We start from the raw sequence: 72,089 nt of genomic DNA, 5'->3' as shown, positions 1-72,089 counted from the left end.
ACTGAGATCACAGAGCGGTGACCACTAACAGAGAAAGGATGCTGCATTAGAGCCAAAGTAGTGCATTTTTTCCAGTCAGACACAAGAAACACTGATACTATAATAGGAAAAATGCTGAATATTGGCCCTGATAATCAACCAGACAGATAATCCATCCAGCCCACAGGGAAAATGGTAATAAAAGAACAGAAAATAAGAATAAGTGAACTTCAGACCTGCTCTACTGAAGTACTTTAAACAGGCTGTAACATGTTAAATACTACAATTTCTTCAGTCGGTGTTCCTCTGTTAACAGAGAAAGGATAGAGGCAGAATTGACTGGCTCTTGGCTGGCTGCCCTTCCCATTGATCCACGTGCTGTGTGTGCATGTGCATGTGTGCGTGCATGTGTGTGTGTGTGTGTGTGTGAGACATTCTCTCAGATGTAATTGGCATCGAGAATATCCTTACAGCCCAGTGGTAGCATGTGTGTACGTATGCACACTATTTCCCGGTCTTTATTCACTGTAAGGGGAATGGGATGTGTGCAAATCAGTATTCATCACACACACGCAAACCTTAAGACACACGGATGTGCACAGAACTGCCATTACCACCAATCACAATTCCCTCTTGAATACCAACAGGCACAGTAAAGCATGTTACATGTGTGCACACACACACACACCCACAGAAGGGGGCTGTGAGAGAACAGGGCTGTCCATCCAGAGGTGCGGATCAAGCTGCCAGCTAATCTGCCTCTGCCAGCTGTAATCTGTAATCTTCTTAAAAACACTCGCAATCTGTCCACACCACTGGGATTAGCATCTGCAGACACAACAACAGCGTGTGCGTACATACACACACACACACTTTTCTCTGACCGTATGTTTGACGGCAAAAAGACTCCTGCGTGGGTTTGGCGCGCCCTGCTTTTGCTGCTCGACTTCTCCAGCTTTAGACTGTACTGTGGCTGTGAAATGGTATAAACAGATATATACAATGACGTGCTGTATATAGTTTAGATATTAGCAGGACTCCACAGTAACTTTTTTTTCAAATCGTCAAATGTGACTAAATGGTTGCAGTCCGGGCCCCTGTATTATGTATATAAGTTATATGATGTACTGTATATGCATCACTAAGGAGGAATTGTACATTTATGTGTTAACAATCACAAGCAAGCAGCAATTCTGAACATACAACAGGTGTTTTGGAGACCAAGATGGACCTTGAGAGCTCGTGATGGTCTTCGAAAACCTCATAACTATATTTCCACAGTTACAGAGTTAATGGATGTGTGCTGTTTGCCACATTTGTTCATTCACTTTCAGTCTGGAAGTGAAAATAATGATCCAGCCCTTTGCTTCTCTGTATCGCCGCTCCATATGTTTACCCTCAGTGTCCTTTCTGTGTCCTCAATCTCCATCTCTCCATCTCTGCTACGTTCCTTCTGCCTCTGCTCCTCTCAGCATCTCTATACCTCTCTCTCCCTCCATCTTTCTTTCTCTCACTTTCCTCTTCTCTCCTTCCATCTTTTTCTGCTTGTAGCTTTGCTTCGGGGATCCTCTTGTTTCAAATGAGATGTTGATTATGGAACTGAGACTCTTGAGTTCTTCCTTTTTTTCTTGCTCGCATTCACCATCACCATTAGTACTTCACATCATCATTATCACATTTTCATCCATTTTCTCTTACATCCTGCTGTACACATCTGGTCCTTCTGGTCTTTTCCCTCTCCAGTGAGCACCACTTTGGGGTGAAATCGCAAAGGTGTTCACTTTGGTAATGAGTTTTCACAGCAAACAAAAGCACTTTAGAGCAGACATTTGCAGGAGGTAAAGGCACACACTTGCACACACACACACACACACACACACACACACACACACACACACAAAGATGCATGCACCACACTGGAGTCACAGCACATTAACACTTCAATTAATTCAACGCCTTACATTCTCATTTCCCCAGAAGTCAAGATCCCTGACCACCCCCCTCCTCAAACGTCACACACACACACACACACACACACACCAGTGATGTACAGTGCCCCTGCAGTATTACATGCTTCTTGTGACATTTTAGGTGCTGGAGAGAAAAGCCTGCAAACAAAGCAATCATAAATTACATTTTAATTTGTGTTCCCGGCCTTTGATCCAGCTCTCTACAAAGGAATGGAGATGCCTGGTTTTGTCCCATATTCTTTATTCAATGCACACAATAGATAATGAATGCATGTAGGGAGAAAGGCAATGGGCTCTCAGTTTTGCTGGGGGGTTGTAAGCTACACTTCCCTGTGGAACGGCTCCACTGGCTTCCACACTCACTGTGAGACTGCAACAAAGTTAGACGAAGAAATAGACGGAGAAGGGAACGGAACGATGTTTTCCTCAGAGGATTTCCTCTTTATATTTCTCTCCCTCTCTCTTCTTTCTTCGTCTCTCAAGCTTTCTCTCCATCTGTGCTTTTCCGTCGCGGCTCACTAATGAATTTTTAACTGTCCCGTGATTCTCCCCCTTTGTCTCTCCCTTACCCTCTCTGTTTGTAAAGATTAGCTACAATTCAATATCCCTCATTAGCTTTTGTCTTCACTGCACCTAATCCACGGTGATGTCTCACAGTATGGTAACTTAGTGCATGGCAGGAGCTTTGCGGCAGTCTTCTCGGTCATGTGGAAGTGACATCGCCGGTCTGACCCTGTCTCGTTTTGACAGACAGCGTGCTAGTAACCTAATTCAGTCCTTCGCAGACAATGATAGGACTGCTCTGTGTGCCAAACATCTGTTAAAGCAGATGAAACAGGGAGGGAGAGGGGCTGAGTCTGGCATCTGTGTCCAGGACAGAAGAGCTGTCTCTGGGCCGGAACCACACCGTGAGCTGCCTCCCTGGAGCATCTGGTTCCTGGCTCGTACAGCGCTCGCTGGGCTCAGAGGAGCAGGTAGGCGCCCAGATTGCTGCTGCATTCAGCCTGCTGAGCTCACACTTTGAGCCGCACACCAACACACACACTCATCAACAAACTTGTGTGCTTGAGCTCATGGCGCTCAGCACTTAAGTGTTGCACCCAAGCACTTTTGTGATCACAGAGTGGAGTTTAATGTGGCTTCATGGGTCATGAAATCTGCTCATCTCATAAAGCAAGTTAAGTTTCAATTAAGGTAGAAACATAAAAATGATCAAAATGAGCTTCGTTATTTCATGCAGCATTAAAGCAAGTCGGAGCCTCGGTTGTAGTGTTTTTCTTTTTCAGTTTCTTGCTTACTGTGCTCTACCTGTGACTGATATTTTACAAAAATAGAGCACATTTTGTAACTGTGGCATTATAAATACTAATTCAACACTAAACTTATTAAATGATGCCATTTCTGTTTTCCCCTACAGACATGTAATAGAAAAATGTTTGTGTATGAGATGAAAATTAACTGAAGCATAGAAGATGAGCTCAGAGGAGGTTAAGGCTGAGGTGAGTTTTTATTGAAGCTTCTCAATGTCAGTAATGCTGCAGAGCTGCGAGTAGCCATGTCACTGCTCAGCCTCGGTCATTTATCCTCCGTGCTGAGTCGTCAAAGCTCTAGTGTATGATAGCACACACTTGTGCACATTTAGAGAGAAGTGAGGGAAGTAGATTGACTGCAGTCTGTCATCTTTCCAGTCAGTGTCTCTGTAGGCCAGTTTGTGGACCTGCTGTGCAAAGGTCAGTCTGCTACAGCCACCACTGAGAGAGAGCGAGAGCGAGAGAGAGAGTGGCTGCAGTGAGTCCAACAAAAGTATATTTTACCAGCAATGATGATCAGAATTGTCCAACTTTCACCAAATTTTATTTTGCATCCCATTGGGAATTACTGTATTTCACTTACTGAGATACATACATTGTTATGCCTGTACCAGGGTTACACATAAGCCCATTAGATTTTTGCCAAAAAAAAAAAAAAAAATCATTAAGGCTGCCTTCATACCATTGCTCCAGGTTTTGGAGGTTTGCAGTGGGAGAGCTCTTCAGCTCCAGTTTGTGGTTTTATTGGGTGAGCACCACCACCACACTGTGCTGCCAATCAATTAAACAGTTCTTCCCTGCCCTTGAACAACATTTGTTTAGTTTTCATGAAAGTAGAAAATATATGGAATGACTTACTAAAATAAGATAATCCCATGTAGCTCCATAGATGGAAAACCAGAATCCATAAGCATGATCTACTCATGGACTCATAGTCACATCTACAGTACTCTGGCCAGCTGTTGCTGTATGTTCTTAAGCATGTTCATAACTGGCTTGAAAAGATGACTTAATGTATGATTTGTATTACATTTTTCCAGTTCAGTTTCATGAATACATTTATATAAAATGTTGTTAATGCATTCTTACACACAATCAGCACCTCCCTAATGACCCAACATAAATCCCTACAGTACCAGTATTTTCATTTTTCTTCCCCTTTTCAATGCTGTTGACTGGCAGTTGTGTAAGAGGATTTGACCCGCAGACACATAAATACACATTAGGAATAAAGATAAAATAAATCAGTCCTCGCTTAACCGCTGGGAATTTTCAGCTCAAATCAGCCCAGAGCTAGTTAGTATGGCTTTGTGCTTCAGATTGAGCTGTACAAGTGGAGCTTTAGCGCTAGTGAGGATGTATTTATGAGACAAGCATTCATAGGAAATAAAGTACAGCTTCACCACTCATTTATGAAAGCCTAAAGTAGCTTAAAGCTGCATTAGGCAATTTTTGACTACCAGTGGATAGAAGACCCCAAACAAACCTCACAGTAAGGAGCTTTGATAATATATCAGCTTATCAAGTTCTCGTAGCTAAGCCTGTGGTTGTTAGCAAACAATTTCCAGTTGCCTCCAGCAGAAACAGAGCAGTATGAACATCCCATTAGAATCCGCCTTCTCTCCTCCTGTTCAAGTCCAATGTTTACTGGTGTTGTGTTGTTGGAGTGACCCACTAAGTATGAGAACAAGTGGGTGTCTTTGGCTTACTATTAATCTGTCTCTGGCCGTTTGTTTCCTTTGGCTCGCCAAGATTTCACTCCGGTCACATGGTGAAGAACTAGCTACTGTGCTGGAAGTGTTTTTATATGAACTGGCATAGTTTTGGTGTGTCCAACTGTCGAATCAAATCAGTGAGTTAATGGTGGCTGAGATTTGTTTGGAACGGCAGATTTGGGTGTTGACTCACAGTGGGACTGCTAGTACTATCAAACCTGTTATCTATAACCCTGATTCCAAAAAATTGGGATGCTGTGTAAAACACAAATAAACCAGATTATCATTTTCTAATCCTTCCTGATATATACTCAAATGAACAGTACAAAGACAATATATTTAAGGTTTTACCTCATCAACGACATTGATTTTTGTAAATATATGCTTGTTCTGACTTTAATGAAGCAACACGTTCAAACACGTTGGGACAAAAGATTTTACTACATGGGCTCGGGAACACTTTGTATAATCATTGTTGGTGCACAGTTTGTTTGCAAATGATTTGATTCTGGTCTGTTTATTTACAAAGTAAATAGCATCCCAACTTTTTAAAAAATCAGGGCTGTAACAGAGAGTCTTATTATTCATTGTCAACGTAAACAATGTTGCTGCTGCAAGTACCTTTAGCCTTTAAACCAGGCACTGGAAACATCAGAGGTATTGCCAATAAATGTGGATTGAAAGCACATTCAGCAGATTCAAGGATCCAGCAATCCTCTCTCTCGATCTCTCTGTTTTTGTGTGTGTGTGTGTGTGTGTGTGTGTGTGTGTGTGTGTGTGTGTGTGTGGGTGTGGGTGGTCAGCCTCTCAGTCAGGGGTCCTCTTTAAGGACGAATGGAGGATTCAATCACCTGCTCTTAGGTCATTTGTGCTCCTTGATCGAGTTCCACTGAGCATCTACTACACTGACACACTCTACTGGGCTGCTGGTCACACACACACACACACACACACACACACACACACACACACACACACACACACACACACACACACACACACACACATCCTCAAGCAATGAAGCGGACATATAACTGAAGGGTAAATTATTTTTTTTCATTATAAAAGTGCTTTTGATGGCCCCCTTACCCTTAGGCCATGACCTATAGCTCCCTCCCTCTCTCTCTCTCTCACACACACACACACACACACACACACACACACACACACACACACACACACGCTCACACACACTTGCATGCCGTGTCCCCCCCTTTCTATAGCTGAGCATTAAAACAGACAGCCTTCAATTAGCTGGATATGCGTTCAGATAACAAGTGCTCTCTATCCATAGCAGTCCCAGGGCTGATGAGTATGATAAGTAATCTTTGGGAACTAGGGTGTTAAAAGACCACCCATTCAACCATGGGGCCATGCTCACTGTGTTTGCGTGTGCATGTGCGCGCACATGAAGCTGGATTAATGGAATAGGCCAGATCTGAGAGCGGCAAGATTAAATGACTGTGAACTGATTTGATGGTTTCAATCACACACGCCCATAATAGCATGGCTGGAGCTGACAGAAATATTTGTCGAGGGCTTATTTTGAAGTTGATAATATGCTGTGGATGACTGGACTGCCATATTTGATGTGTGTATGATTTCAAATGGCGCACATGCTTTTTTTTCCTGGACTTTGCAGCTTCACACTGCCTCAGCCAGCTGTACTGTAAAGAAAATACTTCTATAGTGAGGAGAGACTGTTCTTCATTTATCTTCCCTTCCCATATTTTTCCATGTGACGTTATGAGTGTAAGTCGGCAGACCAGGCATGGAAGGACTGTTCTCTTCAGCAGGCAGTGTATCTATAAGAAGTATGTGCGTTAAGCAACTTTTTCACACCATAAAGCAGTGAAGTGCTACAGAAGCCATTAAGAGTAGCCTGCGTCCTTCAACAAAAAAAAGAGAAAAAAATGAAAGTGACATAAAAAGTTAGGTCAGAAAAAATAAGGTACTATTTGAGGTGTGTGTTTAAAAATGGAGCCACCCGGTAAGAGGAAGAAGTGTGGAAACATGTGGATGACATAGGGAGGAATAAAGAAGGAGCAGCAGGAAGTGAAAGACGGGGAGAAGTGAGGTGAGAAATGGTTGTGATTGCCTGGTGTGCCTCAGTGAGCTCTGCTGTTATTAGTCATACTACCTGCTGCTGTGATGCCCGGCCCTCGCCTGCTCCCTGCCACCTGGTGTGTGCATGTGCCCTCATGCGTTTGTGTGGATGTCTAATGGGTTTTAGAGCTGGGGATGAGTCCACTGTCTCACCTTTCCCACTCCCTCCCTCTCTCTGGAGACTCTCCGCTCGCCAGGAGAAAACAGACTCTTACCTTGGCCTTTGCTGTAAATTGCCCCTCAAATGAGTTCTTACTGTGATCCCCTCACGCTGCCTTGGACCAGAGCTCTCTTGAGAGAACAACTTAATGATCCCCAGTCTGATAAACGGAGGCCGGAGGAATGAATGGAAATGTTTGCTGAAGGGAATATTTGAGGCTCGTGTTGTCTATCAGGTGGCCTTCCCCGAGAGTGGACCTCTTCACCGGACTGGATTGACCTCCGCAATTTATTACCTACACCGCTGGCATCCATCACATCTCAGCCCTCAGGGACACGCACACACACACACGAAATAATAATATCACAGCAGGCCCTATGACTGCCTGCCTGCCTGCTGCTGTGGCTGCCTTTATGGTTTATTAAATGACTGACTGGGTGGAGCTTCGGCTTTCTATATGGTTTTCTCTACAACACGCTGCCTCCTGCTGTGATTCTAGGTGGTTGATTCAATATATGTTTGGGCAACTGGTGCTCTGGCTGGATGTTTGGATGTATGACTGGCAATATGATCCAGTGCCCCTCCCCAGTATCTCCATCTCCATCAGTGGCCCAGTGGAGTTCTCCCTCTTCCCTCTCATCTCTTTAAACCATTTCCTTCATATGCTATAGTGGCTCTGTAAGCTTCTTTCAGACGTCCTCTCATCATGTAAATGTAGTTTTAAATGTTGCTGTCACGTCTTACTCTTTAATCAGGGCTTAAAGAGACATTCCTTTATTTTTTAAACCTGGGCCCTGTATTTACATGTTAAGGTGTGTAAATGATTAAAACTTACCAAAACCTTTGGAATTGGTCCAGCAGATCGCCTCAGCTGGCAGTCGTGACACAGCTGCAATGGCTGCAGTGTAATCCTTTGGCTCCTTTGACTTGTAACCAAAAACAAGTTTCATTCAAGGAGAAGTCTCGCTTTGAATTCTCTTAAGATGAGTTCTTCTTCTCAGTTGTTGCCTCATCTTGACTGTCAAAATCAGTTAAATAGTCAGCCTGACATAACTTTCCTCTAGGTGAACTCTAAACTACTCTCTCCAACTCTTTGATTCGCGTTTTCACTGCTGTCGTCCTGCAACAATTCACCTCTCGCAAGAGTTCAGAGCGAGACTTCTCCTTGAATGAGACTGGTAAGAAAACTGATCTCATTATTTAGCAAAAAGCTCTGTCTCTGTAGGAGTCATCTCCCTGATGTTGTAAGAAATGCTAAAAATCCTGGAATTTCCCTTTAAGTCTGAATTGAATGCAGTCACATTAATGTAAAAGCTACAGCAGCACAAGGTTAATAGACCAAGAAATTCTGTGGATGTGCCACTTTTAAGTTCTGACGAGATTTTTCTCACAAAAGATCCCTGTGTAAAAATGTGTTGTTATTGATTATTTTCTCCTCTGCAATGCAGGGTGAAAGAGGGAAAAAAATCATATTTTGAATAGTGCAATAATCTTCAGACAATCTATATCCTTACATTTGCTGCCTACAGTATGAATAGCAAATCACTTCACACACAACATGTGAGACGATATGTGTTAAATCAGGGTCAAAACCTGTTGAGCGCTGTAGGAAATAGGCAGCATTCTGCATTCTGTGTAACAAATGATGGAAATGATGAGAAGATGTTTTTAAGGAAGGTATTGAGAACTGGGGTCAGACATCCCTAGTGCTCGCCATGGGTGTTAATTAAAGCTTTAACTGCAAAATATGTTTAAAATCCTTCCATGGTGCAGCCTGTAAGAGAACATGCATATGGATATGGAAGGTGCCACTGCTGTCTCTCACTTACCAGATACCAAATATTGTGCAAGTGCCTATCCAGCATGTTGATCCAAGTTCTTCACAATCTGCCCCTCATTCACACTCACACTGATACATAGATGGTGGCTACTACCATGAAAGGCAATGCTCTAACCACTTGGAGCATTTGGGTTTCAGTGTCTTGCTCAAGGACACTATGGTTGAACTGCCAACCCCTTCGATGTACCTGCTGAGCTGCAGCTGGCGCAGGTATATTTTAATAGAGTCCTTACAAAACATTTACATAATGGAGAGTTATGTTTGAAACCCAAAAGCCATTAGTTTAGTAGATGGATGGACCCAGAAATGTTACAGACTGTCTGGAAAAGGCTCTGGAGCGAGGTATGGCTGTAAGTGATGATGTGTGTGTCGCAAGGTGTGCGTGTCACCATCCTGTGGAGTGTGTTGCGACTTGGCCGGGGGAGTTCTCAGGGGTGTAGCTGTAAATTAAGACAACAGCAGAGAGGGGAGGGATGGAGGAGAGGAGGAACACTTCCAGGTGTTGCAGAGCGTTTAATCACTCACCTGTGAGACTAATGAGATGAGCCAGCGGACCACACACACACACACACACACACACACACCCATGCTTGCTGAAATTTACACGCACACTCACACAGACTGGTGGGACTAATTAACCAAACTCCACCACGGTGAACGTGCCACCACAGCACGGCTGGTACAAACGTATACAAACACATACAAATACATGACAGCTTGCTGCCTCCCCGACTCATTACAGCGCTCCTCTCCTCGTCCCGCCGCCATCTGAAGGAGACGCAGAGGGAAGAGGAGAAGAGACAGAGAGCAGAATGGGAGCGAGTAGGTCAGGAGATGTCTAGGCAGAGGCAGCTATTCTCTGTGCAGGCTGTGGCTGCAGGCAGCGCTACAGGTAACAAACACATCAGTCACATACACAGCACACCTGTTACTGTACAGATGGCAAGCCCTGGGAGAGAGGCAGGCAGAGCAATGAAGAAAGATGAGCAATCAGACCGAGAGAGAAACACAGAGGAGAGAAGACAAAGGGAAGGGAGGGATGATATTTTTCATGGGCAGGTTGTTAGAGGAGATGGAGGAAAAGGAAGATTGGGGGGGCGAGGTCAATCTTCAGGCTGTCAGGTCAGGCTGTACCTGTTTGTGTAACGCCATGGTAACAAGGGAGTAGAGCTGAGGCAAGAGAGGGAGGGATTTCCTCACCTGTGTCCTCTGCCTGCAGCAGATACAGTCCAGTGTAATCTAGTGCGCCTCTCTAGGTTCTCTGTATATCATTACACGCACGCACACACATCGTTTTTTATCTCTTTCTCTTTTTTATGTCTCTCTCTTTTTTTTGTTCAGCCTCACATAAGAAAAAAACCCTCTTCATTACCCGTATCCTCATCAAAGACACTATAACATTCTCCAAAGCGCTCTCTGCTCTTGAGATATACCATTATAATTTAGTCCTCTATAATCATAGAATAAAAGGTTTTAGTCTGTGTGTGTGCGTGTGTGTGTGTGTGCATGCGGTGGTGCCCCCAGCTACATATCTTAATCTCCCGTCTATTAGCATATTCAGAGTCCTCCTTTAGCTGGTGGAGGCATCTGATAGGCTAATTTCACAGCCCCGCTGGCCTTCATCTTGCTCCAGGAAGTGAAGAGGATGATGTGTCTTGGGAATAAGATGAGAAGAAAAAAAGAAGTGCCACAGCCATTTCTGTCTCGGTCGCTTTCTCTAACAGATGTGGCTGAATTCTGAATGAGCTGAAGGTAGTCTGGAATATACAGTTTTTGCATTAAAAGATGAATTTGGTCTGGGCTTTGGATTGTGCTGTTATGGGTTACATTTTAGTCTGCGGTCGGTTGACATTGATGAGAGATTCTCAATTAGAGAGCAGGTATAATCACAAACGACAGGGTGAAAAAAATGCACTTTATAGGCTGTAACACTAAGTTTTGGGGCCATAAAGAACCCTTTAAATGTTCTTTTACAGCAACATGGTCAAATGGTTTTATAGAGAACGTTTATGGTGCTTTGAAAAGCTCTTTAAGAATGCTTGAAATTTTCCAAAATTGCAGTATTAAAACACTTCATTAATAACTAACTTTTCTCTCAGATGTTCTAGTTTATTATTTATTAAATCAAACCAAAGGGATCCTCGGGTTACTCTGCTTGTTTTTAATAGAACTACTCCAACCTTCATTTTTCTGTGAATGCATTTTCTGTCTTGCTCCGTCACTCTTTTGTTGCAGGAAGAGAACATGACATTTCATGAGAAGTTAATGATGAATAATGAGTGTTTACCAAAATTCTGCCAAGTTTAACCACATCTCATCAGTTAGATAGAAAAAAAAGCCACATTTTTTTCTCTAGCAAAAATGCTGTAAATACGACTACTTCTCCTTGATGTCCGTGTTTAAGTTTAATCCCGTCTATCTCACAGACGGAGAGCAGTCTCAGAATTATCCATAAAGCCATCTCTAAAAATAAAACACAATCTCTAGAAGTGCAGACTTGTGTCTTGTTCCTGGGACGTCAAACAAGCAGCATGCACTGGCCTTTAATATTAATCTGCTCAGATGCAATGAGCTTCTCTGTGTGTTTGGCAGTGGGCAGTAGTGTGTGTGTGTGTGTGTGTGTGTGTGTGTGTGTGTGTGTGTGTGTGTGTGTGTGTGTTTGAGAGAGACGAGGAGGGCTGGGAGAATCAGATTGCCTATTCCAGTCACACAGATAGTCTTTCACTCCTCAGCCTGTGACAGCACATTTCCTTCCCTCTTCATGCTGGTTGCCTCTTCTCTACCAGCTCCCTTCCCCTTCCCCTTCCTCCTCCTCCTCCTCCTCCTCCTCCTCCTCCTCCTCCTCCTCCTCCTCCTCTTCCCCCCTCTAGTCTTTCTCTAGAATGCAAATTCAAATTAGCTTTATTGGCATGACAGGGATTTTGTATATAAAATAACCTAGAGTACGGTAATAACAGTGAAATTCTTGTTGTTCTTTGTCTCTTTTAATCCCAGCTGCCTCTATTACTTTCCCACACAACTAGCTTCCTCTCCGGCTCTCTCTCCTCCTCTTCCTCCTCTATACCCGTCCTCCTTTTTGCTTTCACACGCACCTCTCCCCCCCAGCTCCCCCGGTCCTCTCTGTGCTGGTGTATGTATTGGTATCATTAGCAGCTCCACTATGATGGATGGCACTGAGAGGCTGGGCCCTGTCGGGGTGGGACTCTGCTTTAGCACACCATCATTACCTACACCGCATACACATACATACAGACACACACACACACACACACACACACAAGCACGGATGTACCGCACTGATGCGGTGTGTATGTGTATGTGTGTGCGTCTGCGTAGCTGCGCCAAAGTGTATTTACAACTAATGCATGTCTGGAACAAATGACGTCATTGAGATGGAAAAACAGCTATTGAATTTTAAGTCCCCCCCTCCACCCTCCCCCTCTCGCTCTCTCTCTCGATTGAGAACACACATACAAACACACACACACTGAAAAACGGACACAGCCTTTTCTGAGTTTTGAGAGGTTTGTATTGACTGGAAGCCCCACAGGGAAGTGAGTGCCAATAGCCCCTCTACTCTCTGTGAGAGTTCAGACAGACCAGCAGTCCAGTAGACCGTAGGGTGCTAAAAGGGGCTATTTCAAGAGCTGGCACAAAGTTTCACCTCCAGGAACTTTCACAGGCTTCACATGTAGCATGCGATTTTTTGCACATTGCCATGGTGTTTGTGTGTGTCTGTGTGTGTGTGTGCGTGTGTGTGTGTGTGTTTGGCTGGATATGTTTGCGCAAAGTTCAAAGAGTTTGGAATTCACAAATGGAAATTATGCAAATCTTGTCCTGAGTCTGACAATCCCATGGTGATTCACTCTGAGGCTGCTGATGACATCAGAGGGTGCAGGCTTTATCTGGGCTTGGAGAGTGTGTGTGTGTGTGTGTGTGTGTGTGTGTGTGTGTGTGTGTGTGTGTGTGTGTGTGTGTGTGTGTGATTATACAGCCAAGTAGTTGTACAGCAAACAAATATAAAGTCTATTGCAAGAACGTGTTAAATATGTAGCTTATTGTGCTGCACATTGCTGCTGTAGTTACTCCCCTGTGTGTGGGTGTGTGGGTGTGTGTGTGTGTGTGTGTGAAGTGGTGCGGGGGCTGATCATGTTGTCAGAGTCCATAAGAAACAACAGGGCCTTATTAAACACGGACACTCAGTAAAGATTGATTTTGTTTGGCTGTCTGTGTTTTAACTGGCAGGGCAGGCGACTGTGACAGTGTGCGTGGGCGATTAGACACACGGGCAGGAGGCAGGAAGTGTGACTGACTGATGGCCGCTGGTGGCAGGAGGCTGCACAGGGAGGGCTGGGGAGAAGATGTACTTGTATTCCCTCGGGGATTTCTCCCAAGGGTTGAATTTGGTAGATTTAACCTAGACATTCCCTCTGCGCTCAGAGGACGGAGGTGCAGCGCAGACGGACTGACAGAGTGTGAAGCCATCCATAAAGCTCACCCGTTGGCTTCTCCAGATGTGAGCGAGCTGCTCAGGCAGGGTTCGCCAGCGGCTTACAAGTAAAGAAGTTCGGGGCTGTTATTGTTGAAGGTTTAGCCTAAAGGTTCCTTAACTTCTCTACCTACTCCATTCCTCTGCCATCCAGCTCTTCCTCTTCTCTATATCTCGTCTTTCCATCTCTGCTTTAAAGCATGTACAGAAACTGAGCAGAACTGTAGTATTTTACTCTTAGAAGAACTCAAACATTCCCATGAGCTGCTCCTAACCAGCCCCACACACTTATAGGGTATAAGTGCTGTACATGTGTGTCTGTTTGTGTTATCCTTTTCATTCGAGCTGATTGTGTTTGTGGAGTCTGGTTACTGGGCACAGGATGCACCGATCAAACATTTCCTCTCCTGATACCTGTTCTGATACCTCGACTCGGGGCATCTGTCGATAAGGATTACAGATCAGATACCGGTGGTTTCTTTTTCTCTTTTTTTATGTGAGGTAACATCAGGTCAGATTGCTGTGGAGCTAGGATCTTTAGAGTGACATTGACAAACAAAAGGTGTTAGTGTGGACCATCACTTTAAAGGTCAGTCTGCGTACCACAGCTTCCATGTTGAATGAAATGAAGTCAGCAGGACAGAAACGTCACTCGCTACCGATTCGTTGGGGTTAAACAAAGCACAATAACTCCATCTATAGGGAAGTATATTGATATTATATTGTTATTGTGATATGAGACTATTTCTAAGTGCTGTATCGTAGGCAACTGGACTCCTTTCAGTTTCTTGAAGACATTTCACCTCTCATCCAAGAGGCTTCTTCAGTTCTAACTAACTGGAGGAGAGTTGCAGGCTTTTAAACTCTGTGTGGGAGTGTCCTTACAGAGTCGTTAATGACATGTGCGAGCTCTGAGTTTTGTGAAAGTACCAATAGTCATCCATATTGTCGCAATGTATATTTTTTCATCCAGTCCTGGCATTTATGAAGTACTTTTGAGGATGCATCTTGATATATGGGCTGCACAATATATCATTTTAGCATCAACATCACAGTGTGTCCATGCACAAAAGTCACGTTGCAGGATGTGCAATGTGGACTAAGGCAAATTAACTCTCATAACTTTTTTACAGCTTTATACAAAAGGAAAACTCACACAGTTCTCATTTACCAAGACTAATCTACACAGGAAGTCGGTCAATTATTGAATAATTTGGTCCAATTTAAGAGTTTTTATGGATGTTTTCCATGTTTTTCCAATATCATGCAGCCCTACTTGATATTGCCTCAAAATATTATATTAATATAATATATTATATTATGTTTTATGGCCATATTGCTCAGCCCTACCCAGTTTCCAACAAGAAATGGGCTAACATGAACAATCTGAAAGAATCGATGAATCAGTGAATGAAAGAAACAAAATGTCACTTCAGTCTGATTCATCCAGTGTGGTCCCCTTGTGTGCTTTGGTTTTCTTTGGGTGTTCCAGTTTTCTTTAACAGTCCAAAGACATGCAGGTTAGAATGGAAAAAAACCTGTCAGTAGTTGTGAATGTGAGTGTGAATGATAGTTCCTATTTTTTGTGACGGACTGGCGACCTGTCCCAGTTGCATCCCGCCTTACATCCTGCATGAGCTGTTGTAGGCTCCAGCTCCCCAGTGTGAAACTGCACAGATGATGGATGGATTAAAATTTCCATGTTGCAGACACATGTTTATGTGTCTGAGGTTGCCCCTGGATTATGTAATGTTTACTCCAGTACTGTACTGTATTTTCTGTGTCAGTAGTAAACGCTTCAGACACACAGTGAAGCAACAGTCGTCGTCTCCTGTATCTTTATTTCTCTCTCATCCATCTCTCTATCTCTGTGTGTCTGCCTTTAGAGGCACAGTTTGAAAAGTGCTACGTCTGTGTGTGCGCGTGCGTCTCCCTGGCTGTGTGTGTGCACGTGTATGTTTGTGCAACAGTGTTGCGCGACACCATGATTAAGTGTTTTGAATAATTGATGATTGCATCCCTCATTAAGTCTCAGTCTCCTGCTCCGCCTGGCTCCGGCTCTATTTTTATGCACCAAAATCCTCCTCTCCTCTCTTCTCTTCCACTCCACAGATGTAGCGAATCCATCACTCACTTTAGGCTCTGCTGATTGGGGTCCAGAGGAGCTGTGGGGGGATCTAAATCATGTTGAGTGGACACTTTTAACAGGCGAGCAGCACGATGGACTGCAGCTCAGTGATGATGGGTTTTTTGAGAGCAAAGAGCGACCCCTGGCTTAAGAGCTGCTGGGGACACACTGGTTGCATCAGTGCAGATTGTAGAAGCTGTCAGTGTGAGCAGGGGCACTTACAAAACCTGCAATCCTCTTCGTTACTGTGTCATTTCCTGTATTTCATGTGTTTCATTAATTCATCCACTGCTGATACATACAATTAAATAAGTAAACATGAAGAAATGGTATTTATTTGTATATAAAGGCTCAAGAGAAGGGTCAGGTGTATGTCTGTACTAAACATGGAACCATAAATCACTGAATTATTCTTAGAGAGATATAAAATCAAGCAGTGGGAATGAGGAATAACATGCATCAGGTCTGCAAGTGTGTGATGACCACAAGTTTCCAAATTATCAGTAAATGTAAATTATCAGTAAATGCAATGCTGGAGTACAGCAAATGTGTTTTACATGTGTTAATAGAGAAGATGAGAATGATGTGGGTCGATGTAGTAGAATGACAGAGCGATATTAAAGGAGGCAGCGAGGAGATCGGACAGACAGACACACAGGAACTGAAATCAGAGTGCGGGTTTGTTAATAAAGGCATATCCACAGTCTGTCAGCAAAGCCGCAGCTTCCACTCTGCCTTACACACATTGTTGAGTAGGACCAATTTACATTTTAGCACATTAGCAAGGCAGAGGAGACACACACACACACACACACTCACAGGGGAGGTGCAGGGAGAATGAGATTCGTTTTCATCTATTTCCCCTTAAAACATGAGAAAGGAGGAATTCCCCACAGAGAGTGCAGCGCTTTGATTTCTGCAGCCCCGTGTCTGTAAATAGGTTAGGTGAAGACGATGCGAGGTGTGCGTGTCTATGTGTGCACGCATGTTTTTGTGTTAATTTGTGCTCTGCATGTTCACGTGAATCTGTCATCTTGTGGGGTATCCTATTTCTGGCAGGAGATTGTGGGTGGGAAAGTGTGTGTGTATGTGTGTGTGTGTGTGTTTACCTTTTCCTGTTGAGGCCTCTGAATGTTCCTTGTAGTCATCCAGGCAGGCAGGCAGGGAGCCATGTGGAGCACCTAGAGCAGCTCTGTGTTTCCATGTTTCCCTCCTGCAGTGTGCTGTTGTGCTGGCTGGTGGCCTGGCTGACTGCCTGCTGAACTAGCTGCACTGCTCTTCTTATAGACCTCTAGGCCTGCGTGCTGCAATAGCTGGTGCTTTATCTACCAGACAGCTGCAAAAACTATTTTGAGGTGTTGTTTGGGTGTGGTAGAGATGTAGCCACTGAAGTCCCAATTTTTTTTTTTCTTGCTTCAACCTCAATAAGAATTGTATGAAATCCAGCACAGCTGATGTGGTGTGGGAGTGCGATGGCTCTTTAGATCAGTGTCAAAAAGGCCCTTTTGGCCAAAGGCCATGATATGTCACTATGCATTGACCCATGATGACCCTCAGCCATGTCTTACTATGTTCAGCTTTAAGCAATGTACTACGGCTTTGAAGCTTTGATGTGATGTAAGAGTTTCTGTGGTTTGGAGTTTTCTTCATTTCTTTGTTCTTGGTTTTCCCTCATCCCTCGCCAACAGCTATATCAGAGCTGTGTTTGATGTGTTAAGTTGTTGCTATTGAGCTTGTTTTGGAGGCTGCAACTAATGATTAGCTTAATTATTAGTTTGATTATTTTTCTGATTAATTATCTAAATTATTTGGCATTGAAAATGGAAAAATAAGAAAATAGTGAAAATAACAATTAGAATTTCCAAAAGTCAAGATAACATCTTCAGATTGCTTGTTTTCCCAGCCAACAGTTCACAACCCCAATGTTGTCAGATTTCTATTACATTAATAGTGTACAGACTGTACATATGGCTCACCTCATCCCACACTACATTTCTGTAGTTTGATAGAAACCAGTAAGACTTTGGTCTGTTGACAAGAGATTTAGTTGTACTCCTTATACAGAACTAGCCCATTTTTGGTTTTTGGATGTGTTTTTAATGTCTTGGATGTTTAGTTTCATGTTAGCCAAGCAGAATTATTATGCTTAATCTTTTGAATCTTGTTTGGCTATTGGAAGAAAGACAGACAGACAGAGCAGCAGTGTTTTGAGTGGCAGAATTTTTACCCCAATTAGTTAGATAAAGCTCCCATCAAGGGTGAAGCATTGTTTTATTATTTTATATGCCATATAAGCTTTCAATCATTAATCTCTTATTGATCATTAACATTGCTGTTGTTTGCTTACGGAAAAGGGAAACTTCAGTTTTTCCTGTATAATAAACCGTCCTGCACAGTTTTGTTTTGCACTTTAGATCAATTTAATCATCCCCACCCATCTATCAATCATGTCTTGTTGTATGCTAATCCCTTGATAAATGTGAGATTAAGATGAATGACACTGCACTCCTGTGTGATACCTGGGTGTGACTGTACTTTCACCCACCATTCATGTTGTCACTGTATATCAACTCATTCACTCATTGGTGCATCTTGTCCTCTAACCTCCCCGAGCTGATCTTTCATCCTTCCTCCTGTTCTCTTCCGTGACGCTCACTCTCATTATTCCTCGCTCTTCGCCTGTCACTGAGTTGCTCAGACTGCCAGGATTGTCTGGACACTGTGTTTTAGCCGCTGCAGATCAGAAACTGGTAGGTCTCAAGATTTAATATCCTTAGTTTTTACTGTTGAGGTAAATGTTTGTTTTTTTCAGATTGAATGGTCTTTTATTGACATTTCTTTCTCCCTTTGGTTTGCTAGAAACTATCAGTTGACATTTCAAGGTGCGTTAAACCATCAGTGCGCCTAAAACCAGCGCTTGATTACGTCTGATCGTTAATGTAGTTGAAAGAAAAGATTTGCCATTCAGACATCTGAACCATGACAGAGTGTAACATGGAATAACCTTTGGTACACAGTTGGTTGGTGGTTATTCATCAACTCGTACAGCTCAGAGGAGAAATGTGTTGCTGATAAGGCCTCCGCGATGGCGTCCGGGTACAAAGGTGGAGTTGTTGAAGGAGGAGGTGGGGGTGGAGGAAGTACGGGGAGGAGGCAGAAGATGGACAGAGCACAGGTAGTGAGAAAAGTAGTGCGGAGGTGGTCTCTATGATTATTCATTATTGAGATGGCAGGAGAACTGAATGAGTGGAGCCACTAATCTAACTCTGAGCCTGATGGACAGAACACAATTACCCTGGGAGTGGGAGGTGGGAGAGAGAGGGGGGAGGCCAGAGAGAGAGCCAGCATCACCCCCACCATCTCCCCACCTCCCTCCCTCCCTCCTTCTCCTTTTCTCTCTTTCTTTCTTTTTTCTTTCCTGTCGCCTGGCAGACTTTACTGTAGCTGCAGATGATTTCTGGGCATTAAGCTCCTGTTGGCAGCATCCTGTTTATCGAGTCACCCACACACATACAGTAGAGCACACACACAAACACACACAGAGGCAGATCCTCACATCACCCACTCGCGCTTGTTGGCAGCGCCCCATTTACGGACGTCCAATTTACAGCTCGTTCCTCTCTCCTCGGGTCTCCTCTGCTCTGGCTTCAGATTGCTGTCTAAATCCAGACACACTAAGCTACGTTCACGTCTCCGCTCCGCTGCTACTTTTAGCTCGCGCGCTGATTCCAGGTCAAACCGCCACTACAGTGTTCACGATGGCTTTTGATGGCGCTGCTCTTCCCTTCATGTTGTCGCTCTCTCTGTGTGTGTATGTATGAGGCAGGGGATTTGTACAGCTGAAGCTAGACATGGACATTTGAGAAATTAACTTGTTCTCCCCTCCAGGGATGGTAGCTTAGATGTAGAACTCTTCCACGACTCTCCAAGGAGAAAAGGACCATATGTCTGGAGCCCCGGAGAAGTCTGGAGAGCGGTGCAGCAGCAGATTTTTAATTCTCAGCTTCACGGCCTCTTTTTTTTTTTCTTGCTCATTCTCACCAGCAGACTTGTGGCTGTTTTTCGCTCGCAATGGTTGGATGAGTTGGACTTCTTGAACTAAGTGAGTAGCGCTCTCATAGGAGCAATTTAGCAGTGAGAACATGGACTCAAAACTCATCTCACAGTTTTTTTCTTGATATATTTTGGATTAAACGCTCAATGTTAAACCGCAGCAACATGTCTTTGAATCTTTTTGCTTTTTGTAGTTGTAGAATAAAAGCTGTTATTTTCTGGGTGAAAGGCAGTGGGGGGGAGTTTCTGGACGGCTTCTGTCCTGGTCCAAGTCGAGGATTAACAAACCGCCTTTCTTAAACACAAGCTCCAGATGCTGCCTGAAAGACTTCACAGCTAGAAGGAGAAGAACGAATTCAGAGAACAAAAAGAAGAGAGAAGAGAGGGACAGATTGGGACATGTTCGGGGTTAGAGCTGAAGCCGCTCAAACTCCATCCTTTCTCTTCTGATTTTACTTCCTTGGGCTTTTTTCTCTCCCCTTTTACCCCTTGCTCATTATCTTCCTCACCCACTCTATGTTCCCTCACCCCTCACTTTCTTTCCACTCTGTTCATTTCTCTTCCCTCTAACCCCTCTCTTCATACTCGCTCTCTCTCCATCCATTTGGTGGAACAGTGCTGCTGATAATGCCTGTAATTGGAGTGACTCACACTTTTCCAGTGTGTTTGGACCAGATAAAGAATATTGTCAGCATTTTGCCGACATGGCCTCTGCTGGCAGAATTAAATGGACTCTGTTCTGTTCTGTCTGCAGCAAATTAAAAGCCTCTCAATTCATCTGTTCTCGCCCGAGGCTCACAGGGGCCTCCTATTCACACAGAAACACCGTGGAGAGGGGGGAGGAAGAGAATAAGAGAGATTTCCCTCTTCCCCAAGAAGCACCAGTCAGTCTTTTTTCGTTTTGTCCAAGTCTGCACTCAGCCACTATTAGATGGAGACGGAGAGGGAACTAGAGGTCAAGACTGATAGTCTTAGGAGAGGTGAAGAGCAGCTCAGGAGGTAGTCAGATTCATTATTCAGCTTGTCGACTTGCAGCTGTCTCCTGCTGTCTTTGCACTTCAGCATCTCTGTGCAATAAAGGAGTTTGTCTGCGTCTGTGTTTGCATGTAAATGTGTGTGTTTTCATGCATTCACAAATCGGAGTTAGAGTGCGAATCTGAGTGTTTTTGGCTGCTAGGTTGTAGTAAACGCTGCCAATCAACACTTCAGAATAAAGTAGCGGCAGATGGGCGAAGAAGGGACAGAATGCTGGACACTGCCCAGTAAGGGCTACGAGCGTGGTAGTAGTGTTAAAGGAATATTTCACGTTCATACAATATGTATGAATATGGTTATCTTTGCTATTGATAACAATTACACTTAATAGCCACCAAGTGAATTGCTAAAATCTGGGAACAGGGCAACATGCTGCTTTTGAAGTTTTTGCACCCTCAGCTTGCTGTGAGCTACAGAGAAACCTTGAACTTAGTTATTTTAAAAGTATGGACTGTAGGGGAAAGAGCACTGGAAATCTGTATATTCAAATACAAGTACAGTTACATTAGACATTAGTTTCACGTAAAGCTACTGGTATTATAATAATACTTTACAAACCCGGGCCTGCTGCAGAGTTTTGTCTTCTTTGTCTGTATGTCAGGGTTTTCATTGGTCCGTTTGTGATCATCAAATAGCAAAAATGCAGATGATGAAAGGTTTAGATATGAAATCAAATTGTACTCAGTTACTTTTAAAATCATAATTGAGTACTAAGTAGATTACAAGCTGGTAATGCATACTTAGGTATGAGTTAAATTACAGCATGGAAAAAATACTCATAAAAGTACAAGTACCCTTCAAAAAGATGGCTTACTTACTTTAATAATTTAGTAATTTGAGTAGTTGTAATTAGTTACCTCCACCCCTGAGAATATAAGATAAAAAAAAAAGGACTATTCGACCACTGAATGCACATGTCTTGTAACTGAACACAGGTCAATTCATTGTCTTGATGTAATTGCAGATTGTTTTAAGTCTTGTTTAAGTTGCTTGTCTGTTCCTGAGAAACTTCATGATGCTGTTTAGACCAGGACTCCCTTTTAAAAGAGATTTTGAAACTCTGAGGGAATTTTCCTGGAAGAATAAAGGTTAAATGATTAATTTGTCAATGATGTTCACAGAGGTTTTAAACCTCCAGGTTAACCTAATTTATTTATTTATTATTATGTTGAAATCGTGACCCAGTATGCCAGGTCAAAATTCATGAAAGTTTACAGCCAGCTTTGTTTATTACCTTGTTGATCTTTGTTCTGTCTAATGAGGCATTATAAGTGACTCATGTTTGGTTTTGACCTGGTTCGGATAATCTGGTCAAACTGATTGCTTGTTTACAACCTGTTGATTCATCTGACTGTTTGTGTTTTCCTACCTGATAGAAATGAAGGCTAAAACTGACAGTTGGTGTAAAGTTTTAGTGAAAATGAACATTGTTAGTGTTGTTAAACCTGTTTAAATAATTACTGCCCGACTGAAGAAGGAAGTGGTTTAACGAGGTGGGATTGTTCTTTGAGCAGTGTCCTTGCAGAGACCTATTATTGACAGGAAGTGGGAATGGTACACCGGGTCTCTCCGATCCGTTACCACGGGCAACATGTACTCAAGGCCCCCGATCAGAAACAAGCTCATTCTCACGCCTGCTGAGAACTCTTGCAAGGTTTCTCCTGCCAACAGTAAACACAACCTAATTGAAGCAAACCTCTTTCTTCCTCTGTTTTCTCCCCAGCTCTCTGTGGGTGTGTGTGGGATGTTGTGTCAGGGCTAAAGCCCATCCCTCTCCCATGAGCCTGTGTGCCCACACACACACCTGGCGCCTCCACGCACACACCCGGCGCCCACGCACGCACAGCCGGCACTGACGCTGTGAACTGGACCCTCGGAGCCCAGCGGAGCCAAGCGGAGCGGAGTCTAGCCCAGTTGGAGCCTGAGGATGTCAACAGAGACAGAGCTACAGCCAGCGGTCAGGCCCAGCAGCGTCAGACGGGACTCCAAGAGGAAAGGTCGGTACACTGTTATCACACCTGTTGTGCACTTTGAAACTGTGTCAAGGAAGTTATTGCTCATTATTCTTTAAAGTTATGTACTTTTTTACTCTATGAGGAAAGAAATGCATTCACTACTTTACTTACTTTAAGAGAAGAACCAAATCCTTAATAGCTTTGATGCAGAAAATGATATTACCAGTTTTATTTCCACTACTTTCCCACTGAAAGTGTCTGCTCGTACAGCAGCAGATGACTCGCAGCTCTCCGAGTATCAGCAGTCACATTTATCTTTACACGTGACAAGAGGAATCAGAGTTGACCAACACAACGATGGCAGGGGATTTGTTGTTTGTCAATATTTCGCATTTAAATTAATGCTAATAGGGAACCTGAGAACGTCAATGAGGGAAATTGAGTTGGTAACCTCGCTAAGACGCCGGAGATGCGCAGCGTGTCGGCTCACTGAAGCTACTCCTTCTTGTTCCATTACTCACTGCAGTATTTCAAACTGATCTGCTGTCAAAAATGGTGAAAATGGCCGTTGCTTTGTTATTTTAGATGCATTTTTGATGAACGATACCTGTAAAGTAGGGATCAACTGATATGTTTTTTCACGGCCGGTATACATTTGCAGTAAAAATGAAACATTTTGGTGTCAAGATTTAAAATATTCAGCATGGAATGTAACTAACTTTTAACAATTAACTCAGACAACATGCTGCATTTCTGCTGCATTTATTTGATTCCTTTAGTTACTTTGCAGATTCTGATTATTCAGTGTTGTGGGTGGGACATTGAGTGAGACCCCAATATGCACTTGTGATTCTGGCCTGTGCATACATTTTTATTTTTCAGTTTTAACATTACTTGTTACTGTTATCTTTGCATGAGAAAAAGTAAAAACGACAGTGTCTTGACATATCAAAGCATCCACCTGCCTCTGGGCTGATCCTGACTGAAGAAAGAAATGTGTCACACTGCTGCATTACCATGAAGAATATATTACAAAAACTAGTTATTTTCTAAGACGGTGCCCTCACTACACGAACACACATTTGTCAGCTACTTTCTCCTTTATATTAATTGTGTTTTGATCTGCTGTTGATGAAGGATTTGGGTCAGAAAACAGAATGCAGGGCTGCTGTTGTTCATAGCTAATTAACAGGTGCGGGGTATTACGGTGCAGGAGCTTGCTACCAAACAGGTGCGGGAGTGTTGTGGTTGGTGAGAGGCAAACAGATCCAGGTGTGAAAGGCTCCAGAGGCAGGTAGCTAGCAGGTGTATTAGCAGGCCTGGGTGGTCTCAGAGCAGAGGTGATGCCAGGGGCCAGGCTGGCAGCCATCACCCAGCTGCTTGGTGCCACCTGCCCGACTGCGAGAGCGACGCCTAGCACTCTCTGAATAAGCATCTGATTGATGTAGCAAAAACTCTGGACACCGTTGGGAATGGCACTTAATGGATGCACACGTACACACACACACACACACACACACACACACACTCAGTATCACCTGCAGCAGATGCCTCATTGCACACGGCGCGCTTCAGCCCCTGCAAACAAGCGTCGGTTCCCCCCATACACAGTGTGTGAGGGAAGGCTGAATGCCTCTCATGTCCTATTTAGAAACAGTATTGTTCTGCTGCAATGGAGATCATGTTCATCATTCAGACTGCTCTCCATATGTGAGGGGATTGCAGACACACACACACACGCACACACACACACACACAAACACACAAACACACGCACACTGGGACTGGGATTGAAGCCCAGAAGAGCATATGAGAGGAAAGATGAATGGTTTGCCTTCAGCATTCAGACTTGAGGGTTTTTAGCTTCTTCTCTCTGCCTGCTTTCCCCGTCTTATTCTCTCTCTCTCTCTCTCTGTCTCTCTCTCTCTCCCTCACACACACACACACACACACACACACAAACGAACACACACTCACACACTACCTTACACCTTGCCTTGTGTCTGCATCTCTTTTTAAAATGGTATGTAGAGTTTGAGCTCACACAAAGTACTTATCGCTTTTCTGATCTGGGTCATTCTTCCAAAACACGCATGCACACGCGCGCGCACACACACACACACACACATACACACGCATGCACGCACACTCTCTCACACACACACACAGGGCAGGGTGATGAAAGTCAAATGCAATCATACATATACCACACACAAGCAGCGAGCATGCTCTGGGAATAAGAAACTTCGATAATGCTCCTGTTAGTGTGCTTCATGTGTACGACCGGTGTACGTACAGTACATACACATGTTTCCGTCTCCGTCTCTTTGGAGTAGCTCGATTTAAATGAAAATAGATCCTCTGAATGGCTGCTCGTCATTAGGGTGTAAACGGCGGCTTGTGAGAATCCCTGCAGGGATAGTCCTTCACTTTCCTAATATCCTTCCTCTCCCTCCTCATCCTCCTCCTCCGCCCACTGCTCTGACTCCTAAATGACCTTGCCCTGAATGAGTGAGACACAGAGGAGAGACTGATCAGGAAGAGAGAGAGCGAGTGAGAGAGACTAATGAGTCAGTGTGAAGGAGAGCTGTTTAATCTCAGGCCTTTGTTTCACACTTCTGTGGTGAAGAATGTAATGAAAAAGACTATGGGACTGCAGCGTGTCACACATTAATCACAGATGGTGTGTGCCTGGCTCGACACGTCGGCGTGTATCTGTGGGTTTGCACGTGTATGTTTCTTTTGTACACACAATTATGTTTCATCTGAGAGCTCAGGGGTCATTCTTCTCAGAGAACCTTTTTTTCTCTTCCAAAAGGTTTTTTATTGAATTACCATGTCAAGACGGAGATAACCTCCGACCTTTGGCATTTACATGACCGGAGCTGAATAACTGCGGCTTTCTGCCGCCTCCGAGAGTGAATTAGTCCGTCTTATTGGTCAGGCTCGATTCTTGAAGTATAAAAGTCTTTATTAATCCTCAATAAATCCACAAAGATTACATCTCTGCACCTCTATCCCTCTCAACCACCCCCGCTTCCTTCCCCCCACAACTCCTCCACAGTACTTGTGTCCCTGCAAATCATAATAATTCTTAATTTTAATGTAGGTGCTAATTTACACCACTGGTTGCCAACCGTTAAGGGCTTGACCCACTGACAACCCGTCATCAAAGGTTGCTTATACGCGGCTTGGCCAAAAAAAAGTCACCACCTTGTCATTTACAACAATTCTCAAAATAATGCAGTCTAATACACTATCACTGACTATGACATCAGTGCTAAAAGATATAACTAAATTGCCACAGTTATGACAGTGTCAATAAAAAACTTACTTGGGCAGATTTTCATCGGCAGAACTGTTGTATTGGATTGCATCAGACTATGTGTGTCTGTCTATTATAACCTTTAAGTTATGCAAAGGGATACGAGTCAATTAAGATGCCTCGAGTGGATGTTTGTTCATTAGTGTAACGGCTAGTTTCTTAAAAGGAAACGCATTTTGATATTCTTCATTATCAATAAAACACAGAGCTGACAGTCGTGCCAGTGCAAAACACCAACACACACTATGTGAATGTCAAATTAGAACAGCGAGCCAATTTGAGGTTTGTGAAGAGCCCAACAGCTGCCGACAGTTTTGTCTCCACTTCAAACTTTTCCATCTCAGCGCCCACCTTGTAATGAAGTACGATGAACCGTGGACGTCTTACTCTGGGGAATCTCTGAATCGCATTTCACACTTTCACCGTGCGAGCAAATCATTCTGGCATTCACAACGTAGGCTTTCAACAGCACTGCATTTTGTCAAATGTAGTGTAATTAATATAATTACAGATTACACTTAAAGCTGTTATAGCATGCTTAATGAACTGGTATGCTTCAGCCTCCAGAGGATCTCAAGTCAAAACAGGGTACAAAGATTGATCTGTGAGGCTGGCTGAGAGAGTTTTCTTTTACAGTGCTTTGAAGGAGACATATAATGCTCATTTTCAGGTTCATAATTTAATTTTGGGTTACTACTAGAATAGGTTGACATGCTGTATTGCTCAAAAAACACATCAGTTTTCTCATACTGTCCACTGCCGCAGCACTGTAATCATCCTCAGTCTAAAACACTCTGTTTTAGCTCCTGTCTCTTTAAGACCTGCCCTCCTGAATACCCAGTCTGCTCTGATTGGTCAGCTCACACACACCTGAGCCAGCACCGCTAACAACAACAGAGCAGCTGTGCTAAATCAATTCTTACGTGCCAAACTAACCGCAAGGCATAAATTATGCAAACGTGTGACATGGTGATGTAGTGTGATGTCACAAAGTCACGGTATTAAAGGCGGGACTGCTGACGAGCTCTCAGGAGCAGTGTTTTCTGTGGGAGAGAGGAGCTTTTTTTGGTGCAGACTTTGACCTTTTTAACTTTCAAGATCTTTTACATGCATACGAACATAAACAGTATAAGGGAATAACAGTAGCTGTATATATTCACAGTTGATACAGAATAAGTTCAGTTTCTACAGTGACTCTGACAAAACAAAAAAAAAGCATGAATAAAGATACAAAAAAGTGGAATCTGAACCACTAAACTCTTCTGACTTCTCTGTGAAGCTGGCATCATGCCTGTTCTGTTGTTACAGTATGTATGGACATTGTCAGAGTTGTGAATGAATATTTGAGGCCAGCCAAGTGTTTGCAAATTGTGACTAAGATTGGTAAGCTCGTCTATGCAAGCAGCGCACGTTGGCAGGTAACCAGCAATCATGTGGGTGTTATTCATTTCTAAAACCCTACTTGTAAATATAGCAACTCTGACGTTAGTAATTTTGGGACTCTTACCAACAGATTATGACTTTTTTAACTTTTTTATTCTCAGTATTGTCTATATAACATCATTAAATGTTCAAATAAATCATTCATAGATGCGTGCCCGTCTTTGAGGATGTGACAAAGAATACGATTACAAGTAATAATAACTTCCGCTTCTGTCAACACACGCAGTCGGCTGTCATCACAACTCTGGAAAATCACGACTCTCCCACGGGGGGGATCGGGCTGAGGATGTGTGGGAGGGTGCATCTACAGTGTAGCTGGCAGCCAACAGCATGAAAAGAGTGGTTAAGGGTTATAGCTGTGCAGCTGTTAGCCTTTGTGTGTGTGGATGTGTGCGGGGTGTGTGTGTTTGCTCGTCTCTGGTGTGCGATTAGCAAACACATTATCTGCTTCGTGTGGATATTATGCACACATCCAGTCTATCTGGCACAATCACCGCAGCCATTTACTCTGATATCTTTCCCTGGGGAATCTTAGAGCACAAACAACGGTATTTTGAGTGTGTGTGTGTGTGTGTAAGTTTGTGTGTGTGTGTGTGTGCCTTCTATGAGAGGTAATCAGATCTGTTCCCTCCAATCAGACAGAGATTGAATTGAATTGGCTGTCTGCTGTTGTGGTTGTCAGTGGAGGCCAATAGTGGATACGGGAGGGATAGAAGACAAAAAAACGACACTTGGTCCCAGATAGAGGCACACCATCACTAAAACTATATTTAGAGATAACTGCCTCATCTCCGTCCTCTCCCACTATCTGCTTACCCTTCTCTCCCATCAGGTTATTCCTGGAAAATTAGTGACCTATCCATCCCACTGTCTACTCTTTTCACCGGTCCGTGCTCTTTATCCATCCACTTTTTTTTTTCAGCACTGTAATAACCGCGGAGGGCAGGTAAAGGTTGGTGAGATGCGATCAATGCTATTCCCAGGCAGGCTTCTCATTCCACAAACCCACATCTCCTCTCTGTGCAGCGGCTCCAATGACACACTCCTCTGCCCCTATTCTTGTGTGTTAAAAAAGCTTCACCCAAGCTTTCAAATGTGACCACAGAGAATAAGCATTCAAAACGCCTGACTCGGGGAGGAAAATATATAACAGTGAAAGCCCTTTATTTGCCTTCCGGAGACTTGGACTATGGGTGTGTGTTTGTGTGTGTGTACTCTGTGATCCTCTCAGTATGTTCAGCCTTAGTCCTCTCCTCCACACTAGTTGGTGTGGCTTTGCCCACCGCATCACTAACTACGGTCTCCATAGCAACAGTTTGCTCCCTGCTTATAATTTGCACAAAAGGAAAACGTCCCAATGTCACACACACAGGCTCTAATAAAGGCCGCTGCTCTCACCCCGCTGTGTTGGTTGAAGGACTGTGCATTGAAGGGGCATTTCTCATTTGTAAGATGTTGACAGGCTGCTGTTTTTCTATTTCATAACAGAAACAGAGCTCTTTGTGCAGAGCTGATCTGAGACACATCAGGACTATGAGTTAAAGCAAAAGCTGGATTAATTGTTCATGTCTTCTAAGGCAAAGAATAGTGCATGACTCCATTTTCTTATACTTAGTGAAGGTGATATCTGGTCTAGCTAGAATCAAAAAAAGTAATTTTAAAGTAAAAAAAACAGACAAAAATCAAAGTAATGATGATAAATATTTAAAAGAAAGAGAAAGGGAGCAACAGAAATAGTTTCAAGGTTCTTCTTTTAGGGGTAGTAGTTTAATTAAGAAAATGAGGAAGTATTCTAGTATTGAAATAAAACTTGATCTGCTGATTGCTGAACTTTTTGGTCTAAAAGGTAAAAACATCTGCTTGGAACAGCAGCTTACGAGCTTCGAAGAGATAGCATTTTGAAAGCAGCTGTAGAAGAATATTTACCGCATCATTTTGCAAAAACGAAGTGACTGATCTTAAAACGTTTTAAGCTGCTTCAAGATATGTTGGCAGTGCAGTTCTCCTTCCATTAATGTCTGTGTGCAACACTTGTAACCAAGACGTAATATAGATTTGATAATAAGAATAATAATAATGCATTTTATTTATATAGTGCTTTTCATGATAGTCAAATACACTTTGTAAAAGTAAACCAACCCATTGAAACATGTGAAAAAAGGCATCATCGGAGATTAAAAGCAGCTCTGAAAAGGTGAGTTTTGATCAGTGTTTCAGGTGTGGACAGGTCGGTGCAGTCTCAGATGTGTTTGAGGAGAGAGATCCAGAGGGAGGGGCAGCTGTAGAAAAGGCTCTGTCGCCCCAGGTCAATAGCTTAGATCTGGGTGGTGAAGACGGAGGGCATCAGATGAGTAGAGGCAACAGCAAGGAGTGTGGTGGTGGAGCAGGCTGGTGAGGTAGGAGGGAGCCTGGTTATGGAGGGCTTTGAATTGGATCTGTTGTGGGGCGGGGAGCCGGTGGAGAGGGGTGATGTTGTGAATAAAGAGCGAGGTAATTTGTTTTGAAATTACGTTACGTGAGTACCTTAACGTACATAAATGATAAAACTTAAGTGACTTACATACCCTAGCTGACATCAAATAAGTTATGTGACTGAATGTAGTAATTTACCCCAAAGTCTGATGTTTACCTAAACCTAACCAAGAAGTTTTTGTGCCTGAACTTAACCAAACTGCAGCGTTTTCACAACGTTAATAACAATCCAAAGGTCACGTCATAACAAGTTAACTATATGTTGGTAATTTTTATTTTGAAAGTGTAGCCACATGTTGCATATGTATTATTGCTGGAGCCATTCATGTGCAAAGAGTTGGGTGTGAGAACATTTTGAATTAATTACCATAAAAAATATTGGATAAGGGAGAACTTGGTGGCCGAGTGGACAAGACACCATGCCATACAACACACCAGGTTTGATTCTAGCTAGAGAATGAGACCTTTTTCTCTTTCTTCCTATTCCCTGTCTACACTGTAAAAGGGCAAAAAGCAGAGGAAAGTATTACATTATTTAATAGAACTTGCTATAGTATAATATTTAAATTCCTCCTTCTCTCATTTTCTTCAAGAGACTACAGGACATGTAATTTACAAAGCAGATCTGTATTCCGTTAACAGAAAAGATTTAACAGTTTAATTCCAGGAGGGACCAAAGGGATGATGATGATGATACACAGTGAGGAGATAAGAGAGTTAGAAACATGGAGAGGCACTCTGGCAGATGGCAGAGCTTCCTCTTCCTTTTCATGCCGTATGATGTTCGTCAGTCCTCCTTTGCTTCATCCCTCTCTTCCAGGACCCCGGCTGAGTGAATGAAGGGAAGGGGTTCATTACGCAAGATGAGACACAGAAAGACAGAGAGGGGAAGGACAACAACTTCAAGTGGTTCCATATTTTGGCAGAGATGACAGACATGAGAGAAGGCTTTGTTCTGGCACACTCGCCTTGGCATGAAAGGAGGACCGCTGTGTTTTGAGGAGTTACCTGTGTTTCCTAATGCTTTGAAAGACAGGTCTCTAGTGTTTGACTGTCACACACACAAACACACACACACATAAACACATGCACACATGGACGTACACACGAGCACGCCTCCTGTTCACACAGACTGTGGGATTTAGGAAACAAATAGTTCTGACACTTTTCAGTCAGATGTGTCTTATAATGTTTGAACAGACTAAATAGTGTGTGTGTGTGTGTGTATTTAGGTGTGTTACCGACTGAGGACAGTGCCTGGTGGTTTTTCTACCTCCTCTGATGACTGGAAGTATTTGGTGAAAGCTCACAATGCACAAGGCTCAGAGAACTCCATGTTCTTCTCTTGCACCACTGTATGAACGATAATGCGAAAGTGGAATCGAGTGTGCGTTTGCGTGCGTGTGTTTTTAATGTGTGTGAGTGGCGGCCAAGGGGCGACCAACAGCGCAGTCCATGGGGGGAACCGCTTCAGCGTTGCATGACAGGATGCTAGCGACTTGTTTACACAGCCCACTCTCTGATGCCCTGTCAGAGCCCAGAAAACACACTGCAGCTCACACAAACAAAACACACACACACACACACACACACACACACATATGCACATAGACACAGTTACATGCAGACTCGCAGGCCATGTTCCCCTTCGTTAGTGAGACCAATTACCTTGTAATTAAAGCCAGGGCGAGAAACGAGCTTTACCACCAAGAGTCCTACATAGACTGAGGGCTGCTGGGTGGAGAGAGAGAGACAACAGGATCGAGGGTGGCCTTATGGTAGTAGAGGTACTGTCGGTTTCTTAGTCGGCTTCTTATTAAATGGGGAGAACGTAGAAAGGATGAGATGAAATGAAAGTGTAGAGGAGATAATTAAGTCAGATGCACTAGAACATGCTGTATTCTGCTGTATGTTTGTGTACACCGAATGAACTTCACTTCCTCGGATAAAAAACGGACGGTTGCCGTTCCCATCATCAACGCTCCATTTAGATTTTTAGTCTTAATAAGCAATGTGTTGTACGTAGAGCAAACATGAGCTGAGTGCTTTTTTTCCCAGGTGCTTCAGTTCATGTTGTTATGGTGAAAATACTACACGTTAACCCAACAGGGGAAAAAAACATGCTGAACAGCATACAGGCACTGTGAGTGCAGTTGTGCTTTTTTGCTCTTTCTGCTGTGTCAAAAGCTTCAAGCATTTCCTAAAGTCATCTTCATCACATACCAAGTGAGCAATAAAATCAACTCTTGCTATGATGGTTGTTTGCACACTCACAAGACCCTCAGTGGGTTTGTGGCTGGGTAAAAAAAAGATCAATGCAATAAAAAATAACAAGCACCAAACACGTTCCGTTCGAGTAACATTTTCGCTAAAGGATAATAGACCAGTTATTTTAGTGAATCAGCATTTCATAAATTCCATTAAATTTACACTGATCAGTAAAATACGTTTACCCATTAACATGATTAAGTACAACTGGTACATCATAAAAACTGCAAGACGCAAGAATGTCTGTGTCAGACATTTTTTATTCAAACCCAAGACCTGCCTGTTGTGAGGCAACTGAGTCACTTCGTTTCACCATGCATTTTCAAAGTTTTTTGAGCATCACAACCTCCGTAAACTCACTATCATAATTCGACCCATTCGTGGATCAAGAAGACCTGCACGATTAAATCATTTTATCCCCATTCAAGGTAGCCGAGGGCTAAACAGAAAGTTAGCCGGCTCGGCCAGCACAAGTCTCTAGCGTGCTCACTGTATGGGCCTCACAATGCACAAGGTCTGGGTAATTTCCTGTAAAGTTGAACTTTTTTGGCTTTAGGCTTCACTGAGCAGGTGTCTTAGCATTGAATGAGGCTCCACCTCTGACGCTGTATTGAGTGCTCATTAAAAGTCCATCGTCTGCACTGAATTTTGTCAAAGTTTATTTAGAATTTAACACTGAAGGGCATTTTTTTTTAAATCTACAAATGTTTGATGTTATACTATATACTATAAGGTATACTAGTTACCTACATGACTTTACTTTCCTGTTTAAATCTTTTACACATCATAAAAAGTGGCTGTTCCTTCAAATGCTATAAAGTTGGTGAAAAAAGTTTCCTTAAAGGTGTTGGACTTACCTACACAAAAGTTTTCTCTATGTCCTTCTCCAAAGTGACCTTGACACAGGGTGTGGATGTTTCTGAGTGTGTGTGTGTGTGTGTATGTGTGTGTATGGGCCGGTAATGGGCAGTGTATTGTGTCTGTCCCTGACGTATTTTTCAGCTCTAATGTTTTTCTGCCACAGAGGATTGCTCGATGCCTCAGGTCACACATGCATGCACACGCACCTTCACGCACAGACAGCTCAGGTCTGTGGCTGTGCCCCTGTCAACAGGTCAGAGCGCCGGGTGGCGGGGAGATGGAGCTGGGAAAAAGGGGGAAAGAAATAGAGATGGAGAGAGAACGAATGTCGGGACAAGAAGAACAAAAGGGCAAGAGGATAAAGATTACACTATAGCTCTTTGAGATTGTCCATATGTCTAACTTTACTTCGTTTTTTTACAAATGTGCCAAAGCTGTCTTCTAGCATAGAAGCCAAATTGCTACCAATAAAAAGACAAATACATGATATCAAAAGCTGCAGGCAGAACATGAGTTTGAACTAAATACATCTCAGTGTAAACTTCACATAATTTAGCAAACTACTTGAGCTGCGAAGAAGCAGCTTCATTCAGTAAACACAACAGCAGTCATGTTGCAAATAAGACAGAAAAAAGCACATCAGCGCAGCACTCGCTTATTTGATAAGTGGCAGCAGCAGCACTTTATCATCTCATTTTACACCCGCCGTTTCACTTCAGTAACTGTGGCTATGTTTTTTGTAACGTGTGCATATGCGTAGACTCAGTGTGAGCTTTTGTGTGCCAAATCAATCGTCCAGACCTAAGCATGGAGCTGAAGGGGGAAACTTGTTGTTTTCTTGGCACATGCTGTTTGTGGGTTTAAAAGAGCCTGCGTGAGAGCGGGTATGAGTGAGCGCTTCATCTGAGCAAGTCTCTGATAGGTAAAGAAAGCACACGCACCAAAAAAAAAAAACCTCACACACACTTTCTCGCACGCAGTCAGCAGCAGGGTTTAGAAGCAGGATTAATTGGAGAGTAACTGCGGTGTTCCCTCATGTGCTGTTGAGTGTTTGTTGGGAACCATCCCAGCTGTAGTTAAGAGCCTCTGGGTGCTGCTTCATTTGGAGCACAGTGAAACAAGCTCCACACTTCTGCAAGCAGTACAGGCCTGCTGAAAATGAACAGTGTCTTCAGCTTTTGTACCGCTAACGTCACTTCTGAGGAATATCAGATGTCATGCAAAAACTTACTGTCACAAACCTGTCTTACATAGAGGTGCTACGTCTCTCTCTCATTCTTATCCACTGGCCTCAAACTAATGGTCTAAGTCTCCATTGTCTAATGAAATTAATGAACTGGACTGTTATGCATTGTTGGCCTTACACTGAAAATCCTATGCACTTTAATCTTCAGCCTGGATGATCAACTTGCATTTGAATTGAGAAAAACTGCACCATTGAAGATCACCCCCAATATCTGTGCAGGTCATCTGAAACATGTTTGGACACATTTACATCAGTCTGATCTGTTACAGGGCAACTGTATGAGTGAATAGGACTAACCAAGGAGAGAGATCAACTGTAAACCTACCGAGACGTCACCAAGTGGTTTATGGACCGGCGTTTTTAAGACTCGAGTTTGGCATTACGGCCATTGCCATCTTGGTCAGATGTGACCATATGTGGACAAGAGGGTGGGGCTGGGGAGGATATCCTGATTGGATCTGACTGAGAACAAGTCCAGGTTGCAAAATTTCAATTGAACATCATGCAGTATTGAAGAAGAGTTTAAACTTCCATATAAATTAAATGTGTGGCAAGTAAATTGTTTTTGATTGAAGAGACATTTCATTTTCATATTACCGGGGTGATATTTTCATAGTTTTGGTCGTCATTTCTATAACAATGTATTGACCAAGTTACATGCTGAGATCTGGGACTGAAAGGAAAAAAAACATGAGCAGTCAGTCAGACAGATTTTAAAATCATCATGGAAACAAATGATAACATACAAGACCAAGTACAGATATCTTAACCATTGGCTTGTGTATGAACTTAGGTTAAAGTCATGCTGCTGTGTTTCCATGTCTCTCAAACTACTTTGGTGAGTACAATGTCATCATAACTAATAGAAATGTCTCCTAAAATATGACCTCAGTTGTTAACAAACAACTCTGTTTCAGTATGTTTGTAATCTAAATGTGATCCCACTATAGGGGAAGGATCATACAGAGACAAAAATAGTTCAGGGCTTTTGTGGATGGAAGAAGGGTGAAAGGGAAAGTGATTGGGGAGAGAGTGATGGAGGGGCACACAGGAGGCAGAAGGTTATAGTTGCCAGGGGCGATGCTAGGGGCTTCCCTGAGGGGCTGGATGTACTGTACCAGCAGTCACCTGCCATCTATCACCTGTGGAAGTGTGTGTGCATGTGTGTGTTGGTATGCATGTGTATGTCTGTGTCTGAGAGAGAGAGAGAGGAGAGTCAGGGGGGTTCTGCCTGTCATAACGCTCTAATCCTGAGTGACATTTATCCAATGGAGGCCTCGCTCATTCATCCATCCATCACGTTCTATTCCTCCTTTCCATCCTTTGCTCTCCGCTTTATGTCCTTCCCTCCCTCTCTGCTTGTTGCTTCAGACAGACAGTCAAACCAACCCTGCATACCAAGTGACCCGCACACACACACACAAACACACACACAAATGTTGTATAAGGTATTAACTGCTTTACTGTCGCCCAGAGGGCTGAATACCAGATATTGCGACTCTGTGTGAAAGAAAGAGTGTGTGTGTTCACCTTTGGAGCTGCCATGGATGATGCACCAGAAGGCTTTTCTTTCATTAGTGTTTCGGTATGGTAGGCGTAGTGTGTGTTAACATGTGTTTTGTTGTTTCTGTGCAAGTATGAAAGTGAAAGATGTGATGCGTGTGTGTCTGATTGCGTGTATGAGTGAGTGAGTGAGTGAGTGAGTGTGTGTGTGTGTGTGTGTGTGTGTGTGTGTGTGTGTGTGTGTGTGTGTGTGGAGCAGCCATGACAGATGAAACGGAAGATTCTTTCATTAGTTGTGTTTGAAGCTCAGTGGGGTCACAGCAGTAGCAGACATTTAATTACAGCAGACTGAATGCTTCCCCTGCTGACACACACACACACACCCACACACACACACACACGCTCACAGGGAGGCCTTTCAGGGAACATGCTCCCAAAAGGTAATAATATGAACCACTCAGCAGGAGAAGTAACCCTGGACCTCGTCTACCTTTTCCTCTCTTTCTTCCCCTCTTGGCCTTTCCTCGACTGCTGCCTCTCTCTGTGTCTCTCTCCCTGGGTGTGCTAAGTATAGCAGCAGTAATGGTGATGGATGCAGATGGAGAGAGCAGGTCTTAAATGTCAGACTCAAATGAAAACCGCTGTTGCAGTGAGACAAAAGCAGCTGGACACCTCCGGTGTTATTTAACACTCACACATTTATAACCTCGAATTCCAAATAAGTTGGGACGCTGTGTAAAACGTAAATAACAACAGCATGTAATCATTTTCAATGAACTGTGTTTACCAACAACAGTTTTATGGAGTGTTCCTGAACCCATTTAAACAATCATGTGTAATATTACCTCGCGTAATGTGATGTGATGTTCCTGTCACACCCAATCGGAATACTATCGGCTGTTACCAGTGAACCTGTTCACCTGTGGACTGTTGTTGTTAAAATGTGTCACTGGCACCAAATTCAAAATAATTATATATTTTCACAAATCATTGAAGTTTACGAGGTAAAACATTGAATATATTTTTTATATAATTACTGTTTTCAATTAAGCATGTCAGGGGTTGGCTTTACAATCACTTAATCAATGTTTTTTAAAGCATTTCATTGTTTGTTAATAGTGAAACATCTATTAACTAAAGTTTAATTAACTATAAATGTACTTTTTATAAATGATAGTTATTACAAAGTGTTACCGTATGAACACATCACAGTGCAGGCAGTGAAATTTACATTCTCTCTTGCTATTGCAGAGATAAACGCTAACAACGTGCTAACAAATGTAGTCATGTGCTAACAAGGGCAAGGAAAAAGAAGACTGCAAGGGAACATAAATGTAAACAATGCATTATTTAAAATGTAAAAAAATCGCCATTTGCAAATGTTTTATGAGGAAGGAAATACACTCGACACGTTTGCGTTTGTTTGTTTACCAGAAACCTCCACATGGCTACATAAATGAACGTGGTGGCTATTCAAAAACGTTACTTTATCTGGTTTATTAGATTAAAGCTTCCTGTTTTTATTTTTTCACAAGCTGTCGAAGAGATTTACAGACGTCGGGTTTCCTGACAGGCAGCTCATGTCTGGATGTGAAAGATATGCGAGCGTGTTTTCTTACACACAGCCTCAGTGGCATGTTTCATGTTATTCACACAGGGAGAGGAGATGGTGGCTTCAGGGGGGGTTCATCATCGCTGCTGACTGTCGCTCTCGCATGTGCTTGTTTATGTGTGTACCCGCCTATATGCACATTTCATGGGACCGTTTCAAGTTTAATGAAGGCAATATTTAAATGTCTTCAAACATCTCTGCGTTGAAGGGGGGGGGGGGGAGAACAAAACACCCTGGTGGTTTAATCACTTACTCTCATCTGGGCCCAACTGAGACGTGACACAATAGAGAGAGCTGCTCTCGCTCCAAAATAAGGACAGATGTTCTTCAGCTCCTTTGTCTAGGAAGACTTTGAGGCAGACAGTCATGATTTACTCCAAGTAAGACTGTGACTGAGTGCCTGTCTGTTCAATGATTCAGTGGAATGAGCTCATCCACACCATAGTTGTGTGTATGTGTCTGGGTGTGCAGGTGTCATTTTTTATATCAGTGGAGTGTATTTTCTGCTATTTTGTCCTTCGCATGGGTCAAATTTTCAGACAAATTTCACAAACCTGATATCCAACAGGCTTGAATATGTTATTTGAGGTTTTCACAGCACAGGATTAATAATGTGAATGCATGAGATCCTGTTATTTCTATAATAACGAGCTCTTTTGTAGCCTTAATTGTCCTAAAACATTGTCCAACCCTTTGAATGCCACGTATGTGATTGAATTCAGGTGATCCAAATGAAGCCGTTGAAATGGGTATGTTTGTGCATGTGTGGGCCAGCAGACAAAGCTGAGGGATTAGTGTTGGACAGATAGAGTCGTATAACACGATGGTCTCGCCTGTGGTTAAAGGCCTCATTCCCCGTTTACTGCACTGCTGTAGGAACTCTATGAATGGAGGGAGTGTGTAAGGATGAGGAGAGGAGGAGTGGGACCTCTCCATCACTCCCACCATGACCTTCCAAGAGTCACGCTGTTATAGAGTACAGAACTAATGCCTCAATATATTATCTGAATATGCTGCATTATCATTATGTCTCTCCCTCTCACTATCGCTCTTGCAGTCTTTCACTCACATATACCAACTCGGAAAACACAATGCAGAGAGACGCGCACAGATGCAGGAGAGTTTCCCCCTATACAATATTTGATGATGAAATGTTTGCACACTCAAGTCAGAGATAGAGAAACAGAATGGGGGGGTAAAGATGGAGAGACCACGACACAAAGGAAGCGAGTTTAGCCTTATGAGCGGCTATTCTCCCTCTCTGCTCCGCATTGTGTTTGAAGAGGAATGTTAAGTCACTTCAGGAGATAACATAGAGACTTCCTGGACAAGAGCAAGGTCAACACGGAGCGGCATCGCCCGACGCTCACTAATGCGTGCGCTCAATGGCGACAATCTCGCACACAATGGCGGGTGAGGAGAGAGGGAGGGCCGAGGGAGACGGGGGAGATAAGAGCGAAATGTCACACTATTACTTTGCAGGAGAAATGGCCGCAGAGGAGAGCGAGTTTTAACTCTAATCCCGCCGAACTTTATTGATTCCTGTGTCTGAGTATATTGACCAGCGCCATTCATATGATACCACAGTTCAATGCTCTGACTTCATCACACAACAAGATGTTGCAAACATCAGTAGCTTTGACCTGCACTATAGGTTATTTATTTTTTTTTTTTTTACGTAAGATCACTGTTGAAGTCTATTTTTTGGTCTATGTGATTGATGGTCCTGAGGTAATAGCACTGGTCTGAGTTAGATGGAGGTCCTTGACTGGAAGATGTACTGTAGGATTGAGTGTGTGTTCCTGTGTATGTGTGTCCGCAGGGCAGGATCGCAGCGAGGCGGCTCTCATCAGGCGTTTTAAAGGCGATGGCGTCCGCTACAAGGCCAAGCTCATCGGCCTGGACGAGGTCACTGCCGCCCGTGGAGACAAACTCTGCCAGGACTCGATGATGAAGCTCAAGGTAAGAAGAGTCACTCACTTCTTGTCTTTTTTTTTCTCTCTATTAATGTGTTTCAGATTAAGAATTTATTTCATAAAACTTCTTAAAGTTGCCTGAAAAGAATTTAAAGGGACAGTTCACCAAAAATTTAAAATCATTTACCGTCTAGATTGTTTTGGTGTGTGTCGCCTAGTTCGCACAGATGTCTGCCTTCTCTTGAATATAATGGAACTAGATGGCACTCAAAAATACATATGAAAAACTCAACAGCAGTGTCTTCAGAAATCATGACCAGGTTAATCCACAGATTTCACTGGGAGCAGTTTTCTTTCTGCCAAACTATACTCACCAAATGCACACAAGGAAGCGTGCATCTACTCATGGATGAGATGCTAGCTAACTAAGTTATTTAATAGCTCATCATCCATGATGCAGGCTTCCTTCTGCACAGTGATGTTGGCTGGTGTAAATCTGTAAGAAGAAAATACCTCCTACTAGTGATGTTAATGATTAATCATTGATTAATCACAGTTAGTGTATGTATTAACATTAATGAATTAACATGTATTAACCAACATCTGCTGTTACTTAGTCGGTGTTTATCTGTTCTTTTAACCCTCTCTGATTTTGCATCAAACATAGATTATGTTAAAGGAAAAATTACCAACATATTTCATATTTCATGCAACTCACATCAAAACAATCGAGATGGATAAACACTACACGTAAGAGGACAAACATGTTTCGTTGATTCTGGGGTGAACTGTCCCTTTAACACAAGAGATAATGCACTGGATCGCCTGCAGCCCCATTAAGTTCCATGACCCACAAAAACGGTGGAGCATCAGTTGCCAGCAAAGTTGACAGTCCATAAATAGTCCTTCAACTTCATGCATATTCTAAAATTCAACTTTTAAATATGCATGTTTTGTACATCACAGCACAGCTGCACTCGTACAGTATGTATGTGTGTGTACGTGCATGCGTGCATTTTTTCGATGCAGATTGCCAGAGGAGAAGGGTGGAAGAGAGAGATAAAAAAAAAAACGAGGACGTTATAATTTATAGGCAGGACGATGATCAGTGCGGGAGGAAGTGAGGAGGTTAGCCATATGGATGAGAAGGGGATCGGGGTGACTGTCTCATTTGCAAGGACAGGAACAATTAGAGGGGAGAGGTAGACAGATGGGGCAGTTAGCAGTGGAGAGGAGGCACATAGGAGGGGAATCATTTGGATGATAGGTGAGAGAGAGATGAGAGTGGATAAAGATGGTGAGAAACAGGCCATTTATTTACTCATTTACTCGTTGCAACTTTATATTGGCCATCCAAATAATGTTTATAGATGAACTCCACAGTATTTTTTAACCATTTACAAAGTATTCTGAACATCAGTTGCAACTTTACCATAAACAGTTGCTTCATAATTGATTTTAATGTATTTAGATAGTTTGGAAATCACTTGATGGTTATGATAAAGTGTTGCCGAATTTGCTGCGGTGTGTGTAGAGTGCCTTTTATTTTTTAAATTATTAATTGTCCCTTAACACATGGGATCCACATACTGCGGGAGATATTTAAATTGAGAAAATCACGTTTTGTTTGTGTAGTGAAGACTCTCTCCAGCCGAGGCGTCGCAGGGTGAGGAGAGGACAGACAGGCCCATTGATCAAACAGCTTCCCTCCTCCTCATTTATTCAGACAGGAAATCCATCAACTCTTTTTCTCTGATCTCTCCACCTCTTCTTTCACACTGCTCCTCCCTCTCCGAGCCCGACTCCCTCGATTTTCAGGTCCCGCTCGTCTCCTTTCTTCTCCTTTTGTGACTCACCTATGCAAATGGAGGTGGGGTGAACATAAAGGGGAATTCCACCCTTAGATACACTTGTAGAGTCGTAAATCATCATCATGTGTCACCATGTGTTCACTGAATTCAAGAGGTTATGTTGTCATGATTTCATTTTTTCTGTACCTGGCTCGTCTACTGCTTTAGTTGTTATTGAGTTCCTTCCTCCCACAATGCCTTTCAACAGCCTGAGATATGTTACCATCACTCAGTGTTTAAATCCATCCGCCATGTTTCAGCATCATATGACGTTAACTCTGCAACTCGTGCAACAAAATTTCGTAGACTTTCCGAGTTGTTGTTCTGACCTGAAGGGGCATTCACGTGAATTTTTCTTTGCTTTCGTCTGATATGAGCAATTGTATTTTGATACTACACATAAACGTATTCGTTGTTCCACCATAAACTGCTTTTAATGCTTGTAACAATTAAAAATGCATGAATGTGCTAGAAATGGACGGACTATGTACAGTTATATTCCAAATAGATTTCTCACCAGTCGTCTGAGAATGTTCTTTCTCTGCCATTATTCACCCATCTATTCTTTAATTAAGTTTTGTCCTGGTCATGGTTGTTAATATCCATCACAAGCATGCCTCAGAAGACTTAAACGGACTATTGAGGCTTCAGTGGGTGAAAAAATTAATCTGTGATTAATTTCTCTGTGTGACTGATTATAAAGACGTTCTAATTTGTGATGTTTACTGACAGTTTTTGGCGTTAAAAAAAAAAAAAATCAACAATAGCGTCGTTCCGAAAGAGAAATTGTCCAAAGAGAAGCTCTTCTTGTACTTGTCTCCCCACTACAGTGCACATGTGTTTCTGTCCTGCTTCTAACATGTTTGCTCTGTGTGTGTGTGTCTGTGTCTGTGTGTGTGTGTGTGTGTGTGTGTGTGTGTGTGTGTGTGTGTGTGTGTGTGTGTGTGTGTGTTTCTGTCCTCAGGGTATAGCTGCAGCAGCACGGTCTAAAGGAGAACACAAACAGAAGGTGTTTCTAACCATTTCCTTTGGTGGGATCAAGATCTATGATGAGAAGTCAGGGGTAAGCTCGGAAGCAAATGTGTTTGTGTTTGTGTGTGCGCCCGCATGCAGCATTTCTCTGCGCGTGTATGTTTGTGTGTTTCCTCTGTTAATGAGGCATCTCCATGAGAGGGAGGGGGCCCTGGGGAAATCAGGAGACCCTAATTGAAACCCTGAGAACAAGGCCTCAGTAGATGAGAGAACATGGCTATCGTATTGTCTGCCTCTCTGCAAACAGCGACAACACTGGTTCTATATTGTGCTCCAGGATTATGCATTTTTCATCTTACACGGCTGCTTTTCTGGTTGACCGCCTGGATCTATGCAATCTCTGCTCTCTGACCTCTATCTATACAGGTTTTTTTCCTCTATTCACCCTCAATTCCCTCTGTCAATCATTTTTCTTACTTTCAGTCGAGATCATAGAATCACCTAAATAACCCCCATAAGTTTGTCTTGGTTGCGCTGATGTAGAGAAATATTGACAACTCATTTTTGACAAAAGGACCCGTCACAGAAAGAGGGCTGTGAATTCAGTCATTAAATACAATTGCAGAGTGAGTACCCATGCAGCTCAAGGGAAAGTGGCCAACAGAGCTTAGTGGTTTTTTTTATTTTTATTTTTTACTCAAGGATCCTCTGACAGGTATTGTCTAGGTTCGATTCCCCACCTGACCATACCTGTCACAGTATCCTTGAAGTAAGATAATGGCCACATTCCTCAGGATACTTAGAGCTCTGTTTGGAGGACAGCCTCAGTGAACAGGCCATTTCACCGCCATTTGTGTTAATAATGGAAAATTACTTTCCCCATTAAGCCCCAGAGTTATAAGCATACCTGCCAACCCTACCATTTCTTGCGGGATTCTCCCTATTTTTTAACCCTTTCTCCCGCTGTACACCCGAGTAGGCTGACCAGATCCTAACAAACCAAATGTGTGAGAGAGACTATATTATATTATATATTATGCCCCTTATCTTGTGACATATGCTTTGGCCTTTGGTTGATTCAGTGGGACGCTTCCTTCTGTACGACCACATGGCTTTCTTTTTAATGTCTTGGGCTAACTTACAATCACTGTCAGCTGACTTTTGTCATTGGGGGTGCTGCACAGTGTGTTAATGCTAGTTATTTTAGCTGCTGTGCCTAGTTTTCATCATATTCCGACTAAATCCCATTGACCGTAGCGTAGGCAGCAAAGTCGACAGGTTAACCTATAATTTTACCCACGTTTGTACAGTTTGCTCGACATAAAGCAAAACACATCCCTGTGATGACAGCCTTCCCTGTTTTCTCTTAACAGCCTTTGAATAAAAGCTAGATTTTTAGGAAAGCATGTCAAAAGTGTCTCTCTTGCAGTGGTTTTACTTTTGAAAACTACAGCCAATCAATATGTGGGACATCATCTTAATATGTGGGGCTCAGGAAAGAGGGATAAAAATGCTGTGAATTTCCAACATAAAGTGGGACACCTGGCCACCCTACTCCTGATCGGTAATTTCCCCCGTTAATCTCCTGATTTGATATTGATACAAATCATATGAGTGTCGTGTGTGTCCTGGTTTTGTGGCAATACGACTGAAAGGCAGAGATGAGAGTGTACAAACGACCCTGCCTGACTTGTCCAATGCCAAAATCTCACTCCACTTGGCGCAGGACTTTCACTTTATTGACATTTTCCCCCCTGTCTTGCTTGCTCGTCCTCTGGCCTTCACTCTGCAGACTGTAGTCCTGCTTCATTTTTTTATTCTTTCTCTCGTTTGTTTGAAAAGTCTCCCTGGACATTTTTTTTTTACAGTTGTTGATGTATTTTATTGAGAGCTATCAATTTGAGACTAATATAAACTTATTTTACTCTCACATGTATTTATTCTATTAATCTGTGTCAGGTTTTAGGAAAATCTCCATCTTTTTCACAGCCTAATGTTGGCAGGCATGGTTATACGATGCTTGGCTCGGTCATCTGTCGTCAGTTTCTTCTGCTTTGACAGCTGGAGTAAAACCGCCTTGTTTTTAAAACATAACACAGCATTAACATCTGCTCTTGTGTATGTTGTGTTGAGTTTTTCTGTTTTACTCCACTCTGTCCGACTGTAAATGTAGTCTGGTGTGGACACAATATGATGCTCCACACCTGGCTTTAGTGGCTGACGCTGTAAGTCTGAGATTTACACCTCCACAGGACCTGGATGTCACTGACAGTGCGTGTATGTGTGTGTGTGTGAGTATGTGTTCAGTGTGTACCCGGCAGTAATTTAACAGTGCAGGGTATTAGACAGGCAGGACATAGTAACCAGCGGCCTCCCACATGGCCGCCATATTGCATGCAGCCAAACTCATCCCTCACCAGTCCAATCCTTCATCCCTCTTTTTATAACCCTCATTTCTCTTCGTCTCATTCCCCTTCCAGATGCTTCAAACTCCCCACACTGAGAGACAGAGAGGGATAAAGAGAAAAGAACCAGAGATAGATGGATAGATGGCGAGGTAGAGAGTCAAAGGAAGAAGGTGTTTAAGAGGGAAGGGGAGAAAGAAGAAGGTGAGAGGAATCAAGGATGTGAAAGAGACGGATGGAGTGAGGATGGGAGGGAGGTACAGAGACAGACTGAAACAGAGTTAGAGGGATAGGTAGAGAATCAGTGAGCATATGTCAAAGTAAGCTCTCTACAGGGAGACCTTGTCCTCTGTCTCCTCACATTAATATTAACTATAGAGATATGCTGTCCTTACTATCAGTCCTTCAACCACTTCTAATGGCAAGGGAGTGAGAGAGAGACAGGGAGACGGAGAGAGAGACAATGACTCTGCTGAGGTTCAGGGATCTTGACAGTCTCATTCCCCTCCTGTGCATCAGTCAGCCAGATGGGCGGATGGATGTATGGGTGAACGAATGGATGGATGGCCTCTCTCTCAGAGGAGGGAAGGTCGTGGAGGATGGAGGGAGGCTGTGCTTGAGATGGAGGAGAAGAAGAGGGGAGACATTAATCTAGCAGAGGGCAGGCCAGCATGTCTCTCTCTCTTCCGTCAGCCTCCCCTACACACACAGAGACACGTGTGCGCCGCCCTCTTCACCCGGTTTTTGTCAGTCTCGTCAGGGCCGCTGCACCACATCGGGTCAAGAACTCACAAGAGTGAAGGGCTGAGCTCGTCTGGCCTAATGCTCCCTCAGAGAATAAAATCAGAAAGATCAAATCAGTCCAGTCCGGCCAATAGAAAGAAGTGTGTAAAAAAAAAAGGACACATGGGAATAAGCTGTTTAGAGAAAACCCTGTAGCAAAGTATTCATATGGAGGCTCGACAGAGATGCAGCAAAGCAAGGCAAATGAGACAGAAGAGGGTAGAGCAAGAAACAGTGGTATTTACTGCCAGACCCTTTGATACATCCACTTTGGATCCTATCAGATGTATCGTAACTTTATGTCGACTGATAAAGATCGTCACACTTACATTGTTAATTAGAAGGAGGAGACAGGAATGAAAGAGGGTCGAGATCAGAGGGTCGAGATCAGAGGGTCAAGCTTGAGGGGATGATCTGTGGGTCCATTGGGAATTGGTATATGTGTTTAGATCAAGAGGTGTCATGGTGGGGGAACCCAGGGAGTGAGACTGATGATGAAGGCAAGTCACGAACGAAGCCGAGAAGAAGGCAAGGAATGAGACAAAGGGGCTCGTTGGGATGGGGGACACGAGAACGGTGTTCAGACACATCTATAAAGGCAGGCAAAGGAAATTAGGTCTGTGTTTCTCTCCTGAGCTAATCACCATTTTTGTCTTGCTTTGCAGAGATTTGCACATTGACAAACTTCTGCTGTCATTTTCAACCATTAAAGTTAAAGTCTGAAAGGGAACATCTTTAGGTAAATTAGTAAAGGGTCTCTGTGGATTGTCTGTGTTGTGTTGGAAGCCGGTCTTTGTTTTATGTAAGCAAACTCCATTTCTAAACGTTAAACGTTAGCTGCCGTTGCTCTCAGGAGGCGGCGAGACGCAGCACTCACAAACGTACATTAAGTCACATCCTTTTGACTGTCGCGGAAAATCCGACCTTCATAAAGAAATCCACAGTCGAGCAGCATTAAACAAGTTAAACAAATCATCCACAGGCATGTATAGGCAACAGAGAGAGAGACGAAGAAGAGGTCTCATTTTTCACACCACGTCATCAGATGTTGATTCAAATATCGCTAAACCCTGATTGATGCAGTAACGTATGTGACATCGCTTTTTCTAGCTAAGCCCCTCCCACTTAAAAAAACAGAGAGCACAAACAAAACTTAAAAAATATAAAAAAAATCTTTCATGTGAAACAACTAAATACAAGTAAAGTTGGCTGAAATGTTTGTGTTAATGTAGGACCCCATCACTTTGTGTTTGTATCTTTACCTTCTCAGCCAACTAAGTGTCAGACTGTTGATTGTTAAGACATTGTTTATAGTTACAGTCCAGCTCTGTGAATTTTTTATTTTGGTCATTGACTGACCGGGACTCACTGCAGCACTAGTACTTTTTGCGAGGAAATAATTAAACCCCAAAACCAACAGCTAATCTCAGTCCTGTCTTAGTCTGGACAGCCTCCGCGGGCCCTCCGATGATGTCTCCCCTCTAGTAGGGAGACGTGAAGCGAGGTGAGGAGAGAGAGAGATAGTATCCTCTGCTTCTCCTCCTCCCTCCCTCCCATCTCCCAGCGTAACGAGGAATATCTTGGTTCAGTGGCCAGCAACTGCTGAAGGGCATGCTGCCCACAGTCCCTCCGAGATACTGACACCGTGTGTGTGTGAGATTGTGAGAGTGGGACTAGTAGTGCGTATCACCAGTGCTGGAGAGACGAGAAGAGAGAGAGTGCGCAGTCGGGATCGACTTTCTTGATACACCCACCTGTTTTGGCAAACAATCCAATTCCCCAGAGAACGCATCTGTTTAAGCAAAACTTTGAGCAGCATCTGATAGTTGATGCTGCCAGACAGCAGCGGCCGGCCTCCAGGGATTTAATTGCACCGTTCTGTCCAAACTTTACAAAGAATGATGCAACAAATGTTTGCGGCAGCAAATCATTTTAGTTGGCAGGAATGTCTCATAGATAAGAGATCTAAGGAGAGTAATGACATTTGTTCCAGCTAAGTGTGCAAAAAACAACTGGTGTTTACAGTGTAGAGCGAAGGGAAAACCACTGCAAAAGTTTTTTTAAAAAGACGAGTACAGACCAGGGTAAAAATACTGGCATACTGGTTTGTTTACTTCCAAACAGTATCATGACCAGACTGTGTCAGCGAGGTGGCAGTGTCTGAGCGTGCACTAGGCTTAGATTTCAACTAAACATGAAGCAATAGAACATTTTCAGTACTTTGTTAAATCTGTATAAGAAAAAATTGGATTGAACAGGCTGTACCTGAGAAACGAGGCAATGACTGTACCTGAGAAAGGAGGAACTGACTGTATGTGTGTTTAAATTGTGTCTGCTCTCTAAGACGAAGCAGATCAATTGAATTTATGCAGTCATCTCATTCTCTGCTCTCTTTGAATCAGAGTCTCTCTTTGTCACCTCACCACCCACCCAGAGATAATTCAATAACCTCTGCAAATGAGCTCTGTGTGTGTGTGTGTGTGTGTGTGTGTGTGTGTGTGTGTGTGTGTGTGTGTGTGTGTGTGTGTGTGTGTGCACTGTCTTAGTTGTGATTTTCAGGTCAATCAGAGGTGATAATAATAATCATTACTCTATTAAATCTAGAAGACACGACTCATACAATGATTATCTATTTCTGTTTCGACTGGGGCTCTCAGTGTATGTGTGTGTGTGTGTGTGTGTGTGTGTGTGTGTGTGTGTGTGTGTGTGTGTGTGTGTGTGTGTGTGTGTGCCCACCTATGCCCCCATGTTAAATTGGTGTCACTGTATCCTGCACTGTCGTCAGACCGGAGTAGCTTCAAAGACAGCAGATGTGTGTGTTTAGCTTCTGATGTATGGCGCTGCAACCCCTAGCATGCACTCAAGGGCTACTGGGTCATTATGTTGACTGTGTGTCTCTGCTCCCAGCATGCAGCTGGCATAGACAATAACAACAAAGCAGACATTTAGTGTGACTTAACACAGTGCTGTTGCATATTAAGATGTGAGTTGTGTTTGCGTGTGTGTGTTTGTGTGTGTTGTGAGTGAGGGCACAGATGAAGTGATCAAGTCGACAGCTTGCCGAGCTGTGATTGTCACTGATCCCCCCTCTGTCCTCGGGAAAAACAGTGCCATCTGCCACGGGCAATGCCAGCTTGGCACTCCCCACCCAGGCTAAACTAGAGAGGGCAGGGGAGCTCGAAACAGTTTAATGTAGGATACAAGGTCTCTGTGCAAGGGGTTGTTTCTGCGTGTGCACTTGCAAGAGTTTGCACGGGAGTCTTTTGGTTTTTGAAAAAAGTGAACAGGTATACGGAGAATTCTTCAGTTCTTTGAGTTCATTCATGTTTCTCACTTTTTCGTACCAACTAGTTTTTGTACGCCTCAAAACTGAATTCAGTCATACATAATTGCTGTGTCATTCTTGAAAAGCAAAACATTCCTTTCATTGAATGCCTCGCACGGTATTGAAGAGGAGAAAGCAGCCAAGTTCAAGTGCATCAAAGTTGAAAAGGAACAAAATCTGGGAAGAAGTCAACATATTGAGAAAAAGGTTGCATGTTATGAGCATGAAATCTTAAATTCTAAGGAAAAACTCACAAGCATTAAGTTGTAATCTTTCAAGTTGCAGTTTCTTGGCTGTGTCTGCATGATTTCTTAAACATCTTGTGCCGTGCCTTCTTTCAGGTCCTCCAACACCACCATGCGGTCCACGAGATCTCCTACATCGCCAAGGACATCACAGACCACCGAGCCTTTGGCTACGTCTGCGGGAAGGAAGGGAACCACCGCTTCGTGGCTATCAAGACGGCACAGTCGGTCAGTGTCTGTGTGTAGGCAACTGTGTGTACATATATGTGTGTGAGTGTTTGTGCATGTTTTTTACCATGCTTCTTCTGTATGTAGGTTAATGTATGATTCATAAGGGTTTTCTCTCAATAACACGAACCCTCTTGACATTTAGATAAGGACCCTTGAACACCAACTCATGTCTCTTTGTACTGTTCATCAAACAATCTGTTTACTCTGTGGGATTCTGTGTTTCTGTGTGTGTCTCTATGTGTGTGTGTGTGTGTGTGTGTGTGTGTAGAAGGGTCGACAGTCAGTCCTGCAGCAACATACTCTATATGATATTGAGTACCCTTTTGGACGTGCTATGATTGTTGTTGCTGTTGTGTCTGGCTTGTTTAGTTTGGATCCAGCTGGCTCGCTCTGTAGCCGTATTGATTTCCCATAGTGAGTCGATGAGGGTTTGAGTGTGTGTCACCAGCTCTAATGGCATATCCATCGTCCCAGGGCCATGAACTGTGGCTCTCTGACTTAGAGAGATACACACAGTGATACACACCTGGCTGTATCCAACATTCACACCAGCCAGACTTGCGCAGAGCTGCGTAGCACAAGGCTAAGCCCTCATCAGTCAGCTAAGCTGTCATTTACTTGACATGTGCCTGAGGAAAGGTCACTATTATATTTCAGTCACATTGTCAGAATTTAAACCTGCCATCATGAGCACTTTGACTATTAGCTGTGGAGCAGACAAAAAGAGGGGTGGAGGAAGCAAAGAGCTTATGGCAGAGGCTGAGGCTGTAATTGGAAAGTAACCACTTTGATGTGAATTAACAATGCGTCTCTGTGGTCATGAAGGCTAAGACTTAAGGTTGTTCCGAAAAGGCCAATTTAGGGGCTACATCTGAAAGTAATTGGCTTACCACTCAACTCGAAGTCTCGGCACAAGAAAGACATGTTTTATTTAGCAAGTTTTAGTGGACATGGAAGTACGCTAATTGTGTTGGAAAGGATTGACAGTCTCCAAGTTCATCACAGTCTTTGTTATAACTTCTTAGAAAAGATACGATTGTAATTAACATATAAAGGTTGTTCTAGATTTGTTACAAAAGCAACCTTGTATCCACTTTGTGGCAGCAGCACAGAGAGTTTAAAGACTTAGCGTCGGTTCAGAACATCCAATTTTGGACTGGCTATTTTTCAGGAAGTTATTAATTTTTCAGCTATTAAATCTAAAAAAATTGGAACTAAATTACTACCTTGAGCAAATCATAACAGCAACTGCAAATGAAAAATAAGGTGGTGGTAAAGTGGTTCAGCCATCAGTGGTGAGTCAGGCTTATTTTTCGACAGAGTGTTCACTCATTGCTTTTAAATGAGCAGGCTTAATATTTTACTGCTAATGGAAAAGTTCCATCTAATGCATTTTAACATTTATTAAAAATTCCTGATATGAAATGTGCAAGGTACATGGCACAGATGTATTGTACATTTGGAGGTGTATGTCCTTGTTTGGTGGCTCATTTATCTTCCCATGGATGATTATCCAAATGTAGATTGTATTGTCCGGCTTAGTGTCGTGCTGAAATGTGTTTTAAAGCAACATTTTGTAACTTTTTTTACCTTAAAATAACAACTTCATAATCACGTTGACGTTACTTCAACATACAAGTTTTCAACACATAACATTGTCATGATGTAATTAGACCTGTTTGTAGGTAGACCTGGGATTTGTATTCACGACATAATGTTTCTTTTAACTATTCAAAATGTCAGCGGTGTCTTAACCCAGAGTCAAGGAGCAGATGCTCATGTTTGAATTCACCATTTTGCACCAGGGATCAATAATTATTAATGAAGGAATCCATCTTAGAGGAGTCAGAGATAATATACAGTCCCAGTTTGTTCAGTTTGAAAGTTTCTCCCCTTTTTTTTAACCAAGAAGTCAAAACTGTAATCACTAGACTTTCTCGAGGCAGGTTGAGGGAAATTCAGTATGTCACATAATAAATTAAGGAACATCCTGGAGATATCCTGCCAGTGGACTATAACCAACCAGAATTTAATTTAGTTAAAGAGGGGGAATCTGTTGCGTTAATATCCAGAGGGATAGGAGAGTCGTCTTTTACCCAAATATCCTGATCAGTGCAGATTTTAATAAAACAGAGAATCCGCAGTTAATGTCTCGATCACGACTTTTGTTGGAATACTCCGTCAATGTTGCTGTAGGCTAAGAATTAGTCATCTGATTCAAGAGGGCTGAACTGAGTTTATGTCATCTCCATGCTCCCGTGAGCTGGCCACTCCTCCTGGATCATCCTCGAAGCTTTGCACATTTCCGATTCTAAAATTCACTGCTCGTCTCAGCTCTCTGCATCTGCTTTTACCTAGAAGTTTTGACAGAGAAGGAGCGACAAAGAATGTTGGAGAGGTGGCGCGAAAAAAGACGGAGATTAGAGCATGTGTTGTCAAATGCAAAAAAGGATCTGAGCCTGACAAGAGTGACAATAAGTTTCAGAGTTGGCTCAGCAGGAGCGACCGTTTACCCCAGCGTGTCTGTCAAGAGCAATATGTGGCGGAGAACATCTCGCAGAAAGACAACACTGAAATAGAACTGCTTTATGCAAGGCGGTGTTCAGTCTGTGAACTCCTCGTGCACTTCACATAGTCCCAGTCAATAATTGATTAGGTCTGAAACGCCATGGTACAATAAGACTCTTTGCTGTGACAGTCGTAATAAGTCCTGAGTCATCTAACCGGTTTGTTGTCTGTGCTTTTGTTCCCCTGACAAGAAAGGTGGTACGAGGTAAGACAAGAGGCTCGTATCTGCTCATGTCACTGTCTGAACCAGGCCTAGAGAAAGAATAGAGTGTGTAGTGATTGTGCAGATAAGTGTGTAGAGGCTCAGTGCCTGTCTAGTGTGTCTTTGTGTGCTTTGTGGTTGCCGGATCCCAATCACAGGCAGTACCATTTATTTAGGAACAGGTCTGGAACTTCCATTTTCTGAGTTTAGTCGGTAACACTTTTTGGATTGGTCAGTGCTTAACTGATCACAGGGACACAACAATCAGTCACAAAGACATTATATATATATATATGTTATATTTCATGAAAGACTTTAGACAAACTAATTGTGGTGTTTTTTTCTTTGTCCATGCCGATACTTTCCTGCAGAACTGGCAGAATTCAGTTGACTGCCAGTTTGATTGTGGCTTGGGGCCTAATTGAACCATCCATAATCAGTTGTCAGAAACCCAATCAGCTATCTGTGCCTCATCCCACCGAAGCGAATGCTCCGATTACAGGATGCACGGAATAAGAAAAACCCATGGGTTTTTGGGGGCATGTTGCCTCAGGTCAGAAAATGACATTTGATCCAGGAAATCCAGTTTGAAGTAGTTTTACCACTTTTCCTTCAAGGCTGTTCGAGGGCCAGTTCCGAGCCAGTGCCTATTCTCAAACCACTTGTCTGCATTTCAACAGCCAAAGAACTGGCTCAGGCCAGGAAAACTGGTCCAAGAGCAGCATCAACACCTTGCTGGTCCAGGAAAAAGGTTTACGTCAGGGGCTGGGGGTGAGATTATCGGGACCCAAGACCAACTACAACCTTATGACCCCCCCCTTTTTTTTTTAAAACAGAGCTAGTGTAGCGTGTAGTCTGACTTATCCACAGAAGAATAAACACAAGATTTTCACTATGGATTGATACCAGTGGAGTAGAAGCTAGACAGCGAGCTAAAGGCCAGGGCTCAAAAGGGCAGCTTACGTTCAGTGTTCAAAAGAATAACAAATGCGTTGGACCAGTCATGTTTGGATGCCAATGTAAGCATGCAAAACCAGGAGCAACGTAAAAAAGTCGATGTAGTCTGCCATAGTTGGTCCTAGTGATGCTGGGAAATCAGAGAAGTATTCAGTCGCACAATGACGTGACTCTACGGTGGCTTTATAGCCTGTGGAAAAGCAAACCGGTTCTAAGGAGGTTCGCAGATTGAACCATCTCCAAACTGAAATCTGAAAAATGATCCTGGTGAAAATATTCATGACCAATTCAACATAGTCTGTGCCTGTGAGTGTGTATTTATGTGCATGTATGTGTTAACGTGCGGGTGCATGTTGTGTCCTTGTCTTCTAGGCTGAGCCTGTGATCCTGGACCTGCGGGACTTGTTCCAGCTCATCTATGAGATAAAGCAGAGAGAGGAGATGGAAAAGAAGGCCCAGAAAGATAAGCAGTGTGAGCAGGCGGTCTACCAGGTACACTTTTTCCCCCCTTTTTAACCTTCCCTTAATCATCTGCCATAAGTATGATGAGCTTCATCCGAGAGACTCTCGACAGACAAGTCAAGCGAGACTTGAAAAGACATCAAAGCGGGCGAATGGCATACGGAGCACCCACTTTCAGGTTTCATCAGTGGCACCATCTGCCCATTGTGCTTATTTCACCTTCCTCCGTTCTCTTTATCTCCAGTTGTCTCTCGCTCTCTGATGATTGCCAAATGATTGTCTGAATGCTGGGAAGCTGCTCAGTCTTGCTGTGCTTTCCGCCTACTCCTTCTACTCCACCGGCTTAACTCTCCGCCTCTTCTGTCTTCTCCCCTCTGCTCCTCTCTCCTCCCTGTTTGATCTCTCCCTATGCTTCCTGCCGCCGCTCATCCGCAGACAATACTGGAGGAGGATCTGGAGGACCCGGTCTACCAGGTAACTTTCTGACCAATCACATCGCTGCTGTCACCTGCTGCATTCTAGCCAGTCAGCTTGCTCCTCTCTGTGTGCACTGTGGGGAGACAGTTCCTGTTTGGTTACAGTTTGGAGGGGTTAGACGTCCGCAGATGTTTACGTGGAGTCAAGAATAATAGGAGATGCTCAAATCTGTGCGATCATGGGTCTTGTGTGTCTGTGTGCATGTCTGCTAGTTGCGGTGCATGATTAACTGAAAGATGTATGTTTTATCTGCTCCTTCGGGAACTTTTGCTGTGTAATTTCATGTCTCATCGGGATCTTTTGACCTTTTGACAAATTCTGTTTGACTAATCTTTTCTGCAATTTCACCACTTCTCTCTCAATTTCTTTATCTTCCAATTTCCCTCCCGCTTCTTGTTTTTCCTCTCCTCCCTCTGCTGCTGACGTTTGTAGTACATTGTTTTTGAGGCGGGACACGAGCCCATCCGTGACCAATCAGAAGAGAGCATTTATCAGGTACCCACAAGCTCATCTTGTCCGCTTGTGTCTCAGTGATATTCTCGTCAGCTGTGGTATAAGAAGCTCTTTAAAGTGTTTAATCTTCCAGTTGCTCGCCAATAGGTACCAGTTACATCACTCTTTAATGGGATAAGTATTTTGTGGCCTGCTCATAAAATTAATGGCTTCCTTTTTTTAACTCATAAAAAATGTAGATAGAAATAATAAGGGGGAAAAAAGACAGTAAGAATCAGAGGTGAACAACCAGCCAGAACCCTCTAGATGGCTGAAGCTAAGCCCAGGGAGACAAGCCCTTCTCTGGGTGCACTCCTCAGGGGCGTGGGCAGACCTCCTAGGGATAAGGTAGGGGGGAGGGTCGATGTGCATTGAGGGGATGTGGAGGTTATTCCTAGGCTGTGTGGAAGGCGGACCCCTCCTCTTCTTCTCTCCTGCCCTCCCTCTTTTCCAGAGGAGATGAAAGAAAGCGGGGGAAAGAAAGATTAATCACCAGCCTCTCGTTTGATCTTTAAATAAAATGGATTGAAAATAGACGGAGTGCTGGCTCGTGCGCTAACACACTCAAACAGAAGAACGCACATACATACACATATACGCATACAAACAACCCCACACACACATATCAGGCATAAGAAACGTGAGCCTCAGCCAGCCTCTAGCCACAGAGGAACTAATGTATGAATAAAGATGGCAGCTTCTGGAAATAAACATGTGAAAGAAGAAACAAGGCCTTGAGAGGAGGAGAAAGAATGGGACAGGCTGTGCTAGATAGATATCCACGTTCTTCACCAGTGCTATTTTTCATTTTACCACTCAGTGTGATTGGGGCACATCCAACAAGGGGAGAAATACACTTTATTTTAAACAAAACCCACAGGAAACCCCTGGATTCATGCATATCAGAATTTTGCTATCAGCACTCTGTGTGTCTTCTCATTGCACACACTGTCAAATCTATCTGCCTGTGTGACATAGAGATATTACATGTCTCCATGTGTGTGACATTCTGAGTTATTACATGTCTGTGGTTGTGATAAGCAGCCTTATCCATTCTTTATTAGGGAGAGAGAGAGACAGAGAGAGAGACCATCACCGCAGGCCTATAGTCTACTGATTAGCCTCATAGATGAGTTCTCACTTCACAGATTTTAATTCTGATTATCCCTGCACACACACACACACACACACTCTCACACACTCCGCTGGTGATTGATTTGATTCCTGAGGAGCCAGGTTTCAGGGTTTTGTGTTGGCATCCAGTGTGTCGCAGTGCTCTAACAGTGATGCATACAGACTGTTTCACTGTTTGATTAAACCGGAGGTAACAGGCTCTCTGACTCTATTGGACGATTGTGTAGGTTCCCACCAGTCAGCAGAAGGAAGGGGTCTATGACGTCCCAAAGCGACACCCAGTGAGTGACCGTGTGTTTGCCCCGTGTCCCACCGCCCTCCCCCCCTTCAGCCTGCCTCCCCCTCTCAGTCAAACCTCTCAGCTGTCCCACGAGTGTAAAGCCTCTTCCTTCGGCGCCCCTCTCCTTTTTAGAGCCTTGTGAAGCTCTAATTTTTACAGCGATGCTACTTCTCCCAAACAGTGACCCGCTGTGTCTGTGATAGTTCCCTGAGAGGTTTGCTGGGACCCAGTGCTCTTGTGCAGTGTGCTGTGCTCCTCTTCTGCTTGTGCCTCGTGGTGCCTGCTCCCTCTGGTTAACCGGGATATACTGTGTGTAAATGTGTGTCGTGTCAGTTTTGCTCGATGAAGCATGCCTGGCTGTGGTTTGCCAGTGGTGAATCATATACAAACCTGCATGACCTTATCCCAGACTGCGCTGAACACACGTTTTGTCATTGTCATATCTTTCCTCTAATGGATATGAATTATACGTCTGACTTTAAATGTGCATGGCCTCATATTTTTGAAGGATGCTGAACAGTTTTTCACCCCGTTTGTGCATAAAAGTGAGAGTGTTGCTGTGCAAATCTATTTCAGTGTCCGTGTGTGTTTACAGTACTCGTGTGTGTGTGTGGTATATCTTTAAGCTCCTGTTATTGGCTCACACTGCCAGTGGTTATAATGAAAGATGACCTTGGCCATTGTCAGGCTGCACTATAACTCAGCTGCTCTTTTATCTGCCTATAAAGATGCTAGTTATATTCCTGCCTGATTTAATCTGCTAAAATCTTCACACTCACAGTAACCGGGCTGCTGTCCTGTGTGTGCGTGTGGATATGCATGTGTGAGCGTTTCTATCTGAGTCCTTCATCCCATGTTGCTGTTCTGCAGATGAGTATTCCCTCAGTCCATCCAAAACCCACGAGCCCTGTGTGTATTCCCCTGCAGTGGGTCTTTTTTATCCTTTTATCCTCAAACTGGACTCCTCCACGTCACTACTGGCAGTCACAGTCCCACTCTATGAATTTCGGTAGGCTTGGAATTGGTCTCGCAGTTTTCTGGCTGCATATTATCCTCAGCTTTGGTAAGAAGCTTACAGGCACCATAGTATTTCTGTTCTCTCCTCACCCAGCCCACAACACATGCTGCTATTTGGATTGCCTTTGTGTTGGCAGGTGTCTGAACGTGAACAAATCCAATATTTCTCTCTTGTTGTGCAACCAATTGGACTAGTCAACAATTCTGGTTTAAATAAGGCGAATTCAAGTCTTTTCTGCTTCCCAGTCAGTCAGAAGGAGTAAATATAACCCAGGATCATAGATATATAATATATATAAATGGATCAAAGAAATTCAAAAATGTGTTTTGCTTTGCTTGTATTGTCATTTCAGGATTATACATTTTTTTTAAGATAAATCCAGACTCACAGAGGGCAGGAAACCGCTGCTCTGCTTCTCTCTCTGTGGGTTGAATCTTTCAAGCGTGTTGCACCTCAGTCAGGGATGTCACAGCAGGTCTTTTCCATCATGAGTCAAAATGCTGAATTCACATCACACTGTTACTATGAGCAGCCTCAAGGAGAAATAGGGGAATAGCTACAATATCTTAGAATATCAGAAATGATGCTAAATTGGCTGCAAACCTACTCTTGATGTAAATAAAATCCATTGTTAAAACCAAGTCAATCAGTTCAGCTAATTACATATGAGCTATATAGCCTGCACAATGACTTAGTTTAAGTTATCGTTATAGTTTGGTCTGCCACACACATTAAGGCAGCATCATTGTTCATTGTTGTGGAGTGACTGTCTTGAAATAATGCATCAACTCTATTGAGCCAACATGGTGGGAACACAGCAGTACTACCTGTCGTTATATTACTCATTGGGAAGTCACCAGAGGCCATGGCATTTATGTGACCGTTGCTAGTTAGAGTGGATTTACTGTTTATATCATCGGCAGGAGAGGTTCATGGTCTCCTCAGCAGGAGGATTGACTGCTGGACAGTAGCGTTACATGAGATCATTGCTCTGTGTGTGTATACACATCGGATGAAATGGTACTGTCTGCAGAAATGTGACCTCCTGTCTAAAGCAATCTCTTCTGTTGTTTACTCTGTAACCTTTTTAAACTAGAAAAATCAATCAAACACACACACAAGGCTATTTCAATCTCTTGAACCCTTGACCCTGTGAAAACTGAATGTGTTGAATCAACAGAAGCTCACATGTAGAGGTCAGCATCGTACAACCGACCAGCCAAACACATCAACCCAACTCAAAAACTAGATTAGTATGCTGTTTGATTTGATAAGTATCATATATTCACGAGCAAGGACCACACCAACAATGAGATGTACATGATAGTTTATTGAGGTGGAATGTGAATACGATGTTGAAGAAGGCAATTGAGCATGAGCGCGATGTTGATGAAGTGTTGAGAAGGCTTCGTTAGGGATCAACGGCAGCTCCCGGCCTAGTAGACCCCCTATATGAAAGAGAGAGATAGAGAGAGAGGAAGACAGAAGAAGGGGAGGCAGGGTGGGGCACGAGAAAGGAGAAAAGGCTAAATTGCTGTCAAGCGCAGCATTTACAAACTCTGATAAAGTTCAGTGTTTCACACAGATTGACTGTGTACTTGCGGCAGGGAGGTCGCATTGCAATCAATGTGTTCACAGGAGGGATCATGTGTGTGATTGACAATAGACGGGAGAGTGAGGGCAGATTGTCCACGCCGTTTGCTCAAAATATAAAATGCTGGGTGGGCCGCCCAAGTAAACTATATGTGTGGGAAACGATGCAGTTGGGAGCTTAAAAGTTAGTTTGGTCCATCAATAAGACAGAGTAGAAGAAGAAGAAGAAGAAGCAGAATATGGAAATTAAATCACCTGTCTTTGCTCACTATGTCTTAGCTCTCCTTATCCTCGGGTGTGCATAAACTACAGCTTAGAAACTTACAAAAAAGTACAAAGATATGTAATTATCAGTTATGTTATCAGTATGAGAAGCAGGTAGTTATCAGTGTCGGCTGAAAAAAATCCATATCATGTATCCCTATATCAGATTATATATGTGACCTTTATAAGTCCGTCATTACTGTGAATTAAAACCTGTGTCTTAATTGGCCTAGCTTCCTGGTTTAAGTAGAGGTGCATGTGTTTGGTAATGTTGGTTTCTGTGTGTGTGTGTGTGTGTGTGTGTGTGTGTGTGTGTGTGTGTGTGTGTGTGTGTGTGTGTGTGTGAGAGAGAGAGAGAGAGAGAGAGAGGAAAAGAAAAATGTCCATGGTCTGATTGTGTCCTCTTCAGAGTTGTGTGTTTGCATGTGACGTTTTTCAGCCGGTGTGATCAGTCAGACGGTAGGGGATCAGCAAGGTGGCATTAATTAAAGGGGATGCGCTAATTGTATGCAGAACACATGTGCACAGGTAATTACTATTTCCCTGGAGATGGTTAATTGATAGGTGGCTGCTGTACTGATAAAGATAAAGGGCTGGGCAAAGAGATGGCAAGAGTGTATAATGGGCACAGAGGGATAATTGGCAGGGCAAGAGAGAGAGTGACGGACAGAGAGCGAGCGAAGAGACAAAGACAGGAATGGGCAGCAGGCTGTCGCTTTCAGTGAGGATAACAGTGGCTATTGTACATTTCAATCAGGTCAATTAAAACAAAAAAAGCCACCAAATTAGGTACATTTCAGCCAATAGAAAAATTAACCGGATTTTCAGAACAGATTAGTATCAGACGAGCTGTTATTGTTCATCGGTAACAGCTAACGATGACCATACTTCATGCTTTCATCCACAGGAAAAGCATACACTCAGCGATATTGTAGTGCGCCAACTGCTCTTGCTTTGCCAGACCAATCTGCACATCATGATCCAGTGCCAGTACTGGAAAAAGGTCTGGCAGAGCCCATCATCACTCTGGGAAAAAATATTGCAGGTTGTTTGTACAGTCAGATTGCTCAGGGCTGGGTGCAAAATACATCAGCGTGGCTCTTATACGTGTTTTTACTGCATGACGGCTAGAGCTGCAACTATTAGACAATTTTAAGAAAATTAGTTGCTTACCATTTTGATAATTGATTTTTTAATTCAGTATTGCAGTTGCAAAAATGAAGAGTCTTTGGGTTTTGGACTGTTGGTTGGACAAAAGTAGCAATTTGAAGATATCACTTTGAGCTTTGGGATTTTTCACAATTTTATGGACCAATTGTAAAAATGATCAGCAGAATATTAGATAATGAAAATAATCGTTATATCAGGCTACGCACACGACAACTGTTAGTGTGATAGACTCATTATTGGCTTTGTTTTCTTCATGGGATTTATCTTATCCTTATGACATGATCCTTTAATCTTTAGATTGTGTTTCACTTTGATGGAAATCCAGCCGGTAATGATGTCGAGCGAGCCAGCAGGAAGGACGCTGTTATTTTCTCCTATAATGTAACATGCTCCCTGCCTTTGCGCTCACATACAGCATGTTAGATAATCCAGCCTCTCTTGCTGTGTTTGCCTGCTTGTCAGTGTGTCTCACACTGTGGTTCCTGACACCTGGGAGCAGGCTTTACAGAAACACAAAGAGGGTTTAAACCCCAGCTCAGTGCTGTAGTTTAGACTAAAGGTAGGGATGAGCTTTAAACCTTTTTAAATCTTCACCTGGGTCTGGTGAGAAGAACCTTGCTTTGTGCTTCAGTGTGTGTGTGTGTGTGTGTGTGTGTGTGTGTGTGTGTGTGTGTGTGTGTGTGTAGATGAGCGTGTTCAGTGACTAAAACACCTGCCGACCATCATATTCCCCTCTTAAATAAGCCTCATTTCACCTTACTCCCTTCTGTCTCACCCTTTCTCTGATTGTATGAAAAACAACTAACATGTGTGTGTGTGTGTGAGAACATTTTCATCTCACCCACCATCTAACACTGGGGTTGTGATTGCAGAACGGACGTCAAAACAACCCCCACCACCATCATCCTCATCAATCTCATCATTTTCATGCTCAGCCTCTCCAACAAGAACAAACTGAACCACAGTCGCCGCAGCCACAGCCACAGCCAAAGCCACAGCCAAAGCCACAGCCGCAGGTAGTGGCGGATCTGATAGACTTAGACCTGCATAAGGTGACTCAGGTAAGGCTCTACACAGCAAAGTGCTCTTGTTGTTGTGATTCAGACAAAAGCAAGGAGGGTTTTTAGTCTTTGTGAGCAGGGTACATACTGTCCTAAAGGTTACTTATCAGCCCTCCTGAACTGCTTCTTCAGGCATATCCTCAGATGATCTCCCGTCCTCCTCTGTGCTGCAACACTTTTGTTCTCCTTTAGTCGTAAGTCACCCCAACTCCTGACCCCTGTCATTTATGAATAAAACATGCAACCATGCTGTTGCATAGTAACCAGGCTGAGGCAGAAGTAGAGTCAAGTAGCGTACATATCGGTGCACCCGTGCGTTCACACCTGCATGAGTACGTGCGTGCGAAAGAGGAGGAGGACGAGCAGGTACAGTCGAGAGAAGAACACCCAAGCGGAGGGGTCCTTTAAGGGCGGAGTGGACGTAAAGGTCAGAGTGTCTGTCAGAGCGGGGGTCAGCAGACAGTGGCGGTCATCTCGCCCGCAGTCAAGCTGCTCAGAGCGCATTAATAAAGCATTCATAACACTCTGATAATCACAGCTACCTGACCCCACCGCCCCACTACCACACACGTACGGAATATTGAGCTGAGTGACTTCACTAAAAGTGGACAGAAAGTCTATAAACGTCCAACTTCCTGCACTGTTTGAACACTCGCTCCAGTGACATTTCTTCTGTGCCGGTGGTTTCTGTTTGAGGAACATTAGCAAATGCTCTGTGGTATTGACTCAGAGCAGCGTGTGGCACAACACTCATGGACAACTATAGGAATTTATTGTATTTTAGTTTAAGAAGAGGCTCTCTTAAAGTGTGTTTTGTGAATTTAATCCCATGGACATGTTATCAGTCCTTGTGGATGCACCATTTTGCACATCTTGGATATCGAGCTTATCGTCTTGTTGAGTTGATCTTTATCTGCTGCGCTACACTCTGCAGCAACAATAGTCCATATTACATCCTCCTCTCCCCCTCCTCTCGATGTAAAAAACATAGGCATCCAGACCCATAACTGTAAAACACCATGCCCACAGATCCATTTTCTGATAAATGTAAAAAGAGCGTTGTGGTCCATGTGTGACCCGCGAGAGGGAAGATATTCGAAGAACATTCATTATCTCAAAAGAAATTATCCGCATCCATGATTTATGCTAATCTCTGACCATGTATTCAAGGCTCAAATTCCTTTACAACTAAAAATAGAGTTCCCTTCACTTGCCACCGGCCTAAAGATATTATTAATGTGCAAGTAAAGGGGGAGATACTAAAGAGAGGGATCATGGGGAGCCTGTGAAAGGAAACAGAGCGATACAGAACAAATTCAGATCAAATAGAAAGGCTGCTGTGTTTGATAACTATTCCCTCTGAGGCACACCACACATCCTCTACAACAGGGGAACATTAATGACTGATCCTGAGGAAGACAGTGGTACAGTAATGATGCAGGGGTGTGGTAGTGTGCCTTTAGACCAGCTGGTAGAAGGCATCTTTACGAGATAAGATAAACCTTTATTGATTCCCAGGGGGGACATTCAGGTGTTGCAGCGGCACAAGGACAGAAACAAGTACAGATGAAAGGAGAAAAAGCAAAATATAAATCATTAGATGTCAAATAAGAAAAGAGCTCAACAGTGAGGATCCGGAAGTGAAAACGTGATTCATATTCTGAAATCAGGATATAGATTATTAGCCAAAATGCCATAACCATCCAAGATAGATTCACCACGAGCTATTAGATTGTGAAACGATGCTCCTGTGAAGATGTTTGCCACGCCCGTGAAAGTCATGTCGGGTTGCGGGTTACTGCCACCACAATTGGAGTTTTTTGCTCTGAATCAAATGTTTTGTGCTCATGATTCGTCTCGTATTTGCTTGGCTTTGTTCCGGGCTTAATACTCTTTATATAAGGATTTTCTGAGACATCACGGGAATAAATAAACAAGAAATTCACTTCCATTACTAGAGTCATTCAAAAAGTGGGCAGCCAGTGTTGAGCTCTACAGAATATGAGTAGAAATAAAAATGGAACCTATGCAAGCTTACAAGATAGTCAGTATGCATACAGTACCCCACGGGCAGTGTTGTACATGTGGAGCTGATGACACAGATTGTGATAACTCTTGGTAGGTATGTCATCATAATCATTTCATCTCATTATCCCATCTCTCCTCACCCCTCTGTTACCTCTTCCGTGTTGCTGCCTCAGTGCTCAGGTAGGTACCACAAACATGCCGAGCTCGTGTCGTGCTGCATGCAGTGTGTCATGCATGTTGCACCGGAATGGAAACCAACCCAGATAATGTATATATAGTACAGCAGTAATGTTATTGTACCTGACTGCTAGCTCTCTCTTATTCTCAGAATATCAACCAGTTAGAGATTTTCGGAGACATGTCCACGCCTCCTGACATCACCTCTCCATCAGTGAGTAGCTGCCATACATACGCAGTCTGTGATTTGCATCTTATAAATTCCCAACTGTATTTCCAATGATGTGCTTTTCTCTTGTTTTCCCTCAATCCGACCTCCAATCACAGACCCCCGCCTCTCCAGCCAACACCCTCGACCCCTCGCAGGGCCTGCAGCCTCCCACGGAACTGTTTGCTCCCTTCAATCCTGCGTCTGTGCCCTCAGGTGGGACCTTGTTCATTTTCTGCTTAAATACACCAGTGCTACAAGAGCAGGGGAAACAAACGCAGCGGGAGAGGGAGAGTGAGTCGAGCGAGGAGATGAAGGGGAGCCGGAGAGTCAGAAGATTCGGAGGCAGAGGGCAGAGGAGAGAAGAAGGGGGGGGGGGGAGAGATAAATAGAGAGGGACGGAATAGAATTGAAATGTAGATGAGGGGAGGGGATGGAGGAGAAAAGGCGGTATTGGTTGTGTGTTGAATATGAAATGCATCATTAGCTTGCTGCCTCAGATTTACCTGTGGATGAGGCGACTGCGGCGGTCACAGGAAAGTAATAAAACATGCTGAGATGATTGTAGCCAGGACTCTTCTGTATGCACGGGGCTGCTGTGAATTAGACGTCGGTGTATACTTTATAGTTTGTCTGCCTCTCCTCTTTCACTCCCCTCCTCACCTCTGTCCGTCTGCTCACCTCCTCTCCCTCTCTGTGCATATGTCAGTGCGGCAGGGCAGCCGAGAGGTTAAATGTCAGCTTTCTCTGCTGTAGGTAACGACTGGAGACCAGAAACAGGAGGCTAGCAAAGTGTGTAATAGAATAAGCTTCTACTGATGAGTTTGAGTGATTTTAATGAGTGTGTGTTGAGCACTGCCTTTTCATAATGACTCTGCCTCATTCGGGAGGTAATTATGATAGTTCACCATGACCATTAAGAGACACCGCATTATCTGCAGGCAGAAGTAGGGCAGCACTCTCTGGTGATGCATGGGTTATTATCTGTGTGAGTGTGTGTTTGTGTGCAGAAGAAAAGCAGTGATGAGCAGATGCACTGTGGGTATTGTAATCACTTCCTCTCCTTATTTTTCGTCTTATTGTTAAGATTTTAGAAAATACATTTCCTGTTTTTCTCACCACCAGGTTACGTGACGATGGGAGCAGTACCCCCCGGCCACTGGTCCCAGCAGGCGTTTGCCGCCCAGACGCCGCTGGCCTTCGGGGTCCAGTCTCCTTTAGGTCCGGTAGCCCAGGTGCTGCCGGGCGGCCAGCCTCTCATCTGGGGCCAGGCCAACATCTTCCCTGCCACGCAGCAGCAGTGGGCAGCCATGGCAGCCGGAGCCTTCCCCCCCACAGCCTACCTCCCTGCCCAACCTGTGGGCACGCTGCCCGCCGCCATGTTCCAGACTCTCACCCCCGTCACGACTGTGACTCCAGCCGGCGAGAGCCATTCAGGTGCTGGCGCCAGCGCCTCAGCTCCCTCCCCTTCAGCGTCGTCGAGTCCGCAGCACGGGGAGAGGGCGAGGAAGATTGGCAAGGAGATGTTCAAGGTGGGGAGCTAATTAGTAAATAGTTCTGATGAGACCAGAATTATGATATCTACTGAGAGCCCTGTTTTCTAACTTGTCTTTTTGTGGTCATGATGCAAAAGAAGTCAGAAGTAAAATTGAAAATGATTTAACATTAACCAGATTGAATCAGCAACCATGTTTAGCTTCTCATTGTTTCTCAATTGTTGTTTTTGGTGCCTTTATTAGATAGCCGACAGGAGAGAGATTACAGGGAGATGGGGAACAATATGCAACAGTGGTCCTCTACAGGCATGAACAGGGAACATTGCGAACATCATTGGCACCTTAACTTGTTTTGTTTGCTTCCTAATCTCAAGGAGTGGGGACTAGGTACAAGAGGAATTTAAACAAGACCAAACTAGATTTAGTATGAGCCTCTGCTGACTTTGCTCCACCAAACTGTGTTGGTCTGAGTCTGAAAAGCTGTAAGACTGACACAAATTCAAGACAATAACAAAAACATCTTAAGACCAAGACAGAAAGCAGGTTTTTAGCAATGTTGATCAAGTGATAGACTTTCCAATTAAAAACATAATGAAGTAGTTACATTTTGAATGCTCATGCAGTGAGTCAAAGTGTTAAAGCCACTGTGCTCAGCATGTGAGGAAATAACAGTTCTGACATTATGTCCAGCATTGCTCCCGTCAGCTTTACCCACTGGGCCCCCGTGGCCCCAGGCCTGAGTACCTTCCCCCGGGGGTCCAAAGCTCTGTTACTAGTGGTGTAAACACCAACACCGGTGCTACGAGCTCCCAGTCTGGGCAGAATCAGCCGAGGACTGCTAGCTGCACAGATTACAAGCCAGTTAACAGCAATTAGGGGTTATTCTGGTGACATGCTGTACTCTATTTGTCTCGAGTATAAATTTAAAAGGTGCCCAATTACATATCGCACCTTTAATGTTTGCATGCCTGACTAATGTTTGCCTCTCCCTGCAGGATTTCCAGCTGGCAAAGCCTCCAGCCATGCCGTCGAAAAAGGGTGAACAGCCCAGCTTAACAGGAACCTCAGAGGCATTCAGCACTTACTTCAGCCGTGTGGGCACCGCCCAGGACACGGACGACTGTGACGACTTTGACATTTCTCAAATGAATCTGACACCAGTCACCTCCACAACACCATCCACCAACTCACGTGAGAACACTGTCTATTGTGTTTTTGTGTACTGATTGTGTGTATTCAAAATAACGTGCTTTTTCTGGAGCTTTTTCTATGTCTGACTCATCTTGTTCCTGGCCCACAGCACCCACCCCAGCTCCCAGGCAGAGCTCTCCCTCCAAGTCCTTAGCCTCCCACGTCAGTGACCCCCCCACTGACGCCACAGACCCCCCCACAGACGACTCGTTTGGGGAAGCAGAGGGCAGCCCTAGTCGCAGTGGAGAGGAAGATGCTGTAAGTGTGTGTAGCTCTGTGTGTGTGTGTGTGTGTGTGTGTGTGTGTGTGTGTGTGTGTGTGTGTGTGAGTGTCAGGATGGTACAAGTGGTTTGTGGAATAAGTCAAGTGTGTGTGCCTCTAATAACTTACTCCTTATGCTGCTATAACTTGCGCAGCGTGTTGAGATCTGCTGATAAATAGCCTTTGTAGCGGTGTTGGCGGGCCAGGTAATCACTCTGGCTGATTAGGGGGCTGACGCTGTTGTGTCCTTTCGTGTGTGAGTGTGTGTGTGCGTGTGTTTGTGTTTGTTTCTGTCTGTGAATGTGCACATGAAGTGTGCCTGCATAAGTATGTGGTTCAGTGTGTGCGCGCCTGGTCAACACAGCGTTAAATTAGCTGGTGGGATTGTCAGGGACATCATTAAGCTGTTATTAATATCAGCCAGGTAGCGTCCATACATCACTACTTCTATATGGACAGACTCATCTCTGGTGAGATAGAGCAGGAATAATGCCCCAATTCTTCTTGCAGGGGCAATTAATATTTATTTTACCAGCTGCACCTTAATATGAGGGAGAAAGTGGGAGAAATTAAGAAAAGATGAGAAGATAAAGAGAGATTTTTAGGGAGGGCGGAGAAAATTCCACTTTGCCTTTGACCAAAGTCCTTGTAGAGTGAGTGACCTTCCAAGAAACAAGACTTTTCTAGTGCTTTCCCCACCATTTTACTTTCCGCCCCTCTCTTTTTTTGTGTTTCTTTCATGCTCGCCTCTTTCTTCTCTTTTTTTGCGGCCCACTCTCCAGGCGTGAAACATTAGTTTTATGCCTCCAATCCGGCTATTATTGAAAAAAATAGAGGACTTTCACACTGCTGAAAATGTCACCAGGCCTGAATAACACACACAGAAGCTTTACACAACCCAGAGAAATGTGCATCGGTGGCGGCGCCGAGTGAGTGAGTGCGGCGAAAAGGTTACAAAGAAAAGAAAGGACAGGAAAGATGGAGCGAAGGCAGAAAAACAGCCCCCCTCCCACCTCCCCGCTCCCTGCGGGGTGAGATGTAAAAAGCGGAAGTGTTTTCGGTAAAAAGCAGCGCATCAATAGAGCAAACTCCACAGAGGCTTTCATAATAGACAACTGTAAATGAGTGTGTGTGTTTAAGTATGTTTGTGTGTATTAAATGTGTTGCAGAGAAGGTGGTTTCTCACTCTGGTGTCCTCATGTCTCCTTCAGAGTATTGACACCTTTTCTCTTTTGCTTCCTCTTTACGTCTACTCTGCAATCCTTCTTTCAGATTTATTCTTCTCCTTTATTTCCTTCTCTTTTTCTCCTCCATCAACTTTTCTCTTCCTTCCCTTCCCTTCTTCACCTCTTTAGGCGTGTGGTTCTGGGTCGCCCTGCCCCAGTGAGACAGCAGAGCCCAGCCCAGACCAGGCCAGTCCAGAGGCTGGGAGCTAGATAGCAGCAGGGCAGGGTAGGTATCGATGCCTCTCCTGCTCCTTCACCTCCCTGCCCTCCCACTTACATCAATCTGTCTGATTCTCATCTTTGCCTTTGGTCTCATTTTCACTGTTATTCCTCATTTCTCTTTCGCCTGCTGCCTCGCATGCTCAAAGGACAGCATGTGTTTGACTGTCTTTGAGTGGTTTGTCATGTGTGTGGCTGTGCATGTGTGAGTATTTGCTTGTGTTTCATTTTTCTGGAGTTTTGTAAGGGTCTTGTGACGTGGCATCACGTGTGTGTTTTTATGCAACAACGTGTGGCGAGTTCATTGCGCATGATCACTCCGGCCATGGTGCTCCGTGCCCTCATTGTGTCCCTGTCTATGTGGCTTGTACCTAAATCACGCCCAGTTCCCTAAATAGGACACGTCTCACTGTGAGAGCCAATAGTGTGTGACAGCCAATCAGAAACTGTGCACCTCACTGAACAGGACGTCTTTTGGGATTTGTCAATGTTGTGCACGAATATGCTGATCTCGAATGTTTAGCAAAATTTAAAGATGATGTGTGCTGTCATTTGAATGCATTATGTATGTTACTTGATGTAATGTAAGTGATAATATGTGAATTATTGTCGGAGGATCAAAGTGATAAAGACAAGCAGCGACTATCAACACTCAGGGAACTGCTGATGTGTTTGATCCTACTGGAAAACTTTCAAACTCTTTTGGAGACACGTCAACATGCAGTTTGCCTCCACAAGGAGACGGAGGGACACAAATACACAAATACACACACACACCACAAACACACAGTAAAGATGAGAGCCATTTTGATCCCTGCCTGCCTACCCGGTGTCCTCACCCACACAATTCCCGACTTTGGCTCCTTAATGATAGCTGCTGGCACTCACACAGGGAAAAAATGTAATGGTTTTGTTTTCATCAGCTAATACCAGGGTGCCAAGATTAATGACTGCCCCGCCATAATTGGCATTAATTAAAACCCAAGAAGCCTTTGAGTCCTTCCCCACTCCAGGAGAGGAGGAGGAGGGGCGGCTGAGCATCCTCTCTCCCCCCTGTTGGCCACCGTCCTCATATGGAGACGGTCTGGAAGCTGCAGGGCAGCAGGTGGATGCGAGCCTTAAGTGGGAGGATGGATTGTAGAGTAGCGAGTGGTGAATCTGGCTGCAGCCCGGCTGTGCTATGTCCAGAAGCGCCGAGTTTTTCCTCTGTAGTAGGTGGACTGCTTTGGTCCTGGTCCAATGACGCTGCTCCCATATGGTGTTTACTTGCTCAATCACATCGACTTTCGACACCTCCCCAAACACACACACACACACACACACACACACCTGTGCAATCGGCCCAGTTATTCCCCAGACAAGCACACCTGTGATCGATACTGTCGCCACCTGTGCTCATACTGGAGCCAAAAATATGTGTGTGTGTGTTTGCTGCTGGCGATGACCGCCTGTCCTGTCCTCCCCCTCCCACGGTGTGGCTCCGACCGACATGTGTTCGGGCTGGTGGGAGTCTAAGTGTTTTTTTTCTGGGGTGATCTCATCATGTCCAGCGAACGCTCCCGAGTCTCAGCCGTGAAATGGCCTGCTTCCACGGTTCACTGAGCAATCTCACATTGCTGCCCTCTGCCCAGGGCCTACCACTCACACAAACACACGCATGCACATAAATGTCCACACGTGTACCAGCCAGGCCCGATATTTTGGCCTTCAGGTTGGTGCTATGCCAGGACATCACTCATACCTCCACCCTCCCTCCCTCCCTCTCTCTCGGCCCAGGGTTTTAAGCAGCCCCGGTTGGCAGGGCTGGTTAGATGATGCGGGGTGACACTGCCGGGCTGTGGCTCTGGTGCAGGGGCTGAGCAGTGTGTGCTTGCTGTCACTGCTTGTCTCAGCCTCTTTGTCACCTCTCAGGGCTGCTGGCAGCTACTTTCTGCTGACTGTCTTGCCTTGGCCGGCCCTACAGTCACAGCTCTGTATCCCAGAGTGCAGGGCCTCCAAGCCTTCACTGCAGTGCTCTGTTCAGGTGAAAGCCCATGCAGATAATGTAACAGTCTTGTTTTTTGAAAGGTAGTTTGACAGGTCTCTGTGAATTGAATAATATGTCTAGACCTGTGCTATATGAAAAGTGTCAAGAAATAACTTTTGCTGTGATTTGATGCCATATAAATAAATCTGACTTGACTTAGTCTCACAGATACCACTCTCTCCAATGGAAGAACTGCATTCAGATATGAAATGAATCAGATCTTGCCTTATTTGTCCAAATTTGAGCACAGAATTGCTTTTACCATGAGTGTTCTGGCCACAACTAATTAGCAGACAACTATAGATGTTAAGAACATCAAATCTAATTATTTTCTTTATTGATAAATTTGCAATTTTCCCCAATCAATCAATTGAATTTAACAATCAATATTGAATTTACCCATTACAATTTCCTGGAGCCCAAGGGGGCATATTGAAATCCTTTATTTTGTCAGGCTGACAGTCGAAAACCCAAAGATGTTTCATTTACTTATTGTATATGACAAAGAAGGGGAACCAATCCTGACATTTGAGAAGCTAGAACCAGAGAATATTTAGCTTTTATTAGGAGAGAAATGGCCAAAATGATGATCGTAATGACATGCAACAAACATGTGTCAAGTGTATGTGTGTTTAAATTTAACAGCTCAGGAAGGCTAACACACAAAAATCCTCTGGATGCTCACCTGCTCCTCTTTACATTGGGGAAATGGAATCACACAACTCAGGATTATCATCAAGTTTTAACTCAAGTTAAACATTCTCACGTAGACGTTCCTTTGCCATCAGGTTGCCTCTAAATTTTACCATTATGTCTGATGAGGATTGCAGCGCTGTAACGTCAATTTTGTTTTTTGCCCTGAGAGAACGACACAATTTTTCTCACCTCAGCAGACATTTCTGTCACCCCAGTGAGCTCATCATGCTCCAGTTTCAGCATGTGTTACCCCATGCTTGTGTTGGAGCTACTGGTAGACCCCAAACTGTCTTTCTCTCTGCACCTTCTGAGTGCAGAATGCTTCCAGAATATAATAGGCCAGTCAGTGGTCTCCAATCAAGTTGTCTGCATAGCAGATTGAGTAGCTGGCTGTAATTATGTGTACGATAATAACGGGGCCCATTGTGAGTGACTGCAGCAGACTTGGTCCTCTGACTGCAGGGTGTTCCATCATCCACTGTTGTGTTCCAGCTCAGTTGGAGAGGGATACAGACATGATGACTCATAACTGGTCTTTCAAGGCACTAGTTTATACCTCTGATTCATACTGGCCCTGCAGGGAGCCTGCAGAGGGAGAGAATATGCACGGACGTACGCAGTAACACACTCCGAAACAATAACTCAAACACACACACACATATATAAAAAGGTTTCGAGAGGGAGGGGGGAATTTCTCAGTGGGCTGACGGGAGAAATGATTGGATGTCTCCTCTGAAGCAGTGTACTACTGCCACCTGGTGGTCACATGAGGTACAGGAGCTAACAAACCTCTGCAGATCTCGATCTTTACTTGTCGGGGCTTGCAGATTGGTGATACTCGTAGTTCAGGCAGTTGAGAGAATGAATCAGAAACTCGGGTCCTCCCTTTTAATTGTGTGACACTCAGATGAAAAAAATCCAACCAGGTTTTAATGATGATAAGTTCAAACTGTTTTGAGATTGCTGATCTTTTTCTCTTTCGTGCACAGAAGGGGAAGGACCCTCTCTACGCCCGGATCAACAAAGGGAAGAAATAAAGAGACTCACAGGAAGACAGACCTGACCAGCACTGAGAGAACAGGAGGAGAACCTTCACCCCCACCCCGTGTGTGTGTGTGTGTGTGTGTGTGTGTGTGTGTGTGTGTGTGTGTGCGTGCGTGCGTGCGTGTGCGCGCATGTGTGCGTGTATGTCTGGCACATCGCCCTGCCTGGCCAAGCCCTTCTTCTTCTTCTCCTCTGGCTAACAACCTCCCTCTCTCCTCCTGTGCTCCTCCTCCTCCACCTCTTCTCTGCAGTCTGCTCTCCTCCTGAGAGGAGAGAGCCCTCTCAGTCCTTCACTCCAGGCAGGAGGGACATCAATCACCGAGACGGATCCAGTTCTCCCTCCACTGCGCTGTCTTCTCCTCTCCTCTCTCACACCCAGCCTTACAGACATATCCTGCTCCTCCCCTCTCTCCCTCCCTCCGTCCTTCCCTTCTCTTGCTCCTCCTTCTCCTCTCTGTCTTCGCTCTCACGCTCCTCCCTCTGCCTCCTGTGTCTGGCCCAGAGACTGTGCTGCCAAGGAGGGACTGAATCAAGCAGTGCCTCCCTGTCTCCGACACACACACACACACACACACACACACACACACACACACACACACACAAACACACACGCTCATTGGGATTAGGATGATCATCTTTCGT

At 43.9% G+C, this 72,089-nt stretch overlaps 1 protein-coding gene across 1 annotated transcript; it reads left to right on the top strand.

The window, feature by feature from the left end:
• The first annotated feature begins 22,712 nt into the window (after nt 1-22,712).
• On the top strand, nt 22,713-67,672 carry dab1a (DAB adaptor protein 1a). Its single transcript, XM_073477003.1, has 14 exons — nt 22,713-22,782; nt 39,293-39,432; nt 42,201-42,299; nt 49,063-49,194; nt 53,297-53,416; nt 53,822-53,860; nt 54,296-54,358; nt 55,717-55,770; nt 63,232-63,294; nt 63,408-63,504; nt 64,414-64,820; nt 65,780-65,975; nt 66,085-66,239; nt 67,592-67,672. Exons 1-14 carry the CDS (start codon nt 22,713-22,715, stop codon nt 67,670-67,672), a joined length of 1,716 nt encoding a protein of 571 aa, XP_073333104.1.
• Nucleotides 67,673-72,089: the final 4,417 nt, after the last annotated feature.

The sequence above is a fragment of the Pagrus major genome, chromosome 11 (genome assembly GCF_040436345.1).
Source record: "Pagrus major chromosome 11, Pma_NU_1.0".
Lineage (NCBI taxonomy): Eukaryota > Metazoa > Chordata > Actinopteri > Spariformes > Sparidae > Pagrus > Pagrus major.
Note: the sequence above shows the minus strand (reverse complement) of the source record. Positions and strands in the feature narration are given on the sequence as shown.

Bases quoted from the DNA above. Each gene is read 5' to 3' on its own strand.
- dab1a (XM_073477003.1), top strand. From the start codon at position 22,713: ATGTCAACAGAGACAGAGCTACAGCCAGCGGTCAGGCCCAGCAGCGTC. The intron at 55,771-63,231 runs GTGAGTGACCGT...TCTTATTCTCAG, and splicing joins ACGTCCCAAAGCGACACCCA to AATATCAACCAGTTAGAGAT. The intron at 65,976-66,084 runs GTGAGAACACTG...CCTGGCCCACAG, and splicing joins AACACCATCCACCAACTCAC to CACCCACCCCAGCTCCCAGG.